General features: G+C 43.0%; 3 protein-coding genes across 8 annotated transcripts in view; 2 read left to right on the top strand and 1 right to left on the bottom strand.

The window, feature by feature from the left end:
- Positions 1 to 2,240, bottom strand: part of LOC139373304 (SH2 domain-containing adapter protein E-like) — a 14,331-nt gene extending 12,091 nt beyond the window's left edge. The window contains exon 1 of one of the 2 annotated variants that reach the window (XM_071113685.1): positions 1,079 to 2,240. In XM_071113685.1, coding sequence (XP_070969786.1) covers positions 1,079 to 1,567 — 489 coding nt within the window. In that variant the 5' untranslated portion in view covers positions 1,568 to 2,240. The remainder of the gene's footprint in view (positions 1 to 1,078) is intronic. The other variant, XM_071113686.1, reaches the window with a different exon arrangement.
- Positions 2,241 to 4,466: 2,226 nt separating this feature from the next.
- LOC139373303 (pygopus homolog 2-like) lies at positions 4,467 to 9,943 on the top strand. Its single transcript, XM_071113684.1, has 4 exons — positions 4,467 to 4,650; positions 5,246 to 5,320; positions 6,212 to 6,261; positions 6,603 to 9,943. The coding sequence occupies exons 2-4, from the start codon at positions 5,263 to 5,265 to the stop codon at positions 8,229 to 8,231; spliced, it is 1,737 nt and encodes a 578-aa protein (XP_070969785.1). The 5' UTR covers positions 4,467 to 4,650; positions 5,246 to 5,262; the 3' UTR covers positions 8,232 to 9,943.
- A 2,981-nt stretch (positions 9,944 to 12,924) lies between these two features.
- On the top strand, positions 12,925 to 71,194 carry LOC139373302 (cingulin b). Of its 5 annotated transcripts, none has more exons than XM_071113681.1 (20): positions 12,925 to 13,106; positions 37,870 to 39,010; positions 39,091 to 39,185; positions 39,736 to 39,805; positions 52,619 to 52,743; positions 53,077 to 53,215; positions 53,550 to 53,762; positions 56,657 to 56,805; positions 58,874 to 58,994; positions 63,237 to 63,449; positions 63,551 to 63,637; positions 63,886 to 64,134; positions 64,292 to 64,462; positions 64,851 to 65,012; positions 65,261 to 65,350; positions 65,465 to 65,548; positions 65,672 to 65,790; positions 65,968 to 66,076; positions 68,746 to 68,906; positions 69,491 to 71,194. In XM_071113681.1, exons 2-20 carry the CDS (start codon positions 37,898 to 37,900, stop codon positions 69,621 to 69,623), a joined length of 3,603 nt encoding a protein of 1,200 aa, XP_070969782.1. In that variant the 5' UTR covers positions 12,925 to 13,106; positions 37,870 to 37,897; the 3' UTR covers positions 69,624 to 71,194. The 5 variants fall into 5 exon arrangements, with proteins under 5 accessions (XP_070969782.1, XP_070969779.1, XP_070969784.1 ...); XM_071113678.1 differs by having other exon boundaries at positions 12,939 to 13,106; positions 53,550 to 53,774; XM_071113683.1 differs by having other exon boundaries at positions 12,939 to 13,106; positions 63,270 to 63,449; positions 69,491 to 71,189.
- The last annotated feature ends 895 nt before the right edge of the window (positions 71,195 to 72,089 follow it).

Below are 72,089 nucleotides of genomic sequence, written 5' to 3'. Positions count from 1 at the left end.
AAGAGGGACTGGTGCACTTCACAAAATAGATGGCATCATGAGGAGGGACATTTATGTGGATATATTGAAGCAACATCTCTAGACATCTGTCAGGAAGTTAAAGTTTGGTCGCAAATGGGTCTTCCAAATGGACAATACTTCCAAAGTTGTGGCAAAATGGCTTAAGGACAACAACCCGGAAGCCAGTCGCACCAATGCGCCGGAGGAAACACCGTGCACCTGGCCACCTTGGCTAGCGTACACTGCGCCCAGCCCGCCACAGGAGTCGCTGGTCGGTAGGACACCCCTACCGACCAAGCCCTCCCTAACCCGGGCGACGCTAGGCCAATTGTGCGTCGCCCCACGGACCTCCCGGTCGCGGCCGGTTATGACAGAGCCTGGGCGCGAACCCAGGACTCTGATGGCACAGCTGGCGCTGCAGTACAGCGCCCTTAACCACTGCGCCACCCGGGAGGCCCCAGTAAATACTTTCTTAAGACTTATTTTTCTTAAACCTGCATTGTTGGTTAAGGGCTAAGGGCTTGTACAGTAAGTAAGCATTTCACTGTAAAGTCTACTACACCTGTTGTATTCAATGCATGTGACAAATAAACTTTGATTTGATTTGATGATTTGACAGACCTTACAGAGTATTGTATGTGTGGAGTACAGAGATGGGGCAGTTATTCAAAAATCATGTTAAGCACATTTTTACTCTTGAACTTAGTTAGGCTTGCCATAACAAAGGGGTTGAATACTTATAGACTCAAGATATTTCAGTTTTTCATTTTGTATTAATTTCTTAAATGTTCTACAAACTAAATTCCACTTCGACACTATGTCGTATTGTGTGTTGCTCAGTGACACAAAAGCTCAATTTAGTCCATTTTCAATTCAGGCTGTAACACAACAAAATGTGGAAAAGGTAAAGGGTGAATACTTTCTGAATGCATTGTACATACCATACGAAACGTAACATATCATACTAAATGTAGGGAGACAGATTTACATTTACAATGTTAGGTCTACCCCCGAGTCCAGCATCACAGTTGAAAATAGAAATAGTCTACAATTTCTAAAGTGCTTCAACATTTCTTACCGTCTCTGTTTTGCACAGTGGCTGTGATTTCTCTGTATCGAGTACCACTGGGCTGCTGTTGAAGTTTGGGCTCTTGTCCTTCTTATCGACTTTAATCAGACGACTGATGTAGGCATTCGCAGATCTGGAACTTTTCAGTGGCTGGTGCTCATCAAACACTGGCGTCTCTGCTTTGGAATTTTTGCGACTTTTACCTATAAGGCTATCCCAAACTTTTCCATCCTTTATCGAACGTGTGCCATTCCTTCCCAGTTCGGCAGAATTTTTTCTATCTCTTCCAGACAGTAGAGCACCAACGCCTCCACCACCAACACTACTATCCGTTCCCGAGTTTTTGCTCGAACTCACTTTGGAGCTGGTTACTTTAGTGCCAATGCCAGCTACCAGTCCAAGTTTACCCCTGGATTGGGAACCTGATTCTGAAGCTGAGCGGATCCTATCAGTACCATTCTTCAAATTGATGGGGAATTCTTTGAACCACTTTGCCATGGTCTCTGTATAAAGCTAATACTTTCTTTGGTCCAACACCTTTATGCGCCATGCACTGTGCCAGCCCCAAAGACGCACCTTTAGAAATCAGAGTAGGCTATTCTGACACAAAAGACTTGCGTTGCTTCAACACAAGGCTGTTTTTTGAGATGTTCTGCATGTAGTCCAAAGTCCTCACTAGCTTATCTTTTACTTTGAGAAAAAAAAAGCGGATATTGTTATAATAGTCAAATTGTCTAATTCTGGGCTATAAGAAATTCCAAATTAAATAGAATATGATTATTTTCATTTGATAATCCGATGAAACATTGATTAGGCTAACTTAATAGGCATGTTAAATTTAGTTTTCTAATAAAGGCCACAAGATTAAACCAAAATTAAATAAATAACAAATAGCCTACATGTGATAGCTTATAACAAAATAAAAACCTGCGGTAGCCTATATTGGAAGATTTCTTCCTACTTTTATCCCATTTGTGATTTTCTTTAAGTCAGGTCGTATCCCTCTTCCATTTAGCTGCATGTAGAGTTATTCCCTTTGGATGAAGAGAAGTCTTTGGAGTGGGAAAACTCGAAAGAATTGAAAGTTTTTCTTGGTTCTTATTAGTGATCCCATTCCCAGAGTGTCAAATCTTGTGGCTGTCTATTCTTACAATGTAGCCCACTGACTGTGGCCAGAAGTTGAGAGGGGTGGGAAAGAGGGGTGGGATAACATAGCAGGAACACAGACTAGCCTACAGTGGGAGGTGATTATTTCTAGAGTGGTCTACTATCCTGGCTGCCTGTGTCATGGATGCAAGATGAGGAAAGTATTTTTATATGTTTTTGTCCATGATGTTAATAGCTTGGACCAAAGGATTGGCTAGACTACTTCATCCTTCCCAACAACCTTGTTTTGCAGTGTTGTCTTCACTAGGGCAACCTGGACTCAGGGGTAGACAAAACATAGTAAATGTAAGTCCAGGACAGTACAAATACATAGTATGGTATGTTTTAATTTGTGGATGTCCATCATCCATTTTGTATGATATATTATGATTTACAATTTGTCTGATATGTTACAAATTGCAATTTGTACAATATGTTACCACCCATCAACCCTAATGTAACCTTCTGACTTATGTAACCATACCAAACATCAAGCACACCAAGACAGTCGTGAAGAGGGCTTGACAAAACCTATTCCCCCTCAGGAGATTTAGCATGGGTCCTCAGATCCTCAAAGGGATCTACAGCTGCACCATCGAGAGCATCCTGATCCTCCAGTACCTCACTGGGGCCAAGCTTCCTGCCATCCAGAACCTCTAACCAGGTGGTGTCAGAGGAAGGCCCTAAAAATTGTCAAAGACTCCAGCCATCCTAGACATAGACTGTTCTCTCTGCAACCGCACGGCAAGCGGTACCGGAGCGTCAAGTCCAAGAGGCTTCTAAACAGCTTCTACACCCAAGCCATAAGACTCCTGAACATCTAATCAAATGGCTACCCAGACTATTTGCATTACCACCACCCCCCCCCCCCCCCCTCCCAGCAGCGTAAAAAAAGGCTACCCAGACCCCCCTTTTACGCTGCTGCAACTCTCTGTTATTATCTATGCATAAGTCACTTTAATAACTCTACCTACATGTACATTATTACCTCAATTACCTCGACTAACCGGTGCCCCCGCACATTGACTCTGTACCAGTTCCCCCTGTATATGGCCTCGCTTTTGTTATTTTACTGCTGCTCTTTAATTATTTGTTACTTTAATTATATGTTATTTTCTTATTTTTTTGTATTTTTCCTAAAACTGCATTGTTGGTTAAGGGCTTGTAAAGTAAGCGTTTCACTGTAAGGTTTCACTGTTGTATTTGGCGCATGTGACAAATAAAATTGTATTTGATTTTGATTTGATTTGATATCATACTCATTTGTGTGTCTCAGATTGACGTTTACTATGTTACATCTAGTCTAAAAAGCTACATAGCAACATTGTATGACATAGGTACCAGGTGGCACAGCTTTTCTGCAAAATTCAAACCCAAATTTGAACCCAAATAGAGTCTCTTTTTTGGGGTTAAAATTGGGTTAAAATTTGGGTTTGAATTTTATCAATCATAGGGCAAGGTATCAAGAGACTCCAGCAACTTATACTTAGTCTACTCTATTGTCCATACATTGAATGACACTTAAAATGGTGTCAACAATATATATATTGTATATATATATTGTATATATATATATATATATATATTGTTGACAGCATTTTAAGTGTTCATAATTATTTATCTGTTTTGATAGATTCTCTTTACTTTCCTTTTTTCATATATATATATATATATATTATACGTTTCATTCAATGTATGGACAATAGAGTAGACTAAGTACAAGTTGCTGGAGCCACTTGATACCTTGCCCTATGATTGATAGCCACCCCCATGGTCCTTGCTATCCGGGACCCTTGGGACGTCCCTGCCCCTTGCTATCCGGGACCCTTGGGACGTCCCTGCCCCATTAAAGTTGAAATGTTAATGGTAAGGTTACAGTAATAGCTACTTTTAAGGTTAGCGTTGGGGTTTAGGTTAGGGACGCCCCAAGGATCCCAGATTGCATTGTAAAACGGAACGCCTATGCGTGTCCATCCCTACCTCAGCGTTGAAAGTGGTCCGTTCTAGACTGCTCCATAACCTGAAATTAAAGGGGTGCTAATTTCAGAAATGAACAAATTAATTATATCATGTGTGCTATTTACTACACAAAATAAATCAGTTAAACTACACTTACAATTATTGATAAGTGTAATTACGTTTATTGTTAATCTAGATGCAGAAATTGACTTGAATTAAGAAAACTCTTTTTTAGGACAACCTTACTTTCCCTCTGAGTTGTAATGTTCCCGGATGCGCGTCTCTCTTGCCTGGCCCTCTTTGTCCGGCGGCGATAGTAGGCCGTGATTAATATGGCAAAATGTGTGTGTTTGTTTCAATTATTATTTTAAGCTGTACCACAAAAGAAAGCATATACAGTGTGAGGACTGGTATATCGGCAATGACACACTGGAGAGGTTCATATTAACGACTACAGAGCAAGCAACGGAGAAAGGGTATAGTTTGCTTCCCAATAATGCTAACAGGCTAGCTAGCTAACGTTAATCAACATTTTATTAACTAGAGACCGGTTATTTTGCGCCGCTGGCTATCATAGAGGCGAAATGTGTAAATTAACCAAATTGAATGTAGGTTATTCATTGTTATAAATCATAATCTACATGTAATCTATTAAAAAAAAACATAGCTAACTAACGACTAATGTTACCCAAATGTGATAGCTAACGTTGCTATACAGCTAGCTAGCTTAATTGCTAACGTTACACATCTGTAAGTGATCATTTTTAGAGGGAGGAGGGGTGGGGGGGGGGGGGGGGGGTGTTAAGCTGGCTGCTGAAAGTAACCCTGGCTAGCCACAGTTTTTGAGCATGTGTGTTGGCCAGCAAACCCCGTGACAGTCAAAGTGTGGGGAACAAGATATCGAGTTGTAAATTGCAAGGGAAGACGCACATTACTTATCTATCTATAGAAACTGTCCTCAAATCCAAAGACTGTTTGACTCCACATGCTAGTATTGCTCGGGTCCAAATTCTCAAGACTATTCGTCATTTTACATTTTTCTTACATGATATGAACGGTGACATTGCACAGCACCAACAGTCATATTAATGGCTGCCGAATCGGGGAGACTCCTGGCGGGACAAGGCCAAGGAAAGCGAGGCAAAGGTAGGATTTTGATAATTTATCCATCCATCTCGTCTGTCTCAGATCAGAACTAACCATTAGTTACCACAGCTGCAAATCCACGTGTCTGCAGTCTGTTGTTCTGTCTCATCGTTTTTGTCCTGCTACTCTCATGTCTTGCATGCTGGTAAATGGCCCGGTATTAACTTAATTTCTACATTTTCATGATGTCCATTATTTTCCTCTCTGTGTCTCATACTTAGCCAAACCTGGCATCTCTCTGCTTGGCTGTTCAACACTGAAATCAAATGAGTGTATTGGTTGCGAGTGATGTGATATACTTCTGTTTCGAGCAATCTATACATATTTACCCAGGATAAATTTACACGAGACACTAAGAAGGGTATGTTCAGCAGTATGAGTTGTTTTTATGTATATCTATATATATATTTTTTTGTGGGTGTGCATCACATGGTGATGCACACCCACAAAAAAATGGCTAGTAGATGGCTAGTAATGGCTGTTCAACAGTCTGATGGCCTGGTAATAGAAGCTGTTTTTATTCCGTCTTTGCTCTGATGCACCTGTCTGAAGGTAGCTGAGTGAACAGTCCGTGGCTTGGGTGACTGTGGTCCTCACCTCCACACACTGTCCTCATGCCAGTCAGTCAGGAATGTTGTCTCTGTCCTCTCCTGGTTCTGGACTTTGATCTTTACATCTGGGTTCTGTGTTACAAATGTAAAGTCTTGCGTTGTATTTATCGCAATGTCAACATGGTTAATCTTCCCACTACTTACTCCAAACCCACCCTCACAAAAAGCATTTCTTAGGGAATGAGGGAAAAATAGACCATGTGTATGTTAATCTGTAAACTGGAAATATACTGCTAGAATGTCCCTCTTATCTCTCCTGTTCTCCTCTTCCCCTCTTTAGGTGGACAAATGAAGAGCCCAGAGAAGAAGAAGAGGAAATCCAATGCTCAGGTAACGACTGCCTTGGCAATTCTGATCTGAAGACATTCTTCCTTAATGTAAACATGTTCGCCGTGTTTGACTGGTGGCCTTGTCTGGGAGAAGGTTTTACTTGTTGTGTTCACTTTTTCTTGTGCTGGTCTTGTGATTTGTTACACATTTAATCATGATCTAAACTCGTCAAGTTAGTTTTTGTGGTAACATAGATGACAACTTGTTACATCGATCAGTGGTTTCACTAGTTTACTATTCAACCATTCTACACTATGTGTAGCTTCTCTGCTCTTACCAAACTGACCTCGTTCAATCTCAATAATCCTTTCTCTCTTGTCTCTACTCATTGTGTGTTTCAGGGGCCTGGTGGCGCGTTCTCCCACCTCTCTGAGTTTGCGCCCCCTCCCACCCCCATGGTGGACCACCTGGTTGCCTCCAACCCTTTTGACGATGACTTTGGCCCCCCGTCACTGCCGTCCCGACCCGGTGGGGCTGGAGGTCCAGGAGGGGGTCCCTTCCTCCCCAGCCCCGGGGCAGGTGGAGGAGGAGGGCCGTATGGGGGTGGAGGCAGGATGGGCCCTGGGGGCATGGGCTTCATGGGGGGCCCCGGAGGACCCGTAGGAGGCCCTGGAGGTCCAGGTCGGAGACCGCCCTTCGGCCCAGGACCACCCAACGCAGGACCGCACCACCAGCTGGGCTTTGGAGGGATGCCTGGCTTCGGGGGTGGGGGTGGTGGGGGAGGTTTCCCGGGGCCTGGGGGTCCGTCGCAATTTAACATGCCCCCCAATTTCAGTCCCCCCATGCACCCTGGACCGGCGTTCAACCCCATGCTGTCCCCTGGTGGTATGGGGGGTCCTGGAGGAGGGGGGCCACCGCACCCTCGGTTTGGGATGCCCCCGCAGCAACAGCACGTACAGGGTGGGCACCCCTTCAACAGCCCCCCTTTAACAGGTGGCGGAGGCCCCAGGGGACCCCCCCATGGCCCCATGAACCCCATGGGGGGCATGCCTGGAGGGATGAACATGATGGGGGCCATGGGAGGTGGCCCAGGAGGAAACATGGGAGGGATGCCAAGTCTACCCCCTCAAGGACAGTTCCCTCCTTCACAAGATGTGCCCTACCCAGGCCCCAGCCCCCCGGGTCCAGGAAATGAGGAGGGGAAGAACTTTGGTGGAGGTGGGCCCCAGTCTGGGCCTCCTCAGCAGCCTAACTTAAACTCCTCTGGTCCCCCAGGTCCCAACAACACTCCCCCCGGGCCTCCCAACTCTGGCCCTCCCCAGCCTGGAGGAGGCTTCCCTGGACACCCTGACCAGCATCCCAACCCCAACACAACCGGTCAGCCCCCCTCAGCACCGCCCCAGCCCAACCCTAACTCCTCCCCCACAGGCCCCCTCAACGGATCCCAGCCTCAGCAGGTGCCGCCAAATCAGCTGCAGGGGCCCAACTCTACCAACACCCCCTCTTCCAATAACCCGCCCCCGCAGCAGTCGACTCTGCCCAATTCTGCCCCTGGCTCCACCCCTTACAACCAGCAGAACAACGCTCCTGGTGGATGCCCCATGCCCAATGCTCCCCCCAACTCTGCCCAGAACAACTTGACCAACAGCGGGGGCAACACCACCCCCAGCAACCCTAACCCCCCTTCCAACTCCACTCCCAACACCCAGTCTCCGCTGCCCCCCGGCCCCGCCAACACTTCCACGGGCCCAGGCGCCGGTCCAGGAAAGCTGGGGGGCCCGGGAATGGTGTTCCCCTGTGGCTTCTGTCTGTCAGAGGTGCACGACGACCAGGATGCCATCTTGTGCGAGGCTTCGTGCCAGCGCTGGTTCCACCGTGACTGCACGGGCCTGACTGAGCCGGCCTACGGGCTGCTGACCCGGGAGAGCTCTGCCGTCTGGGCCTGCGACTTCTGCCTCAAAACCAAGGAGATCCAGGCTGTGTACGTCCGCCAGGGCCTGGGCCAGCTGGTGGCTGCCAATGAAGGCTGAGGAACAGGAGGCGGAGGAGGGGAGACTGGGAGGGCTGCAGGGGAAGAGACAATGACTGCTCTGATCTCTCTCACCCAACCTTATCTGATAAGCTGTTTACAATGCCCAAATCTCTCTTTTACATACCCAAAAACACTTACACCCACTGGACAGTTTATTGGGTACAGCGCCTCTTTCACGAAAACGGATCGCTCCTGTAGACAATGGGTCATGTGGCCGTGGCTTGCTATGTAAAGCAGGCAGACCGGCATCGAGTCATTCAGTTACTGTTCGATTGAATGTTAGAATGGGCAACACAAGTGACCTAAGCAAGTGACTTTGAGCGTAGTATGATTGTCGGTGCCAGGCGCACCGGGTCCAGGATCACAGACTCCCTCCTGGGCTTTTCATGCACAACAGTGTCTAAGGTTTACCAAGAATGATGTGACAAACAAAACATCCAGAATTGTGCAAGCTATCAGGTGGGCCACAAACAAACAAATAACGGTGCAGTACAACAGTGAAGTGCAGAATGGCATCTCGGAACCCACAACTCATCAATCCTTGTCAAGGATGGGCTGTTGCAGCAGATGACCACACCGGGTTCCACTCCTATCAGCTAAAAACAAAAAGAAGTGGCTTCAGTGGGCACGTGATCACCAACATTGGACAATTGAGTGGAAAAACATTGCATGGAACATTCAGGCTGTTCTGGAAGCAAAGCTGTGTCCGACCCGGTACTAGATGTGTGTACCTAATAAACTGGCTAGTGAGTACATGAAGCACTTTTAGTGACTCTTTTGGACTGAACAACTGATTTCCCCGTACATGACAATGCCCTGTCCACATTATCCCCCCCCTCCCCCCCAGACATTTGGCCTGGCGACAAGCAAAGCAAAGCACTGACACCAACACACTACCTCATACTTTGTGACTGACCAACACAGACCCCTCACTGACAGACTGACTGACCCCTGGTGGGAGCGTGGTCATCTTACACACACATACATACATACCTGGTTTTGACCCAGAGCAGATGAATCCAAAGGAGACCCAGGCCACTCCTCAATGTACTTGACTGTCCTCCCACCCACACCTCCAGAGAGAAAAGAATGGCGCCACAGAAAAATTTGTAGATATGCAGCCTGAACGTTTGCCCAAAACACGCCTCTGTCCATCTTGGAATGCAGGAGAATCAACCAATGAACAAAAAAATGTAATTATATAATGTCTTGGTTATGTCAATGGACTTTTTGTTTTTATACATTGAATCAACTGTTTTATATATCCTTCACTGGACACAGAAGTTGTGATATCAGTGCTGTTGGATGGTGTTGGCATAGCTACAAGTAGTGACATCATGGTCATATCCAATGTGTCCATGTCTTTTGGGAATGCATGTGAACAAATGCAGTAACTTTGTCCAATCTGTTTTTTTTGTAATTTGGTCTCTGCTAGAGGCCTCGAAGTAGACCAAATAACAGAGCAAATAATATCAATGTTCATATTATTGTCATGTCAGGTGTTTGTAATTTTCCTTCTTAAAAAAAAAAAAAAAACATTCTGTCCAAGTTGCCTTTTTCTCACCCCATTCATTTTTTTTGTACTGCTATCTGCTGTATAATAATGTGCTCTACTCAGGCGCCCTCTGGTGGGAACCTGAGGCACTGACCAGACCACACAGTGTGGGAAAGATACTGAACTCTGAAGAAGTAAAGAGAATTGTTTTTGTACTCGCCCTTGTCAAATCTTTTTATTTGTGGCTGTTGTTGTATTAAACATGGGGATACACTAAACCTGCTAAAACAGATATGCTGCTACTCTAGTCTAGTTACTTCAAATTGTCTAATGGCAGTAGTACCAGGGTTGAGTCATTTCCCTTTCAAATCAGTCAATTCAGGTAGTAAACTGAAATCTAAATTTTTCTCATTTTTTTTCCCTATACGATCACATCTATCCGTGGGAGTACTTTGGAAAAGATTCCCAAAATTAAAATGTTTTCCTTAGTCTTATGTCCAACAATTGTTTTTAAAGTATGTTTTTTTGCTCAGAGAACTTGTGGGGGCAAATAAAACCACCTGCAGGCCGCCAGTACGGGAACCCAGCCCTAGGCAGATGGGTTGCCTCCCACAATGTTACGACATATAGTGCTGTTGCCCTAGGTCTGGGATTTCTGAGAGTGATTTGAGTGAATATATTGTTTTTTTACCCAAACACTGAACGTTACTGACCAACCCTCGCATGAGCATTGATAACCATTATGCCATTTCCATCCTTCAGTGTCTATCATGGGGATTATATCCATCTAAATGCACTCTTGATGTCTGAGAAAGAGAATTGTGTTCTGCTCTGTGGAAATGTATTGAGTTCATAACTTTCCACTGATGCATAACAATCCAACGGAACTTATTTTTGGTGATAGGCGAGCTATGAAGAAATTTCATCATGTTAAAGAGATTTGTTAATTACCTTGGCATGATGTATGTAGTCTGTCTATGGGCCAGGAGAAACTGCACTCCAACAACTATATTACCAGTCATGATCAAAAACTAAATGAACCCTTAGTTGCATTCACGCAAAAATCACCTCAAATCCATACCTGGTATGGTCACAGGGGAACTGCAACCTTATCAAATCAGATTGTATTTGTCACATGCGCCAAATACAACAGTATATACCTTGCTGACAAGCCCTTAACCAACAATGCTTTGAGAAGGAAAATATAGACAAAGAATATAAATAATAAACAGCAGCAGTAAAATAACAATAGCGCGGCTATATACAGGAGGTACCAGTACAGAGTCAATGTGTGGGGGCACCGGTTAGTCAAGGTAGTTGAGGTAATATGTACACATAGGTAGAGTTAAAGTGACCATGCATAGATAAACAGTAGCAGCAGTGGAAAACGGGGGTCTGGGTAGCCCTTTGATTAGCTGTTCAGGAGTCTTATGGCTTGAGGGTAGAAGCTGTTATGAAGCCATTTGGACCTGGACTTGATGCTCCGGTACTGTTTGCCGTGCGGTAGCAGATAGAACAGTATGATTAGGGTGGCTGGAGTCTTTGACAATTTTTAGGGCCTTCCTCTGACACCGCCTGGTATGGAGGTCCTGGATGGCAGGAAGCTTGGCCCCAGTGAGGTACTGGGCCATACGCACTACCCTCTGTAGTGCCTTGCGGTTGGAGGCCGAGCAGTTGCCAGTTATGCAACCATTCAGGATGCTCTCGATGGTGCAGCTGTAGAACCTTTTGAGGATCTGAGGACCCATGCCAAATCTTTTCAGTCTCCTGAGGGGGAATAGGTTTTGTCGTGCCATCTTCACGACTGTCTTGGTGTGTTTGGACCATGATAGTTTGTTGGTGATGTGGACACCAATGAACTTGAAGCTCTCAACCTGCTCCACTGCAGACCCGTCGATGAGAAAGGTCCTCCTTTTCCTGTAGTTCACAATCATCTCCTTTGTCTTGATCACTTTGAGGGAGAGGTTGTTGTCCTGGCACCACATGGCCAGGTGTCTGACCTCCTCCCCATAGGCTGTCTCATCATTGTTGGTGATCAGTCCTACCACTGTTGTGTCATCGGCAAACTTGACAATGGTGTTGGAAGTCATGCCTGGCCAATCAGTCATGAGTGAATAGGGACAGGGCCCCCGTGTTGAGCATCAGTGTGGCAGATGTGTTACCTACCCTTACCACCTGGGGGCAGCCTTTCAGGAAGTCCAGGATCCAGTAGCAGTGGGAGGTGTTTAGTCCCAGGGTCCTTAGCTTTGTGATGAGCTTTGAGGGCACTATGGTGTTGAACGCTGTGCTGTAGTCAATGAATAGCATTCTCATATAGGTGTTCCTTTTGTCCAGGTGGGAAAGGGCAGTGTTGAGTGCAATAGAGATTGCATCATCTGTGGGGGTGGTATGCAAATTGGAGTGGGTCTAGGGTTTTGAGGATAATGGTGTTGATGTGAGCCTTGACCAGCCTTTCAAAGCACTTCATGGCTACAGGCAGGTTACCTTAGTGTTCTTGGGCACAGGGACGATGGTGGTCTGCTTGAAACATGTTGTTATTACTGACTCAGTCAGGGACAAGTTGAAAATGTTAGTGAAGACACTTTTATGTTTAACTAGGCAAGTCAGTTAAGAACACATTCTTATTTACATTGACGGCCTAGGAACAATGGGTTAACTGCCTTGTTCAGGGGCAGAACAACAGATTTTTACCTTATTAGCTCAATGATTCGATCTAGTAACTTTTCGGTTACTGGCCCAATGCGCTAACCACTAGGCTACATGCCGCCCCAATTTACCAGTTGGTCAGCGCATGCTCGGAGTACAGGACACTTTATATCATTTTGTAGCGTAAACACGCATGTTAAGCTCCTGCCAGATTTCTCCTGTAGCATTCAACTGTGATATTTAATTACAATATGAATTGTGATCAATCAATGGTCATTGGTGATCAATAAATTATCATATATCTCTAGACTATCTGAGAATAGCCCTACAACATTATTTAGTCTAATGCAAATGAACCGCATTAATGTACTCATGTAGCCTATAGCAAATGGTGCCATGGAGCGCAAATAGGCGTGAGATATTCGTAATAGATAGACCCTTGATTGGCAGCACTGTCCAGCCGATATAGAAAAGACCTACATTCAATATGCGCCGCGCCAATCGGCTTGTTTCGAGGGCGGGGTGATGTTATCTGACGTAGCCTACTGGCAAACAGGTTGCTTTAGCGGCTGCGGTAGCAGAAGCCGGAGGAGTTTGTTCATGTCTGCAGTGTATTGTGAAACATATTCAGGGATACAACACGGCAAGTGAGCACACGCATCTCTTGATAATCGAAGGGTACTTTAGACGTCGCTTCTGATATCTCGCCTGGACCTTCCTCCATTCTAGCAGGTAGGCGACAGTAGAGTATAACAACGCGCCTGCATTCAGCGACGCTACTTATTTTCTCCAGTATCTGCGTTAGAGACGTCAACCATAGCCTACTCATCGCCGACATTTATAACGCGCATATACTGGGGTAGCCTACTTATTATTTGCTTGGGTTATTGTCTATTTGTTATTGGCGTCGGTCGGGGCCAGTAAAGGAACGTCAAAGGGAATTGTTGAATCGTTCGTATTAAATAGCCTCTCTCTGCATTTCGCTGATCAGCGTTTTGGAGAGCGAGCGTTCATTTGGAATAAGCACAGAGGGGGACACCTGTGGCTTTGTGGTGCGTTGGCAGCAGTCTTACTTATACTCCGCTTTTCCTGGCCACAACTACAGAGTGGTGATAGAAATCGTATTATCGCGCTGTAATTGTATGCATATTGACACGTAGCCTATAAGCTGCATATCGGGGTCGATAGGCAATAGCAGCCTACCCTGAGAATTTTGTAGATAGAATAGTGAACACATATCTCCGTGTAGGTCGCAAGTGTTACGTGATACAGGCTGATATCTGGTCATATTCGAGTATCTTTCCGCTTCTCTTGTGGTCATCGTGCCACACGCATCCCTAGTTTCGTTCACACAGATACTGGGTGGGTGTGACGCAATTATTTCGATGAGGTCAGGTGACAGTTAGTCTTTAGGCCCTCAATAATGCTTATTATTTGTCATAGGCCTATAATATAAACATCATTTTTATATATATATAAAAGCAACTGTCTGCTAAATAATAAGCTACGTGTTGATGTTCTGAAGAAATTTGAGAAATTATTTCAGTTTTCCTAATTAGCAGAGTTTGCGTGTATTTATTCCTGTCACCTTATAAAGATTTTGAACATAAAAATAATTCAGGTCAAATTGAGTTAGGCCTACTCTGTATGTTAACAATTACTCCTCTGAAGTTTACCTTTTTAATATGGCACCATAGAACAAGGCTGACATTTTACGTATTCCCAACCAATAGTGTTTTTAGTTTGTTTCTTTGCGTTTAACTTTTTTTTTAACTTATTTGATACATAACGTCGCTGCTACCATCTCTTATGACCGAAAATAACTTCAGGGCATCAGAACTGTGATTACTCCCCAGGACTGGCAGAATCCTTATTTTCCTTTATTGAGTCAACAAGCCCGAAGTGAATGATATACTGCTTCCCCGGGAACAGGCCCAGACCAGATCCTGTCATTTGTGTGAAGAGAAAGCGGAGAAAAAGGGGCCAGGGGGCGAGCTGCCTTCTGAGAATTCGTAGGCGATTCCATTCTGCTAGCTAATGTGCAATCTTTGGAAAATAAAATTGATGACCTACGCAGAAAATTAAGCAATGACTGGAACATTCAAAACTGTAATATCTGATGCTTCATGGAGTCGTGGCTGAACAACGAAATTATCAACATGGCTGGCTGGTTATACTCTGTATTGGCAGGACAGAACAGTGGCGTCTGGTAAGATGAGAGGACAGAGCACACCCCCATTCACATCGATGAAGCTGCAGTGGAGCAGAATTGAGAGCTTCAAGTTCCTTGGTGTCCACATCACCAACAAACTATCATGGGCCGAGCACACCAAGACAGTCGTGAAGAGGGCACAAAAAAATCTATTCCCCCTCAGGAGATTGAAAAGATTTGTCACGAGTCCTCAGATCCTCAAAGGGATCTACAGCTGCACCATCGAGAGCATCCTGAATGGTTGCATCACTGCCTGGTATGGCAACTTTTTGGCCTCCGACCGCAAGGCACTACAGAAGGTAGTGCGTACGGCCCAGTACATCACTGGAGCTAAGCTTTCTGCCGTCCAGGACCTCTACACCAGGAGATGTCAGAGGAAGGCCCTAAAAATTGTCAGACTCCAGCCATCCTAGACACAGACTGTTCTCTCTGCTACCCTACGGTGGTACCTGAGCGCCAAGTCTAGGTCCAAGAGGCTTCTAAACAGTTTCTAACCCCAAGCCATAAGACTCCTGAACATCTAATCAAATGGCTACCCAGACTATTTGCATTACCCCCCCCCCCCCCCCCCCCTTTTACATGGCTGCTACTCTGTTATTATCTATGCGTCGTCACTTTAATAACTCTACCTACATGTACATATTACCTCAACTAACCGGTGCCCCCGCACATTGACTCTACCGGTACCCCCCCTGTGTATAGTCTCACTATTGTTATTTTACTGTTGCTCTTTAATTACTGGTTACCTTTTATTTATTATTCTTACTCGTGTGTATATATATTTTTAAACTGCATTGTTGGGTAAGGTTAGGGGTCCCGCTACAACTTCCTGTGAAACTGGAGGGTGCGCAATTCAAACAATAATCATAAATATTATGGATTTTAAACATTTGTCTTATATCGGCTGAAAGCTTAAATTCTCGTTAATCTAACTGCTAAATCCGATTTACAGTAGCTGTGTCCCTCTACCAAAACTTTTATTTCTTATTTGTTTATGAAGTTACAAGCCTGAAACCTTGAACATAGACTGCTGACACCCTGTGGAAGCCATATGAATTGCATCCAGGGAGTGTTATGTGTTATATTCTCCTACATTATTTTAACATTTCTACAAACTTCTTCAAAGTGTTTTCTTTCCAATGGTACCAATTATATGCATATCCGGAGCTACAAGCAGTTTACTTTGGGCACGTCATTCAGGCAGGAAGTGTGACAAAGATTTGATTTGTTGGTGTAGCCTGTATTATAAAATAGTTTCCCTGTAAACATTCACCACAAGACTTCACTATCACCTGGGCATGATGATACCTGTGTCCTCTTCTAATCTTTCTTTCGTATATCTTCCAATCTGATTGAAGAATAGGTGGCTAGGGTGAAGGGTTGCTACCAGTAGGCTACATTTTAACACAAATTCTAAGCAAATTGTGTTAATAGAGCAGAACTTGGCCTAAAACCTGTGCTTAAGGGCTGACATTCATAGCTCAATAGAAAGTGTATGGTTAACAGATATGTAGAGCTACAATGAGAAACTGGTTAAACCGATACGTAGAGCAACAATGTGAAACTTTCACTGCAATGTTGTTTTACGCAACCCAGCCTGCCCATCCCATTTTGTCCAAACTCATTCTCTCCCAGTACTGAAGTAGTGTGAACAGTATTGATTGACAATATGGTTGTCATGGTTGAAGAACACTGCTAGATCAATATGTTCAATTGTGCTAAAGTGGTCCCAGAGTGAAACCAAAAGGCATATTTGGAGGACATCTGAATATAAGTAGTGATGAGATTAGATCATTGCTTCCTGGGTCGAATCTAGATATGTTGTCTTACCTGGTTTCATAGTAACATTTTAATTAATATGATTGATTGTTCCTGGATACAAATGTTTTAAAGAGAGAGAACCACTGGGAGAGGAGGGGGGGTGTTGATGTACATAAAGGACTCCATTAAGTGTGAAGAAGTGAGCTGCCTATGGAATGTCTTGGTGTAAATGTGTTCCTGTCATCACAAATGCATTTTTATATTCTAGTTGTGTATAATCCCCCTGCATGTGATGTACAATATTATGCAAAATTAGAAGAACTACTTAAATATCTTAAATCCAAGTCTGCATGGCTGGTTTTTGGTGACTTCAATATCAACTGGATGGACAACCCTGGCAAAAATAGGCTTAAAGCAGTCATCATGACAACTAGATTCCTGTCAAATGGTTCATGGGCCCACCAGAAATAGCCAGGCAAAGCTCTGATATTCACAAACTGAGGGCATCGAATAACAAACAAATTGGCATATGATCCATAACGTGGCAACTGTGTGCTTTAGGACCATGTGGATGCCTCCGAGCGGTTGGGTAGGCTGTTTGGTGTTTTTATCTGACTGGATTTAGGACCGGGCTGTGTGAAGGCAACTTCTGGAAGGCTGGCTGGACCAGCACGGGAGAGTTGAGCATTGTTCAGTGTGTCTGCGTTGCGCTCTTTCACCAAGTTGTGAACGGATGCAGAACAGAAAATTGCTACTCTTTAGTTGACTGATGTAGCTGGCCATGTAACTGCTGTTTAACTAATAAAAAAAAATCTGTTAACTAGTGTTTATTCGCAGTGCTGACATGTAACGTCAGCTAATGTTTCATCCTTTCTCGACTGAGATGAATGAAATAAGCTGTGCTAGTGAGTAACTACCACAGCCAGGTCAGCACTAGCATCCCTATCTAACAGCAAACATTTCCATACAAACAACTGAACTTTGTTTTGTCCTGTTTCAGAAGTAAATTAACTTGGCAAGTGGGAGAGAGCTGGCAAAAAGTTGGCCTACATTAACTATTTTTTCCTCAATCAAACTAGACCTGAATCAAACGATGAAACCATCGGTATAACGATTGAAGATTGATTTTCTGTTTTCTCAGTGCAATGTGAGTTGTATTAGTCATCATGTCAATGTAACGTTATTGATCTGTCAGTTTCCCTTGCTAATTCCCTACTTTTCACACTGACACAGTAACAAACAGCTCTAAAATTACAGGCGTCACTGTCATGGTGCACACTAGAGGTCTGCGCACCCACACCTGCTGGATTTCTATCCACTACCACCCGCTACCGCAAGAACAGGTTCCAAACCCAACTGCAGTCCTGCAATGTTATTTTATGCATATGACACAGCTCAGAGTCTTATAGGATATACCCTAACTTTTTAGGAGGACGATTGGCAGGCCAAGACAAATAAATGGGTAATAAATCCATACTTATTGAAAAAAAGGCGCAATGCTCGCTCACCATACTAGCCTAACCTATGTGCGCGTTGTGCTGTTTTCAGTGATTAAATGTTTTGATTGCACTTCGACTTACGTTGGTTGAGCACCCTTTTCATTATCAATATTTATTTACAGACACTAGTAAACTACAGGGTAATCATATTGAATTTTTTTTCTTCTCCATATTCACGTTAACTGCAATGTGATTTTGCAGTATATTCAGTGAATGAAACAAAGTTCCATCTTGCATTGATGGGTAGACATTCAGTAGCTACAGGACAGCAGTTTAAGCTTAAAGCTACAGTCTGGGAATAATGGTTATTTCCATTATTGAACCATTGATTCTGTTCTGGGATAATGTATAAATGTACACCAAGGTCATTCTTTGTCATGCCTCATTTTAGGAGGATTAGATGTTGATAGGGGTCTCTGCAGGGTCAGGCAGCCAGGGAAGACCAGTCTGTCCAATGTTTTCTGGATTGTCCAGATCCTATTTTATGGAAGTCTGACAAACCTCAAGTTGATTTCCAAACTTTATGAAGGGTTGATAGAGGCTTTTCCCGATGAAGCAAAACATGTCAAACAAAACTGTGAGAGAGACTTGGGAGACGCTATTGATGATGAATGGGTACATATATGTTAGCATACCCAGACATGTTCATATAATCTCAGCTGTAAATAACTGCAGTTTAAGAACCTCCATAGAACGTACTATATGCCAGTGAAATTGAATATCATGCACTCAGAAATATGATTATTCTCCTGGAGGTGTAAAGCACAAGGGGACATGCAGTTGAAGTCGGAAGTTTACATGCACTTAGGTTGGAGTCATTAAAACTCGTTTTTCAACCACTCCACAAATTTCTTCTTAAACTAGTTTTGGCAAGTCGGTTAGGACATTCTTCCAACAATTGTTGACAGATTATTTTACGTAATTTACTGTATCACAATTCCAGTGGGTCAGAAGTTACATACACTAAGTTGTCTGTGTCTTTTAAACTGCTTGGAAAATGATGTAATAGCTTTAGAAGCTTCTGATATCAGTTGAGTCAATTGGAGAGGTAGCTGTGGATGTATTTCAAGGCCTGCCTTCAAACTCAGTGCCTCTTTGCTTGACATCATGGGAAAATCAAAAGAAATCAGCCAATAACTCAGAAAATAATTGTAGACCTCCACAAGTCTGGTTCATCCTTGGGAGCAATTTCCACACGCCTGAAGGTATCATGTTCATCTGTACAAACAATAGTACGCAAGTATAAACACCATGGGACCACGCAGCCGTCATACCGCTCAGGAAGGAGACACGTTCTGTCTCCTAGAGTACTTTGGTGCGAAAAGTGCAACTCAATCCCAGAACAACAGCAAAGGACCTTGTGAAGATACTGGAAGAAAAAACATGTACAAAAGTATCTATATCCACAGTAAAACGAGTCCTATATCGACATAACCTGAAAGGCCGCTCAGCAAGGAAGAAGCCACTGCTCCAAAACCACAGTTTAAAAAAAAAAAAAGCTACTGTTTGCAGCTGCTCATGGGGACAAAGATGGTACTTTTGGAGAAATGTCCTCTGGTTTAATGAAACAAAAATAGAACTGTTTGGCTGTAATGACCATTATGTTTGGAGGAGAAAGGGGGAGGCTTGCAAGCTGAAGAACACCATCCCAACCGTGAAGCATGGGGGTGGCAGCATCATGTTGTGGGGGTGCTTTGCTGCAGACTGGTGCACTTTACAAAATAGATGGCTTCATGAGGAAGGAAAATTATGTGGCGATATTGATGCAACATCTCAAGACATCAGTCAGGAAGTTAAAGCTTGGTTGCAAATGGGTCCTCCAAATGGACAATAACCCCAAGCATACTTCCAAAGTTGTGGCAAAATGGCTTAAGGACAACAAAGTCAAGGTATTGGAGTGGCCATCACAAAGCCCTGACCTCAATCCAATAGAAGATCTGTGGGCAGAACAGGAAAAAGCTTGTGCGAGCAAGAAGGCCTACAAACTTGACTCGGTTACACCAGCTCTGTCATGAGGAATGGCCCCAAATTCACCCAACTTATTGTGGGAAGCTTGTGGAAGGCTACCCAAAACGTTTGACCCAAGTTAAACAATTTATAGGCAATGCTGCCAAACACTCAATTAGTATATGTAAACTTCTGACCCACTGGGAATGTGATGAAAGAAATAAAAGCTGAAATAAATCATTCTCTCTACTATTATTCTGACATTTCACATTCTTAAATAAAGTGGTGATCCTAACTGACCTAAGACATGGAATTTTTACTAGGATTAAATGTAAGGAATTGTGAAACTGAGTTTAAATGTATTTGGCTAAGGTGTATGTAAACTTCTGACTTCAACTGTATGTTGTGGTCTTGTGAAGGCTGGCTGAATTCTGGCAAAGAGTATGTTCTTTGCTCAGCATGTCTACCGGTTCTCCCTTCTCCCTGTTTTTGTTTGCTGGGAAATGTTGATACTGGAGAACATAACTGTCTTAGGTCAGTTAGGATCACTACTTTATTTTAAGAATGTGAAATGTCAGAATAATAGTGGATAATTATTTATTTACGCAATTATCAGAATAAACTGTACAACCTAGCATTTATGTTGGCTATTAAATGAATTGCCATTGATTGGAAGGTTGGTTATCCTCCCACAATGCATGGAAGAAATAGAAAGTTATGTACAATATCACTAGATTTGTTTTTAAGATTAAGGGTATACTGTGCAACTTTCATAAGGTCTGGCTGGATGCCTTATATGGAATACTGTGCAACAAAAGGAGTCTGCATTGAAGACATGACAGACATGGGAGTCTGCTGTACTGTTTTCACTCTCTGGCCTTGGCCTAACACACCTGAAACCAATGAATGTTTCACTAAGATCCTAAAGCTGATTGAGGTGTGTTGGGTTGGGGCAGGACGGGGTGACCCAGCTATAGTGTGTGCAAGTAAAAAGAACTATACAGTACTGTTAGGCCTATGTTATGAATTATATGGAGGATGTACTGTTAATGGGGATGTGTTTTTTCATTCATCAGACTACAATGTCTTCAATTAAAATGTTTTGACTTAAATCAGGGATTGTGCAAATCGTCCTCCAGAAGTTAGTCAATCAATCACATCCTTTTCCCACTGAGCTTTGTCGATTAGCGCCTGATAAATTCAGGGCAGCAATGTTATTGAGAGCAGTAGCAACATATTTGCAGTTCTCCATGGCTAATGTTATATTTTTCGAAAAACTGCAGTAGAAAGGATTATATATGCATAACGAACAGCTCATTTTATAGACCCGACGGACGCTACACTGCAGGCCAATCTGAAACTCCAGCCCACTCATGATCTCAGCCAATCATGGCTGGAAGGTCCCTTTTTTCTTTGGCTAAACCAACTAGGCTCTGAATTCTTTATTTTTTTTTTCACCCCTTTTTTTCTCTCCCCAATTTCGTGGTATCCAATTGGTAGTAGTTACAGTCTTGTACAGATGGCATAAAATGTATTTTGATAACTATTATTTTACGTTCAAATGGCTCCTGTGAATTTGTGACTTGAGACATATGCCTAGTTTCCTGAAACAGGTCACATATCAATTCATGTTGTAATGAAATGATTACCTCCTATAGGACAAATTGTCAATAAGTATCAAGAAGGTGGAAAGGTACTCATGGGAAAGCACAACTGCCCTGGGCCCGGTTTCCCAAATGCATCTTAAAGCTAATTTCATTGTTAGAACCATAGGATCCTTAAATTGCTTCACTCCGAGATCAGTGTAGGTAGTGTAGAAAATGATGCTTCAAGATTAGAAGTAGGTCCTGCAGAGTTCTTGAAAAATTAAATTAGGCACAGGATTTTTAAAGTAATTTTTGTGACATTGGCCTCTCACCCACCTGATAAATCTGTCAATAAGAACTACAGTTTCCAGAGGGGTGGAAAAGGGCGCTCTGACGGCCATGGAATTTTGGCCTGCCAAATGACCATGGTCACCGTAATAACCGCTTTGAATAGCAAAAAGGCACACACTTTATCCTCTCCTCTGCTCCTGACTGCATATGCTGCCATATGACTAGAACGGGTGTCCCCATTCAGGCCGATGGCTTAATGGGTGGACTGGCGGCCATTGTGAGTGTACCCATTGGAGCAAAGAAGGAAGTAAAATATGTGCTGTGATTCAGAGCTACCAACTCTCACACATTGGCTATGAGACACGCATTTGACTCTTCATGCTCCCACTCCACACCTCTTCTATCTCACGCATTGAAAGTACTGCTTTGAGTTGTCTAATTAGTCCATTGTCAATGCGTACATTTTTCAACTGTGCTCCAAATCGTTTTGAAATCTGAGCGCCTGCAAGTGTAATCATATTTGAAATCTGATTTGCATACTTTGAAAATTAATTGCGGCTGTATTTTTCCAGCCATTCATCATGGACAGTTAAATAAGTCGTACAAAAAATAATTGGATATTAAATGCTCCAGGCCTCCAATATAATTTGACAATTTATTATTGTGCACAACTCAAACGCATATTTTGTTTATGTAGAGTAAGAAAATGGCAATGATTTTCAACTAGTAGGAATATTGAAATTCATTTGATTTTTCTTGAAGGTTGGGAGATGTATTGTTTTTTGTTGGGAGAAATTGTGATAACAAGAGTGCTTTCAAACACCCAGCACTTGGGAAACGTAGATCAGCCGTCCCAAAATGTTTGGACAAGACGAATGCAATCTGTGATTTGGTTACCCACTGCCATCAACCATTTAATATTATAATTTCCTGTGCAGAGCCTTGGTGTAGTGCTAACAATCTCCGGCACATGTCACATACAACTTTCCACCTGAGAACAGGGAACAATCCCTACTTCCAACCACTGTTTCTCCCATTTGCCTGTCTCCCCATCTCATGTGAACGACCATCTCAATCTAGTCTTAAATTTTAAGTTGTCTTTTTTACGTTGGATTAAAGTAGAAACTTGTGTGTCGGTTCATCTAGATAGCTATAATGAACCGGCATAATCCCAACTCGTACTACTACCAATGCAAACATTGTCATAGCTGTTGTATGCATGTGCAGGTAGCTAAAAGGGCTAACCAACTAGGTTCAACGTTAGCCAGCTAACATTAGGCTATAACTAGCAATGCAAATGGTTTCTGATTTGAATAATATTACTACACAGATCATACAAGTAGCTAGTCAGCAAGCTAACTTTCGCTAGCTAACAGTCATTTTCATTGCAAGTTCAAGTGCACTATCTGACAAAATTAGAAATGTAATCTGACAATGTAGATAGCCAGACTGGAACCATTTTGTTGTAGCCAGTGATGTCCAGTCACTCCGGTTGTATTTAAAATGGATCCCCGTTAGCTGCTACCAAGACGGTACAGAAAAATGAAGGCAGTTATACAATTTAAAAAAACATTACATTCATAACATTTCACAGCACACTGTGTTCCCTCAGGCCCTACTCCACTACCACATATCTACAACACAAAATTCATGTGGACATCTGTATAGTTTGTATGTTATTGTGTGTGCATGTGTTTTGTGTTGCTTCACAGTCCCCGCTGTTCCATAAGGTGTGTATTTATGTTTTTTTTTGTGTCTGTTTTCTACTGCTTGCATCTGTTACCTGATGTGGAATAGAGTTCCATGTAGTCATGGCTCTATGTAGAGCTGTGTGCTAGTTGTTTAAACAGACAGCTCCAGTGCTTTCATGTCAATACCTCTCACAAATACAATTAGTGATGAAGTCAATCTCTCCTCCACTTTGAGATTGACATGCATATTATTATTTGCGCTGTGTGTACATCCAAGGGCCGGCTGTGCTGCCCTGTTCTGAGCCAATAGCAATTTTACTAAGTCCCTTTTTGTGGCACCTGACCACACGACTGAACAGCAGTCCAGGTGCGACAAAAGCCTGGTGGAACTGCCTCGTTTATAGTGCTGTTAAGAAGACAGAGTAGCGCTTTATGGACAGACTTCTCCCCATTTTAGCTACTGTTGTATCAATGTTTTGACCATGATCGTTTACAAATCCAGGGTTACTCCAAGCAGTTTAGTTACCTCAACTTGCTCAATTTCCACATTTAGATTTAGTTGAGGTTTAGGGTTTAGTGAATGATTTGTCCAAAATACAGTGCTTTGAGTTTTGAAATATTTAAGAATAAATTATTCCTTGCCACTCATTCTGAAGCTAACTACAGCTCTTTGTTAACCGTTGCAGTCATTTCACGCACTGTAGTAGCTGACATGTATAGTGTTGAGTCAGCCGCATACATACACACTGGCTTTACTCAAAGGCAGTGGCATGTCGTTAGTAAAAAGTAAGGGGCCTAAACTGCTGCCCTGGGGAATTCCTGATTCTACCTGGATTATGTTGGCGATGCTTCCATTAAAGAACACTGTGTTCTGTTAGATGGGTAACTCTTTATCCACAATATAGCAGGGGATGTAAAGCCATAATACATACAGTTGAAGGTGGAATTTAGCCAAATGCATTTAAACTCAGTTTTTCACAATGCCTGTCATTTAATCCTACTAAAAATTCCCTGTCTTAGGATCACCACTTTTATTTTAAGAATGTGAAATGTCAGAATAATAGTAGTGATTTATTTAGGCTTTTATTTCTTTCATCACATTCCCAGTGGGTCAGGAGTTTACATACACTCGATTAGTATTTGGTAGCATTGCCTATAAATTGTTTAACTTGGGTCAAATGTTTTGGGTAGCCTTCCACAAGCTTCCCACAATAAGGTGGTTGAATTTTGGCCCAATCCTCCTGACAGAGCTGGTGTAACTGAAATAGGTTTGTAGGCCTCCTTGCTCGCACACGCTTTTTCTGTTCTGCCCACAAATTTTAGACAGGATTGAGGTCAGGGCTTTGTGATGGCCCACACCTTGACTTTGTTGTCCTTAAGCCATTTTGCCACAACTTTGGATGTATGCCTGGTGTCATTGTTCATTTGGAAGACCCACTTGCGACCAAGCTTTAACTTCCCGACTGATGTCTTGAGATGCTGCTTCAATATATCCACATACTTCACTTTGTGAAGTGCACCAGTCCGTCCTGCAGCAAAGCACCTTCACAACATGATGCTGCCACCCCTGTGCTTCACGGTTGGGATGGTGTTCTTTGGCTTGCAAGCCTCACCCTTTTTCCTCCAAACATAATGATGGTCATTACAGCCAAACAGTTCTATTTTTGTTTCATCATACCAGAGCACCGAAAAGTACAATCTTTGTCCCCATGTGCAGTTGCAAACCGTAGTCTGGCTTTTTTATGGCGGTTTTGGAGCAGTGGCTTCTTCCTTTCATTTTTCCTTTTACTGTGGATATAGACACTTTTGTAACGGTTTCCTCCAGCATCTTCACAAGGTCCTTTGCTGCTGTTCTGGGATTGATTTGCACTTTTCGCACCAAAATGCGTTAATCTATAGGAGACAGAACGCGTCTCCTTCCTGAGTGGTATAATGGCTGCGTGGTCCCATGGTGTTTATACTTACGTACTATTGTTTGTACAGATGAACATGGTACCTTCAGGTGTTTGGAAATTCCTCCCAAGGATGAGCCAGACTTGTGGAGGTCTACAATTATTTTCTGAGTTATTGGCTGATTTCTTTTGATTTTCCCATGATGTCAAGCAAAGAGGCACTGAGTTTGAAGGCAGGCCTTGAAATACATCTACAGGTACCTCCAATAGGCTAAATGACATAATTTGAGTCAATCAGAAGCTTCTAAAGCCATGACCTCATTTGTTGGAATATTCCAAGCTGTTTAAAGGCACAGTCAATTTAGTGTATGTAAACTTCTGACCCACTGGAATTGTGATACGGTGAATTATAAGTGAAATAATCTGTCAACAATTGTTGGAAAAATTACTTGTCATGCACAAAGTAGATGTCCAAACTGACTTGCCAAAACTACAGTTTGTTAATTTAAGAAGAAATTTGTGTAGTGGTTGAAAAACGAGTTTTAATGGCTCCAACCTAAGTGTATGTTGACTTCAACTGTACATTTTTCCAGCAGCAGACTGATCAATATTGTCAAAAGCCGCACTGAAGTTTAACAAAACAGCCCCCGCAATCTTTGTATCATTAATTTCTCTCAGGCAAACATCAGTTATTTGTGTGCTGTGCTTGTTGAATGTCCTTCACCTATAAGCATGCTGAACGTTTGTCAATTTTTCTTTGCTGTAAAATAGCATTGCATCTGGTCAAACACCATTTTTTCCAAAAGTTTGCGAAGGGTTGGTAACAGGCTGATTGGTCGGCTATTTGAGCCAGTAAAGGGGGCTTTACTATTCTTGGATAATTGAATTACTTTTGCTTTTCTCCAGGCTTGAGAGGAGGCTTAAATTGTAGATATGGCAAATAAGACTGGCAATATCGTCTGCTATTATCCTCAGCCATTTTCCATCCAAGTTGTCAGTCCCCGGTGCCTTGTCATTGTTGATACACAATAGTTTCACCTCTTCCACACTCACTTTACGGAATTCAAAATTCCGTCAGATATACTTGGATGTGTGGTGTCAGCATTTGTTGCTGGCATGTCATGCTTCATTATGCTGATCTTGCCAATGAAAATGTAATTAAAGTAGCAATATCAGTCGGTTTTGTGACGAATGAGCCTTCTGATTCAATGAATGATGGACCGGAGTCTGCCTTTTTCCCCAAAATTATATTGAAGGTGCTCCAACACTTTTTAATATCGTTCTAGATGTCATTTATCTTTGTTTCATAGTGTAGTTACTTTTTTAATTCAGTTTAGTCAATTGATTTCTCAATTTGCAGTATGTTTGCCAATTGATTGTTTTGCCATTCCTTTTGCCAAATCCCTTTCAACCATAGTTTTTCAATTCCTCATCAATCCACTGAGATTCAAGTTTAGTCATTTTCTTAATGTGTGTGTGCTTATTAGTAACTGGGGAAAGTAATTTCATGTCAACTGCGTCTGTTTGCTCTTGATTACACACCACGGACCAACAACTATTCTTTACATCAACAACATAGGAATCACTACAAAACGTCTTGTATGACCTGTTATACACTATTAGGCCCAGCCTTTGGGACTTTGGTTTTCCTAGATATAGTGGCCATACGGTGCATTAAAAAAAATATTCAGACCCCTTGACTTTTTCCTCATTTTGTTACATTACAGCCTTATTCTAAAATGGATTAGTCCAAGCTTCTTCCATTTATGAATGATCGAGGCCACTGTGTTCTTGGACCAATGCTGCAGACATTTTTGGTACCCTTCCCCAGATCTGTGCCTCGATACAATCCTGTATGGACAATTGGACAAGCTCTATGGACAATTCCTTCGACCTCATTGCATGTTTTTTGCTCTGACGTGCACTGTCAACTGTGGGACCTTATATAGACGGGTGTGTGCCTTTCCAAATCATGTCCAATCATGATCAACCGCAGACCACGTACGTGTATGGCGTCGTGTGGGCGAGCAGTTTGTTCACAAAGTTGACATCAGCAGTGCCCCATGGTGGGGTTATGGTATGGACAGACATAAGCTACAGACAACAAACACAATTGCATTTTATCGATGGCAATTTGAATGCACAGAGATACCGTGATGAGATCCTGAGGCCCATTGTCGTGCCATTCGTCTGCCGCTGTCACCTCATGTTTCAGCACGATAATGCACAAACCAATGTCGCAAAGATCTGTACACAATTCCTGGAAACTGAAAATGTCCCAGTTCTTCCATGGCCTGTATACTCACCAGACATGTCACCCGTTGAGCCTGTTTGGGATGCTCTGGATCAAGGTGTACAACGGCATGTTCCAGTTTCCGCCAATATCCAGCAACTTCACACAGCCATTGAAAAGGAGTGGGACATCTCTCCCACAGGCCACAATCAACAGCTTGATCATATCAATGCCAAGGAGATGTGTCATGCTGCATGAGGCAAATGGTGGTCACACCAGGTATTGACTTTATAAAATAAATAAAAATTATGGTATCTTTGACCAAATGATGCATGTCTGTATTCCCAGTCATGTGAAATCCATAGATTACTGCCACATGCATTTATTAAATTTGACTGATTTCCTTACAGTTCATAACTCAGTAAAATATTTGAAATTGTTCCGCGTTGCATTTATATATTTTTGTTCAGTATAGTTATAAATCAAATAACATTTTATTGGTCACATACACGTGTTTAGCATATGTTATTGCGGGTGTAGTAAAACGCTTGTGTTTCTAGCTCCAACAGTGCAGTAATATCTAACAATACACACAAACCTAAGTAAAATAATGGAATTAAAGAATATATAAATATTAGGATTAGCAATGTCAGTAGCATAGACTAAAGTACAGTAGAATAGAATAGTGTGTGTGTATATATACATATGAGTAAAGCAAAAATATGTCAGCATCATTAAAGTGACTTGTGTTCCTTTATTAAAGTGGCCATTGATTTCAAGTCTATGTACAGTGCCTTGCGAAAGTATTCTGCCCCCTTGAACTTTGCGACCTTTTGCCACATTTCAGGCTTCAAACATAAAGATATAAAACTGTATTTTTTTTGTGAAGAATCAACAACAAGTGGGGTGGGACACAATCATGAAGTGGAATGACATTTATTGGATATTTAACTTTTTTAACAAACCAAAAACTGAAAAATTGGGCGTGGAAAATTATTCAGCCCCCTTAAGTTAATACTTTGTAGCGCCACCTTTTGCTGCGATTACAGCTGTAAGTCGCTTGGGGTATGTCTCTATCAGTTTTGCACATCGAGAGACTGAAATTTTTTCCCATTCCTCCTTGCAAAACAGCTCGAGCTCAGTGAGGTTGGATGGAGAGCATTTGTGAACAGCAGTTTTCAGTTCTTTCCACAGATTCTCGATTGGATTCAGGTCTGGACTTTGACTTGGCCATTCTAACACCTGGATATGTTTATTTTTGAACCATTCCATTGTAGATTTTGCTTTATGTTTTGGATCATTGTCTTGTTGGAAGACAAATCTCCGTCCCAGTCTCAGGTCTTTTGCAGACTCCATCAGGTTTTCTTCCAGAATGGTCCTGTATTTGGCTCCATCCATCTTCCCATCAATTTTAGCCATCTTCCCTGTCCCTGCTGAAGAAAAGCAGGCCCAAACCATGATGCTGCCACCACCATGTTTGACAGTGGGGATGGTGTGTTCAGCTGTGTTGCTTTTATGCCAAACATAATGTTTTGCATTGTTGCCAAAAAGTTACATTTTGGTTTCATCTGACCAGAGCACCTTCTTCCACATGTTTGGTGTGTCTCCCAGGTGGCTTGTGGCAAACTTTAAACGACACTTTTTATGGATATCTTTAAGAAATGGCTTTCTTCTTGCCACTCTTCCATAAAGGCCAGATTTGTGCAATATACGACTGATTGCTGTCCTATGGACAGAGTCTCCCACCTCAGCTGTAGATCTCTGCAGTTCATCCAGAGTGATCATGGTCCTCTTGGCTGCATCTCTGATCAGTCTTCTCCTTGTATGAGTTGAAAGTTTAGAGGGACGGCCAGGTCTTGGTAGATTTGCAGTGGTCTGATACTCCTTCCATTTCAATATTATCGCTTGCACAGTGCTCATTGGGATGTTTAAAGCTTGGGAAATCTTTTTGTATCCAAATCCGGCTTTAAACTTCTTCACAACAGTATCTCGGACCTGCCTGGTGTGTTCCTTGTTCTTCATGATGCTCTCTGCGCTTTTAACGGACCTCTGAGACTATCACAGTGCAGGTGCTATTATACGGAGACTTGATTACACACAGGTGGATTGTATTTATCATCATTAGTCATTTAGGTCAACATTGGATCATTCAGAGATCCTCACTGAACTTCTGGAGAGAGTTTGCTGCACTGAAAGTAAAGGGGCTGAATAATTTTGCACGGCCAATTTTTCCGTTTTTGATTTGTTAAATTTTTTTGAAATATCCAATAAATGTCGTTCCACTTCAAGATTGTGTCCCACTTGTTGTTGATTCTTCACAAAAAAATACAGTTTTATATCTTTATGTTTGAAGCCTGAAATGTGGCAAAAGGTCGCAAAATTCAAAGGGGCCGAATACTTTCGCAAGGCACTGTATGTAGTGCAGCAGCCTCTAAGCTGCAGGGTTACATAACCGGGTGGAAGCTGCCTAGTAATGGCTGTTTAACGTTCTATTGGCCTTGAGATAGAAGCTGTTTTTCAGTCTCTCGGTCCCAGCTTTGATGCACCTGTACTGACCTAGTATTCTGAATAATAGCGGGGTGAAGAGGCAGTGGCTCAGGTGGTTGTTGTCCTTGATGATCTTTTTGGCCTTCCTGTGACATCGGATGGTGTAGGTGTCCTGGAGGGCAGGTAGTTTGTCCCCGTTGGGCAGACCGCACCACCCTCTGGGAGAGCCCTGCGGTTGGTGCAGTTGCCGTACCAGGCGGTGATACAGCCCAACAGGAAGCTATATATCTTCAGCCTCCTGAGGTTGAAGAGGCGCTGTTGTACTGGGGGGAAAAAAGGGTTGGCTATAGACTAATTTTATTTTTATTCATGTCAGCTTGAGGATGTGAGAACACTGAGATACAGGGAGAGACAAAATGCTGATCCTGAGAGGAGAAAGGAAGTCATTATGCAAATCTAAATTGTTGTCCTAATTGAATATTAGGCTTACTTTTGAGATTGTAATAAAAACATTTTTGAGGGGGTTATCCAGAGCAGAAATCGAGTTGAAAAATGTAAAGGGAAGCTTCGGGAGAAATGGAGAAACTCAAAGAAGAGGTGTAGTGAAAAGAACCTTCATGAACTAATTAATCTAAGAGCAGGAAATCCAGGGAGACCCAGCCCTTGTACAATTCAGCACACCAGAGCATTCACCTATCCTACCAAGGAACAGACAAAGATCAACACTAGGCCCTGGCAGAGCGAGTGAAACTCAAAGGGGAGATGGAAAAACCTTAGAGCAAAAATAAGATGCTGATGAGATGAAAGGCTCAAGTACAGAAAAGTTCTGTTTTTGTTCTGTAGTCCTAACGTCACCGGTCAGTGAGGAATACCATTGCCCATCATGCAACAGAAAAATAAATCTACCAGTGAAAAGCAAAAAAACATTCTGCTCCCAGGGAAGAGACACTGTTGAAAGGAAAGAAGAAAGATAGGAGAATACTGCACAAGTACTTCACTCAAAAGTGTAAGAGGCAGCACCGCTTGTCCTACAGACAGTTCAGAAGATACAGGACATTCTATGTTCGAGACTAAGCATAGTGACCGCAATACATGTGCATGCCATCCACATAAGTACCAGAATCTTCTCATTGACAGTTTGGCAAACGGAGACATGGTTCCTACTAAAAGTCTGTCCCCACTCCTGTCAAGTATAACATGTAGTAAAGAGGACAAAAGATGCATGCGCCGTGAATGCACTGAATGTTGCTTCGATGAAGTACAGTTTGCTGATCACAACCCTAATGGAAAGGCCACATGGGAGCACTGGCAGAGAGAATGTCGCAGTTGGTGATAACTATAAAAACTGTGTAAAGAACCAAAATAGGAATCATATGGGAGTTGATTTAAAGAGTTCAACAGAGAGCTGGAGGAGAATGGCAGTCAACACAACAAATGGATTCACCAGGTCAGTTCAGATAAATCAAAGAGAATATTAAGCACAATTAGATGGTCGTCCACATTAACTTCTCAGATAATTATGTGTGCAAGTTGAGCAATGAGATTCAGGCTTTCCACTTAGGTGGAAACGGGCAACAAGCGACAATCCCATACAGGAGTGACACATTCAAGTAATGACTCCCATTATGCCATAATTTCGTATTTATTGTGAAATGATGAACGGGCAGTGTGGGTGCACATCAAGCTGCAAGGTCCCTCTGAAATACACTGTTCGAGTAACACAGAATCAACCACAAAACCAGGGAGGTTTTCCAATGTCTCGCAAAGAAGGGCACCTATCGGTAGATGTCCCTACAAATATACAGGGGTCCTTCCTAACTGTTGCCAGAGAGGAAAGAAAGTGCTCAAGAATTTCACCATGAGGCTAATGCTGACTTTTAAACAGTTTATCTTATTATAGCAATTAAACTGAGGATTGATCAACATTGTAGTTCACAATAGAGTGAAAATAAGGAGGCCTCTACAGAATGTTTTATTCCAAAACATGCGTCCTGTTGCACTAAAGTAAAACTGCAAGAAATGTGGCAAAGAAATGAACGTTATGTTCTGAATACAAAGTGTTATGTTTGAGGCAAATCTAACACATTACTGAGTACCGCTTTCATATTTTCAAGCATGGTGGTGACTGCATCATGGGTATGCTTGTCATCGGCAAGGACTCCGGGAGTTAAAAAATTAAATAATAATAATGATGATAAAAAGTAACAATACAGCTAAACACAGGCAAAATCTTAAAGAAAAGCCTGGTTCTGTTTTTCAATAGATACTGGGTAACAAATTCACCTTTTCAGCAGGACGATGACCTAAAACACAAGGCCAAATATACTCGAGTCGCTTACCAAGATGACATTGAATGTTCCTGAGTGGCCTAGTTACAGTTTGGACTTAAATCGGCTTGAAAATCTGTCAACACTTGAAAATGGCTGTCTAGTAATGAATAACAACGAACTTGAGAGCTTGTGCAGATATTGTACAATCCAGGTGTTCTTTGAATAAAAAAAAAACGATTTGTCACCTTTTTTAGGCTTTAGGGTTGTGTAGATTTGTTTAGTTTTACAGTACTCCCTCGTGTTGCAAGGGTGGCATTAGTTGTGATATAAAAAAAATGTAATTTAGTCATTCAAACCTCCATACTTAAAAAAAAATCCATTCATACTGTATTTTGACTCCAGTGGTGGTGCTTTCTCACCCTTGTGTGTGTGTGTCACATATAGGGCAAACGGCATGGGTGAGAAAGTGGGGCAGAGAGGGCGAGTGGGAGGGGCGAGTGGGAGAGGGAAGGACGATGGCTGGCTGGCAAATAGTCCTGTTCGGTGACATTCCGCTCTCTGTTGACATTAGTAATGCATTGTGACGTGGCCTTGTCTGAGAGTGTGGGATAGAGTGAGACCAATGGCGCAAAACCCTGACCTGCTACTGGGTTGTAACGGCGTAGCCTCCCAATACGTTCACCAAACATTGCCATCCGGGCTTATGTCTCCCATTTGAAAATCCTGTAGTTTCTCTAATGGCAAAGTACCACAACACAGTTGATTCATCCATGTTTTGACAAGGAGTCTCCCTTGTAATAATATTTGCCAGTTAACTTAATATAGATATGTTTACTTTCTGTCCTATTGTACACTATATGTACAAAAGTATGTGGACACCCCTTCAAATTAGTGGATTTGGCTATTGCACCCACACCTGTTGCTGACAGGTGTATAAAATCGAGCACAAAGCCATGCAATCTCCATAGATTAACATTGTCAGTAAAATAGCCTTACTGAAGAGATCCGTAACTTTCAACATGGCACTGTCATAGAATGCCACCTTTCCAACAAGTCAGTTCATCAAATTTCTGCCCTGCAAGAGCTACCCCAGTCAACTGTAAGTACTGTTGTTGTTAAGCGGAAACGTCTAGGAGCAACAACGACTCAGCCGCAAAGTGGTAGGCCACACAAGCTCACAGAATGGGAGTGCTGAAGCGCTTAGCGTGCAAACGAGGACAGATGATTTTTGCAACACTCACTACTGAGGCTGTTTATAGAAGCAAAGGGGGACCAACTCCATATTGCTACTCATGATTTTGGAATGAGATGGCAGTTAGCCTTACTAACCCCTTCGATCAACTCTGTTTAAACCCTCAAACTAAAACCTCCCTACTCATACATTAGATGCCCCAATTCTCCAATTGTACAACTTCCTCATAATCCGCTTCTTAAACCAATGGAAACTCACGCAGAACATTTTAGTATAGAGAGAATGTCTGGAATCCTGAGAATTTTTTGAAAAAGGCTGACTTTGACTTGTTAATCTCACCTAATGCCTAATGGTCAAGGCATGGGCTGTTACCGTGTAAACCAATAGCTAATTACCTCTGGTTATTGATTCATTACCCTCCGGTTACCAATTAATCGTCCCTCACTCAACTGCTGTGGGATAAACTCGAGCAGTTTGGCAGCATCTGTAACCCGAAACTAGCAAGAAAATTTAAGGAAAGAGGAGTGAGGCAGCTTCTGTGAGACCGATGGGTGGGGGGTGTGCACACTGCAGGTGTGCCCATTGCAAACACACTCTGACTGATGGGTCTATGAAGTCTGTGGGAGATGGCTCTGTGGTAGCTGAGAGGAGAAAGGCCCATTCCTAGCATAGCCACTGGTGGATCATGCTCCAAGGAGTTGGGACAATAGGAGTATCCTGTCCACCCCCCGCTCCCAGTGTTTTTGGGGGAGAGGTTTGACATTTAACCCCTGTATTGGTAGGTTATACTGAAGGCTACATGGTTGATGGGCCACATGTAACTGAAACTGTGTCATAAAGCTTGTACAACGGCAATTTAACCATAGCATGATACCTGTCGTAGGCAATAAGCATTCACAACAGTTTTATAACAGCCAATGCATACTCCAGTCCAATGTGCTATCTGAAACGATCTACTGCTGATCCAAATCATTACATGATTGATACATTGACATCAATTAATTGTCATTAGGGGTTATTGTAAGTGTGCATTGTGTATGTATTATATACACTGAACAAAAATATAAAAGCAACAATTTCTATGATTTTTACTGAGAGTTCATATAAGAAAATCAATTTACATAAATTCATTAGGCCCAAATCTATGGATTTCACATGACTGGGAATACAGATGGCTTTAAAAAAAGTTAGGGGCATGGATCAGAAAAAACAGTCTGTATCTCGCATAGAGTTGATCAAGCTGTTGATTGTGGCCTGTGGAATGTTGTCTCACTCCTATTCATTGGCTATGCGAAGTTGCTGGATATTTGAGAGATTGGCTTTTTGTGGATATGGAACATTTCTGGGATCTTTTATTTCAGCTCATAAAACATGGGATTAACACTACATGTTGTGTTTTTATATTTTTGTTCAGAATAAGGTCATGTTCATGTTGAGTACTACTGATTTATAAATCAAAGCACTTTCCAGGTGAGGCGGAACAATGGTATGTTTACCCATTTTTTGTGGGGGGGGGGGGGGGGGTATTTTATTAGGCTCCCCATTAGCTGTAGCAAAAGCAGCAGCTACTCTTCCTGGGGTCCACACAACTTGAAACATTACATAATACAGAACATTAATAGACGAGAACAGCTCAAGGCACATGTAGCCTATATATCTATACCAATACAAACACACAAACTATCAAGGTCAAATAGGGGAGAGGCGTTGTGCCGTGAGGTACAGCCTGGAATCAAACCAGGGCCTGTAGTGACGCCTCTAGCACTGAGATGCAGTGCCTGAGACCACTGTGCCACTCGGCAGGTTATGGTCAATAATATCAAGATGGTGTATAGATACTGAGAAGGAACAATGTAGCTGTGTTCGAATAGTAATACTAACTGTACTATTTGTGATGTAAATTGAGTATGTAGTATGCTTTTAGTTAGTAGATGTCGACCGATTTAATCGGAATGGCCGATTTTAATTAGGGCCGATTTCAAGTTTTCATAACAATCGGTAATCTGCATTTTTGGACACCGATTATGGCCGATGACATTGCACTCCACGAGGAGACTGCGTGGCAGGCTGACTACACATCGACAACAGCCACCCTCGAAGCATCGTTACCCATCGCACCACAAAAGCCGCGGCCCTTGCAGAGCAAGGGGAACAACTACTTAAAGGTCTCAGCGAGTAACGTCGACGATTAAAACGCTAATAGCGCGCACCACCGCTAACTAGCTAGCCATTTCACATCGGTTACACCAGCAGCTCTTCACTGTGCGTCAAACATTGCGCTGTTTATGACTTCAAGCCTATCAACTCCCGAGATTAGGCTGGAAATACTATAGTGCCTATAAGAACATCCAATAGTCAAAGGTATATGAAATACAAATGGTATAGAGAGAGAGAGAGAGAGTCCTATAATAACTACATCCTAAAACTTCTTAACTGGGAATATTGAAGACTCATGTTAAAAGGAACCACCAGCTTTCATATGTTCTGAACAAGGAACTTAAATGTTAGCTTTTTTACATGGTACTTTTACTTTCTTCTCTAACACTTTGTTTTTGCATTATTTAAACCAAATTGAACATATTGAACATATTCATTTTATTTGAGACTAAATTGATTTTTATTTATGTATTATATTAAGTTAAAATAAAAGTTCATTCAGTATTGTTGTAATTGTCATTATTACAAATATATAAAAATCGACATCAGACTTTTTTGGTCCTCCAGTAATCAGTATCGGTGTTGAAAAATCATAATCGGTCGACCTCTAATAGTTAGTATGCCAAAGGTTCCCAGATGTCGTACTAAATTAGCCAAAATATGAAGTATTCAAGTAGTGAACACTATTTCCGTTCTTTTAAGGCCCATAATGCAATTCTTCAGAAAATGGGCATGGCTTCACAACATTTTCAGATTTTAAGTAAATGGCAGAAAATATGCAGCCGAAGTCCGATGAGCGTGGATGAAAATGTTTTGCTCAACATTTGTCATAATTAATTAAAGCAATGTGATGACTTTTCAAATAGGTTACGTTTCACGTTATGTTGGCTGACAATTTGTTAGATATCTTACAAAACGCATAGCATGTCATTACGGCAGTATGTACCGGTATGTTAGCTAGCTACCTAACGTAATGTTAGTTGGCTACTAATACATCGGATTTGCCAGTATATTAACACACCTGAAGTCGTATAACAGTGACTGCCATAGACTCAAATAAGAAAAGTTAACATTTGCTGTTAAATTAGGTTGTTTTTTTCACATTGTTGTGAAATTTCAGATATCAAAATGGGATCGTGGACATAAAACAAAGTTGGAGAGAAAGCGGACACTTTCTCTTGAACTACGTTTTTCATATAGCCTACCTTTTTTAGGAGAAGTATTTTCAGATGGAGACATATGGGTGATCAACATTTATTTCTAGGCAATGTAGTTAAACTATTTAGAAAGATAACTGTGTGCTTCTCCGCCAATGCATAGGCTATAGCCTATTATTCTATTTAATGGAGACCACATGCACACCTGATCTCGGACGCAGAGGTAGGCTATGGCTATTGAACTTGAATCACCAAGAATGATGAGCGTGGACACTTGCACATTCTCTTGAGCTACGTTTTGCATATAGGATATAGCTTATCTTTTTATGAGCGGGCAGCATGAAAAATTCTGACCACGTCACAATGATCGCTATCAGACCCGCAGGCCCTCAAAACCCACTCTCTTCAGTCATTCTCTTTCTCCTACTCTCACGCATTACACCCACGCAGAAAGGACTACACCAGCACAAAGAAATGCTCAGTGGCATAATTGTCTCAATGAATACTTTACATCCTGTGAGAAAAGTTATTGTAAAGAATAGGGTATCATGAAGATATGCCATATCTCATACTATAGCAGTTGCATCATACTTTTTGTCCTTATGCAACAGTGGGTCATACACTATGCAAGTATAAAGTAAGGTCTGGGAATTGAAGTAGGAGAAATATGAAGAAGATCCAAGCGGATGTCAATCCGTATAATGGAGGTCATATGCAAACCCCATCAATGGCCGTACTGTGGTGGCAGGCAGCAGTGACTAAGAGGAAACTAAACAGCCCCAGGCAAATTCTAGGCTAGTAGAGAAACAGTGAGACACCAGACTGAGATGTGTATTTCTTGTGGACAGTATGTCTTTGTGAGAATGAAAGCGGTGCACTAAGTGGATGATTAACTGTGTGATGCGAGTCAGTTTCAGTGAATGCATTGTGCCAGTAACCTGCTCATTGTCAGGTGTAGAACCTGAAACACAATAGCTTTGATAGAAATGGAGAGACTTGTTAGGATGAAGAGAACAAATATTATTTTGACTTCTGTACAACTGTTCTTTACTTTACTTGTGAAGCTGGCTGTCAACTGCAATGTGTGTGGACTGATTTAGAATTTCACCCTCTGCCCAAGTATCCTCTAGCCCAACCAGGAAGTCAAAATGGCCCTCTCCACAGACAGGAAGCCTCCACTTGACTACGGTGTCCAGATCCGCTTCATCAAGGACCTCCATGACACTGGCGGGGGCTACCCCGAAAAGACCAGAGGGGGCAGCGGCGCCATGCCCCCCTCCAACAAGTACGGGGTGGCCGTCCGGGTACAGGGCATCTCCGGCCAGCCCTACGTGGTGCTGAAGGATGGGGAGAAGGGAGACTCGTATGGGGTGCAGCTGAAGACCCAGCAGGTCCAGTCACAGAACCCCAACTCAGGCCTCTCCTCGCCCTACAACAGTCTGCCCCAGAGAAAGGAAGGGGGGGAGATCCAGAACCCTTACGCCCCTACTGGACAAACACTCAGCTTTCCGGTCTCTCCAAAGTCCACACCAGAGGGCGAGGGCAGGGAGGACTTTGGGAGTCCTTTCAAGAGACCTCCTGGGGATGGCCAGGCTGGGAGCCAGAGAGAGGGTGAGGGTGGGCCCCGGAGGGAAGGACAGATGAAGGTAAAGGTCAAGGAAGAACCCAGTCCCACAGCAGCAGAACCCTACAGAGTGGATATGAAGGAGAGAGGTTGGGTCAATGGGGAGGAATTTAATGAGGCAGGGCTCAAACCGGTTAGTCCCAGAGGGGCCAGACAGAATGGGGTGGGGCTCGGTGGTTTGCTGGGCAGAAATGGACTTGATTCGTCCATCCCAGAACCCCTTCCTCCAGCGTCATTCAATGAGGCGATTGTTCCTGCCATCGACAAGACCTCCCTGGCGCCTATCAACAAGCTGATCAGCAAGTTCAACATTGGCACTCCTACTGGACAGAGTAGGGGGCGCTCCGGAACAAGGCTGCGGCTCAAGTTCGATGAACGCAGACGCTCCAGAAGTCTGGATGCTTGCAAAGACGTTCATCATCAGGTCTCCCCTCCTTCGCCAACTCCCAACACTACCTCCTTGCGCTTTTCCTCCACCTCCTCATCCACGTCATCCACACCTCCGTACAGTAGCCTAGGAATGAGCCCTGTCTCAGTTGCCAAGGTGACAGCCCTCCCTGGCCCCAAGCTGAGCTTTATAAAGTCACCTGGGAAGTTAGTCAAGGATACCCCTCCTGCCATCCCACCAAAGAAGACAGTAAGTAACAAGTTTAGTTTTTTTGTGTTTGAGCAGTATAATGTATTTGTTCTGACCCTCAATATCTTTTACCATTGAAGGGTATGCCGGCCCCTCTGAGGAATCAGAGTGTAGAGGTCATCAGTGGAGAGGAACCACAAACCAAACAAGCTGTCTACACCATCCTGAAAGAGGGGTAAAGAAATTTACAAACATGTGACCTGGAACACTGTTGCTTCCGAGTCTCTGCTGTTACATTGTGATAGACGTTATCGTGGTGGTGGTAAAAACCAAGAGATCCTACACAAGCTTGAATTGGGCAATGTTTCACTGTAAATTATAATTTATTTTGTTACTCCTGTACCAAAAATGTCCTGTACTCTCAGACAACAATTGCTCATATGAGTAATGTATAATATGTATGTATGTGTGTGTGTGTGTGTGTGTGTGAATGCTGATTGGCTGACAGCCGTGGTATATCAGACCGTATACCACGGTATGACAAAACCATTTGTTTTTCCTGCTCTAATTATGTTGGTAAACAGTTTATAGTAGCAATAAGGCACCTCTGGGGTTTGTGATATATGGCTAATATACCTTTGCGTCGTGCCTAAGAACAGCCCTTAGCATGTTGGCCATACCCCCTCGGGCCTTATTGCTTAATTATAATGTTTACCACTTGCATTCATAGGTATCCTTATCTTACTAAAGCTCAACTTCATGTAATTTTCTGCCCTCTGCATTAGGACCAGTGAGAGTGATTTATCCATCAAACGTAAAGGCAACCTAGTCTACGAGACGACCAGTGGTGCTAAGGTAAGAATGAAAGTGTTGTTTTTTTTAAGGAAATTATGGCCTCCCGAGTTGTGCAACAGTCTAAGGCATTGAGGCGTCACTACAGACCGGTTCGATCCCAGGGTGTGTCACAGCTGGCTGCGACTGGGAGACCATAAGGCGCTTCACAATTGGGCCCAACGTCATGAGGGTTTGGCTGGCCGGGGATTTCCTTGTCCCATTACGCTCTAGCGACTCCTTGTGGCGGGCTTGGCGCCTTACAAGCTGACTCCGGTCGCCAGTTGGCCGTTTTTTCCTCCGACACATTGGTACAGTTGGCTTCCGGGTTAAGCGAGCAGTGTGTCAAGAAGCAGTGCAGCTTGGCAGGGTCGTGTTTCGGGGAACGCATTGGCTCTCGACCTTCGCCTCTCCCAAGTCCATAAGGGAGTTGCAGCGATGGGACTTTACCTACCAATTAGATAATCACGAAAAAGGGGGGAAAGTGTTTGTACTGCTGTGTGCTTATTCAGCCGAGATTGACCCATTTTAGTGTGCTCATATCAAAGAAAAAGTGTTTTTTTATATAAATGTGTGTGCTTGAGCTTTGTATGTAAGAGTAACAGCTTGAGGATGTGTGTGTTCTCTGTACATATAAGAGGGAGTTTGTATAACCTTTATAGTAATATTCTGTGTCTCCAAGAGCTCCGTTTTGACACCCCAAAAATGTGGAGATTAGATCAAGCGGCTCGCAGGGTATTTAAAATGATACGGTCAGTTTTGGCAACAGTCAGCATTTTTGCACTGTCAAAATTGTATTCTCCTCTGTACAGTTTGTTCCTGCTGTCAGTAGCCTATATTTGTGTACAGCAGTCTTATTTTCTTTATGCATATGATATTTACAGGGTGGCTGAGGATCCAAGTTTTTCTGAACCCCTCTTCCTGACAGCTAAAAGTCTATTTTCTACTTCATGCACAGTTTCTGTTCTACTCGTAGAGAACAGGCTAGTCTGGCAAATGGTGCTCGTTTTAATAATGTTAGATCAAAGCTGAATCAATGTCTGCAAGATCACAAAGCTGGTATTCTACATAACTGAATATAATAGTATAACGTTACTATAAGACAGAACATCACTTCATTTGTGATGAGATTTTAGGATGATTGTGCAAATGGTAAAATTTCTCACATGTTGCCAAAACTTTGCAGCGCGCACCACTAGAAAAAAAGATACTGAAAAGAAAGCAACAATTTCAACAATTTTACTGAGTTATGGTTCAGATAAGGAAATCAGTGAATTGAAATAAATGCATTAGGCCCTAATTTTCGGGGAACAATTAAGTAGCTTACTGTGATTGTTTTCAATTAAAACCATTTTTTTTATATATATAAATGGCTTCTTAGTGAAGAGTTAGAATTGTGGAAGTGGTCCGAGTGGGGAGGGGAAAACTGAAAAATAGCTGTTATTGGCAGAGGTTTGGAACTCTCTTATTGGTTTATTAGCAAATGTACCTTCTAGTGATGTCACCAGGCAGGCCAAACTCCATCCCACAGGCTGAAATTTCAGGTGTTTTTTTCCCCAACAGCTCTCACATGAAAATAATATTACCATACTTTTCACAATTTTATAGTATTATTCCAACCTCGTAGGGTGGAAATGTATATAAAACACAGACAAATCACGTTTTTTGCTGCACTGGGCCTTTAACACCATCTGCTCTAAACTTTGCACACTGTACATAATTCAAAACAACACTACTTTGAAACAACACTGTATAACTCAAGGTCTAAAATCATATCCCCATGAAACTGATTGAGATTAAGTGGTTTGTATGCAGATGCTGCATGGATATTTCACCTGTAAAACTTATCGTTCATGATTGACAGTGAGAAATCTGAAGGGAGGGTTGTGACGGCCCTGAATTATTTTGAGCCGTCTCAGTGCTTCTCCTTCCAATAGGGTGCTTTCCCTTTAATTCCCAATTAAATAGCCAGCATCAGCTGCGCAAAAGTGGCGTTTGTGATGGAGACGTGACTGAGGATGTGTTCCCGAAGCTTCTCTATTCCGGTTGTTTTGTTGCTGTTAAACGTGTGTTTTGTAGCCTGAGAGTTTACCCAGGATCGGATCCACTCTTTGCGTCCGTGGACTACTCCTCTCTATTCTTCGTGGCCTTTCTCCGCTGGAGATCTGTTGGCGGATTGGATTGTCTGACTGACCGACTGACTACCACCTTTTTGGTATACGGTATTTCATTTGTTTTGATATGATGTATACGGTGATGATTTATGTAGTTAGATGTAGTTGAGGAATTAGTAAGAGCAGATACGCTTTAAAGTTCTGTGGTAAAATTGTTATATTGATTGTATGATTTAATACTGGGTTTACGCTACACGGAATGAACGGACAAACATTGCGTGACAAAAGTCACTTGAGTTCACTGAACTCCTTTACCGGGCTGGACTCTTTTTAGGCCCGAGGTACAGGACATTTCTGGAGGAACCAGAACTCATTGTGTTATATTATTATGTGTGTGTAATCCATTGATGTTGCTAATACAACCCACGCAAAAGAATAGTTGTTTTTGAAGTTCTTTCAATGTTTTAAGGGTTTATGAAAAGTTGATTTCCCTTCTGACGTTTACATAAGTCCTTTGTAATGGTGTAGACTTGACGGACCAGATGGGACTCATTCCCTCCCAACCTAAAAGGAGAAACCAATGTTTTCTCTGGTAGGCACAACCTACCTGGCACCCCTATAAAAAAAATAACCTCAAGTCAAAACCGTTACATAAAAAATGGCACCCCAGATGGGACAGCTCAACATTGAGAACTAACCAAAGCAAATATTTTGTGTGGAATTAAAACAATGGATTCACCCCAAGATAATGTGCTCATCCATTTCATACCTGTCAATGGGAATACACAGGGCCATTCTGACCATCAAGCTGACAACACAAATCATAATGGGAATGGAGATAATGGAGTTGATTTGGGCCAGAGCCCTGGGAATCTGAATGCTCGGTCTGGACCACAGGCCACAGGAGGTCTAACCAGTTACTCACTTATTGACATGGATCTGTGTGAAAGTACTGAGCCAGCCCTCTATCTGACACCCAACCTTCCTCCATTGTCTGGTTTATCTCCAGAGGTTGTAGTTTTACAACTTCAAGGTGACATCCTTGATATTCGTCGGACTCAACAACATCTCCAAACTCTTATCCACGATAAATTCAAATGTCTGAGGGAAGAGCAACAACAGAGTGCCATGGAATTCAGAAACTCACTGAGCACTCTAACCCACACGCTGAAAGAGCTCAGTGAGAGTGGAAGACGGGAAATTACTGGTGCCATGGACAGGCAGTTTGACTACCAACGAAACCAACTCACTGCCACTCTCCAATGGCGCCTGCAACATCATCACACTGAGGTCCTCAAGGACGTTAATTCTGTTTTTTCTCCCATGGTTAACACTGTAGACCACTTGCAAACAGAGCTCTCTAATTGTGTTAAAATGTTGGATGACGTGTCTGTGGACATGGCCTCCATTAAACACAACTCCTTACACAGAGTTTCTCTAGTGTCCACTTCTGTTCAGACCACTGAGGGCCAAGCTGGCACCTCTGAAGAGCCAAGACAAGGCCATGCTACAGCCACCCCTTGCAGGATGCAATCCACCATGCATCCTGGTGTTCATTTTCATTGTCCGATAACTCCCTTCCCCTCTACTTCCTCAATCCCTCCTAGCTCGTTTGTTCATGGTGATTTGAGTAGACGTCATGTGGGGGCGATGCCCATTAAATTGCAATTTCCCACCTTTGGGAAAAAAGATGACAGTCCTGATCCGCTAATGTACCTAGAAAGATGTCGTGACTTTCTTGCCCTCAATCCCCTGGCTGACGAAGAACTCCTTGCCACATTGAGGAATGTGTTGCATGGGACAGCTCGAGACTGGTGGGATGTGGCACGTCTCACCACTACCTCCTGGGCTGACTTTGAGGCCAAGTTTTCCTCTGCATTTCTGTCTGAGGACTACACAGATGAGTTGGCAGACAGAGTCAGGAATCGAGTACAAAGAGAGAAAGAGAGTATCCGTGACTTTGCATACGGTTACCACTCCCTGTGCAGAAGGTGGAAACCTGGCATTGAGGAGGAAGAGGTCATTAAATTGATTTTGAAGAACATCAACCCACTACTAGCCAGTCAACTCCGAGAACGAGTCACCACTGTCGATGGACTGGTTCGCTTGGGACAGCAGTTTGAGAGGGACAGAGAATGCCAACAGCAATATGACCAAAGAAAGAAACAGACACCCAAACAGTTACCCAAGACAGACCATCAACAACAGCCAGAGTCTCAAGCCATGACCCCTCTCATGTTCTGTTGGAGATGTAGCCAAAAGGGACATTCTTCAGCTACATGTCCAAGACCGTATCAAGAAAACCCTTCCAGAAACCACAAATCACAACAGGCCAACACACCTAACTCTCTTCGCAGGAATGACCATCCTTCTCTGGGTGCTTTAACCAGAGCTGAAATCCCAAGAGTCACTGCCTACGCCCCCCCATCGACATCCCCTTCCTTTCAGTTCATACCGCACCAACTGGTGTTACCCCTGTCCATAGGCCCATGGACAGGAAGAGCCATCCTGGACACCGGGTCATCCTACACACTGCTCAATGAGAAACTGTGGAAGGAGGTTAAAGGTCCGCAATACAACTTGAAGCCGTGGACAGAAGGTCCACTCTATCTGGCGGATGGTGAGGCTAAACGACCCCTTGGATGGAGTGAGGTAGAGTTCCGCCTGTGTAACCGCTCCTATATGATTCCTTCGGTGATCCTACAAACCAAGAACCTTGCTTTTCCTGTCGTGTTGGGAATTGATTTCATGTACTTCAGTGGTGTCCAGATTGATATCGCACACAATTGCTACTGGTTTCCATACAATCCGAGCAAGAAGCATTTCTTCCAATCAGAAGCTACGAAGTTACATGATTGGGGTTCAAATGTGGCAGTCTTCTCTGCCGTTGCTCCGTTACCACTAACCCTTGATAATCCTTCTGACGATCTCCTTTTACAGGCTGTAAGAAGAGCTCAGCTGGAACATCCAGAGGAGTTAAGGCTGTTGGAACAGCTGCAGAATAATGCTGATGTATGTACTTCAAGGCTAGGACGCACCGGGCTCCTGAAGCACAAAATATTCCTTACACAGGAAATGCCGATCAAGCAAAAGCCATATCGTTTGTCCCCAGCGAAGCTAATCATCCAAAAGGGACTCATTAATGATATGTTAACACAAGATATAATAGAACGTTCCTCCTCTCCTTGGGCTGCTCCTGTTGTCCTCATCCCAAAAAAGACTGGTGGTCTTAGATTTTGTGTGGACTATAGGAAGACCAACAATGTTTCCCAGACTGATGCCTATCCTTTTCCTACCATCCACGAGATCCTGGAGTCATTGTCTGGCGCTGTTGTGTTCACTACCCTTGACCTCAATAGTGGTTATTGGCAAGTTGAGATGGACCAGGAAAGCAAGGACAAGACTGCTTTTGTCTGTGCTGAGGGCTTGTTTTCCTTTAAGGTGATGCCTTTTGGATTAAAGAATGCACCTGCCACTTTCCAAAGACTGATGGAGATTGCGTTAGGTGAGCTCAAAGGGAAGATCTGTTTCGTCTACCTGGACGATATAATTATCTACTCCCAGAACAGAGAACAACACTTTCAAGATCTTCAAGCAGTGTTGGACAAGCTAAGAGAAGCTGGTCTGACCGTGAATATGAAGAAGAGCAACTTCTGCCAAACTTCCCTGAAGTTCCTTGGCCATATTGTGTCTTTCGACGGCATTCATGTGGATCCTGAAAAGACCAAGGCGGTACAAGATTTTCCTGTGCCAACCACACTCAAGGCCCTTCAACGGTTCCTTGGGATGGCTGGATGGTACCATCGGTTTGTGTCGAACTTCTCCCAGGTGGCAGAACCCCTCAACGCGTTGAAGCGAAAAGGAGTGAAATTCCTATGGACGGCAGAGTGCCAGACATCCTTTGAAACCCTGAAACGACACCTCGTCACACCTCCCATTTTAGGTCATCCCAACTTTGATTCCCCTTTTGTTGTTTACACTGATGCAAGTGATGTTGGACTTGGTGCTGTCCTAGTCCAACAGACTGGACTTGGCACTGAAGAAGTGTTAGCGTTCGCCAGTCGGACATTGAATGGAGCAGAACGGAACTACTCCACAACCGAGCAAGAGTGCCTTGCAGTTGTCTGGGCTTTGGAAAAGTGGAGGTACTACCTGGAGGGAAGACACTTCACTGTGGTCACTGACCATTCCTCCCTTGTGTGGGTGTTCAAGACCAACAAACCAAGCACCAGACTCATAAGATGGGCTCTACGGTTGCAAGAGTTCACCTTTGCAGTAGAATACAGGAAAGGAAAATACAACACTGTTCCAGATGCCTTATCCAGAGCTCCTGCTTGTGGCAACGGTGGCCCGCATCTTACATGTGCTACTGTCCTGTCAAGCAGTCGAGACTCGCCCAAAGCAGACTTTCCCATCTCTGATGAGACCATATGGAAAGCCCAACAGGATGATCCAGAAGTACAGGCTTTGTACCAGACTATCCTGGAAGATGGAGAAAAGATGGTCAATCCTACCACAAAGCTGACCATCCTGGAAGACAAAGTCTACCGTGTTGTACAACTACCACACAGAACCCTCTACCAATTGTACATACCTGAAACTCTACGCCTACAACTGCTTCAACATTTCCATGAAGACCCATTAGCTGGTCATTTGGGCAGGTTCAAAACCTACAAGCGGTTGCAAGCGTTACTGTACTGGCCACATCTGAGCATGGATGTGAAGTCACACATCCGAAACTGTCAGGTTTGTCAAATGTACAAACCAGAAGGTAGAAAGCCTGCTGGCAAGTTGCAGCAAACGGTGGTTACCCGACCTTGGGAAATGCTAGGAGTGGATTTGATGGGTCCATTTCCTAGAAGCTCCAATCAGAATGTGTACATGCTTGTGTTTGTTGATTATTATTCAAAGTGGGTGGAACTCTTTTCCCTGCGTCAGGCCACAGCAAGGACCGTCTCTAACATCCTTACGAAAGAGATCCTGACTCGCTGGGGAGTGCCTGATTACATCCTGTCTGATCGAGGTTCCCAATTTGTCTCTGATCTCTTTGAGGAGACCTGCCAAAGATGGAACCTGAGACAGAAGTTGACCACGGCCTATCACCCACAGACCAATCTCACTGAGAGAGTAAATCGAACCTTGAAGACAATGATTGCTTCCTATGTAGGGATCCAGCACAAACACTGGGACAAGCACCTTCACGAGTTTCGATTTGCCCTGAATTCTGCTGTGCAAGAGTCCACTGGAGTCACACCTGCAGAGCTGAACCTAAGTCGTCCCCTCCGAGGACCCTTGGATATGGTGCTACAGCCCCAGCAGATTACTCCAGACGCTGCTTGCTATGACCAGGTAGTCCATCTCCATGACTTGAGAGCTCTTGTCTCAAAGAACATGACCCAGGCTCGACTCAAGCAGAAGAGAAATTATGATAAGAACAGACGAGACATGCAGTTTCAGCTTCGTGATCGGGTGTGGCTTCGCTCTCATCCTTACTCGAAAGCTGAACAATTCTTCTCTGCCAAGCTCGCTCCTAAATGGCAAGGACCATATAGGATTGTGGAGCAGATGGGCCCTTTGAACTACCGAGTGGTGAAAGAGATGTGCCTTCCAGGGCAATGGTCGGCTTTTTCCAGGGGAGGGGGTGTGTGACGGCCCTGAATTATTTTGAGCCGTCTCAGTGCTTCTCCTTCCAATAGGGTGCTTTCCCTTTAATTCCCAATTAAATAGCCAGCATCAGCTGCGCAAAAGTGGCGTTTGTGATGGAGACGTGACTGAGGATGTGTTCCCGAAGCTTCTCTATTCCGGTTGTTTTGTTGCTGTTAAACGTGTGTTTTGTAGCCTGAGAGTTTACCCAGGATCGGATCCACTCTTTGCGTCCGTGGACTACTCCTCTCTATTCTTCGTGGCCTTTCTCCGCTGGAGATCTGTTGGCGGATTGGATTGTCTGACTGACCGACTGACTACCACCTTTTTGGTATACGGTATTTCATTTGTTTTGATATGATGTATACGGTGATGATTTATGTAGTTAGATGTAGTTGAGGAATTAGTAAGAGCAGATACGCTTTAAAGTTCTGTGGTAAAATTGTTATATTGATTGTATGATTTAATACTGGGTTTACGCTACACGGAATGAACGGACAAACATTGCGTGACAAAAGTCACTTGAGTTCACTGAACTCCTTTACCGGGCTGGACTCTTTTTAGGCCCGAGGTACAGGACATTTCTGGAGGAACCAGAACTCATTGTGTTATATTATTATGTGTGTGTAATCCATTGATGTTGCTAATACAACCCACGCAAAAGAATAGTTGTTTTTGAAGTTCTTTCAATGTTTTAAGGGTTTATGAAAAGTTGATTTCCCTTCTGACGTTTACATAAGTCCTTTGTAATGGTGTAGACTTGACGGACCAGATGGGACTCATTCCCTCCCAACCTAAAAGGAGAAACCAATGTTTTCTCTGGTAGGCACAACCTACCTGGCACCCCTATAAAAAAAATAACCTCAAGTCAAAACCGTTACAGGGTGACCAACATGTTTTGTGTTAAATTAGAGGTAAAGAAACATGCACAGAACTTGATTTGGACTTTAGCTGTAGGGGAAAGGGATACAGGCGTGCGCGGGACAGGACGGTTACCTACAGATCCACAGCCTTGGCCTAGTATTAATTCTATGCAGACATTCATTTTATGTGTGCACATGGCAACCTCCAGGTATGACCACTTGTGTATGTATATGAGCTGTCATTTATATCTCATTACATAGCCTTTTGTGTGACTGTAGCTACTAACCATGTAAATCATCTGTGGGGTATCTTGACAACAGAGCATCTGAAGAGAAAAGCTGATTAGGATGGGCCCAGTCAGTGTTTTTAAGAGCTCTGTCATTGGGATCTATCAATAATTGTGTGGGGCCCAGTGTTATGGTGGTATCCATGGTGATGCTGTGAAGGGTGGCCGTCTTAACTCATCACCACAAGTGGTGGCTCTTGAGACATTTTGGCCTGAGGGGGGTGGTAAAATGGACTGGCACCGTTATAGGACTGCTCTAATAATGAGATGCCATTTTCAAACACCATTGTTCCCCAAGGCTAGTTCTGGTTCAAGACTTGCGCTTTGTTTGAATACCCATACTAACATACGGTATAACACTTAATATATATACCATTAGTTCATTTTAGTATACTGTAAACGAACGGTATCCTTTCAGTTGAGTGTACTAGCGCTTCGCCTGTCTACCGGAAGTTGATGCTGTTGCTATGCAACTTCTTCCAAGCTTGTTACCATAACAAATACTAGCTAGACATCTTACGACTTCATTAACAATGTCCATTGAGAAAGCACAACTATACCACTTAGCTAAGCTAAGAATGACATGAATAATCAAGTTAATAAACGTTTGGTAGTTAGCATATCGTTAATATACTGGCAATTTTCATGTCTTAGTAGCCAACTAACGTTAGGTAGCTCACTAACATTACAGTAGTTGCTTGTATGTACTGTTATGATATGCGGTTCGTAAGGCTAGCTTAGCCTACAAATTGTCAGCCAACATAACTTATTGAAAAGTCATTACTTTATTACATAGCTTAACATTTGTCATAATTAGTTAAAGTAAGAATTTGTAGCCGCTCTTGTCGGATTTAGGCGGCATATTTTCCAAAATGTTCTTCAAATCTGAAAATCTAATGAAGCCTGCCCATTTTCTGAAGAATTTCATCATGGGCCCTAAAAGCATGGAAATACTGTCTACTGCTTGTATACTTTGTATTTTGGTGAATGTAGTACGACATCCGTGAACCTTTGGCATACTAACTATATTGGGGTGGCAGGTAGCCTGGTAGGAGTGTTGGGCAAGTAACCGAAAGGTCGCTGGATCGAATCCCCGGACTGACAAGGTAAAAATATATTCTGCCCCTAAGCAAGGCAGTTAACCCACTGTTACCCAGATGCCGAGGATGTGGATTTAGATTTAAGGCAGCCTCCTGCACCTCTCTGATTCAGAGGGGTTGGGTTAAATGCGGAAGACGCACAACAATGCATTCAACTGAGTGTAACTGACTAGGTATCCCCCTTTCCCTTTTATATCCATACTATGACCAATAAGCATACTACATACACAATTTGTCTTAAATAATGCGGTTAGTATGAGTTTTCGAACACCGTTTAGGTCTAAATACTACACCTATACACTTTATATACAAAGTATATGGACACCACTTCAAATTAGTGGATTTTGCTATTTAAGCTATACCCCTTGTTGACAGGTGTATAAAATCGAGTACACCGTCACGCAATCTCCTTTGACAAACATTGTCAGTAGAATGGCCTTACTGAAGAGCTCAGTGGCTTTCAACTTGGTACCTTCATACATAGGATGCCACCTTTCCAACAAGTCAGTTTGTCAAATTTCTGCCCTGTTAGAGCTGCCCCGGTCAACTGCAAATGCTGTTATTGTGAAGGGGAAATGTCTCGGAGCAACACTTCGCGGCTCAGCCAAGCTCACAGAGCGGGACCGCAGGGTGCTGAAGCGCGTAAAAATCGTCTGTCCTCAGTTGCAACACTCACTATCGAGTTCCAAACTGCCTCCGGAAGCAACGTCAGCAGAAGGACTGTTCGTCGGGAGCCTCGTTAAATAGGTATCCCTGGCCGAGCAGCCGCACGCAAGTCTAAGATCAACATCTGAATGCCAAGTGTCGGCTGGAGTGGTGTAAAGCTTGCTGGCATTGGACTCTGGAGCAGTGGAAACGCATTCTGTGGAGTGGTGAATCAAGTTTCACCATCTGGCAGTCCGACGAACTAACCTGGGTTTGGCGGATGACAGGAGAACGCTACCTGCCCCACTGCAAAGTTTGGAGGATGAATAATAGTCTGGGGTTGTTTCTTCATGGTTTGGGCTAGGCCCCTAAATTCCAGTGAGGGGAAATCTTAATCCTACAGCATACAATCACATTCTAGACGATTCTGTGCTTCCAACCTTGGCAATAGTTTGTGGAAGGCCCTTTCCTGTTTCAGCATGACAATGCCCCGTGCACAAAGCAAGGTCCATACAAAAATGGCTTGTTGAGATCGGTGTAGAAGAACTTGACTGGCCTGCACAGATTCCTGACCTCAACCCCATTGAACACCTTTGGGATGATTTGGAACGCCGACTGCGAGCCAGGGCTAATTGCCCAACATTGGTGCACAACCTCACTAAAGCTCTTGTGGCTGAATGGAAACAAGTCCCACCCCCCCACCCCCACAGGATTGTTCCAACAACTAGTGGAAGTCTTCCCAGAAGAGTGGAGGCTTTTTCTAGCAGCAAAGGGGGGACCAACTCCAAAGTAATGCCCATGATTTTGGAATGAGATGTTCGATGGAGCAGGTCTCCACATACTTTTGATCAAGTAGTGTATCAACATTTCTTAATAGCTTGGATACCATTAGTAATAGTTTAATTCTGCTTAAGCGTACAGTATAGGCAGCCAGAGATTTGACAATCCTAGTACAAATATAGTATAACGTGTTCTCTTCACTCTACTAGATATGATTGTTGGTTCAACTCCGTGTTTAAGTGCTCTCTGAACATCAGTAGATTGTTTTGGCTGGCTCTAGGGCAGTGTTAAATGGTATACTGGTATCAGTGAAATAGCAGACATATAGAGTTTCTCTGCTACCTGTGTGGTGGAACACAAGCTGGTGTGTTGGGTTACTTGAAGCAGGTGGTGTGCGTGCGTGCCTCCTACGGCCAGAAGGAACACCTGTTATCTAATTTGTATGATATTCAGTATTGAATGTACTATTCATTTATAGATTTCCCTCAAAGATATAGCTAGCAGCTAACTGGCCTGTCCATTGGCTAAATTATATTATTTCTACTGTCCAGTTCATAGTCAATTCAACTCTACATTACATTACCCCTCTTTACAAACAGATAAAACCAAAACAAAGTGATTTGCCAGTTTCCTTGAGGAGAGCAGAATCTCTGCAGCACAGACCATAATCTATCACTGATAATATGTGAGAGGAATGTTAGTTCCGCAGGGCAAAACTTTACCCTCATCCGTATTGTCACTGAGCAACACTGAGCAACATCCAGTCTGTGTTCCAAATGCCAACCTATTCCCTACATGGTACCCTACTGTGGGCCCTGGTCAAGAGTAGTGCTATTTGGGACGCAGAGCCATTATACAGTTTCACGTGACTATGCCATGCATGAAACGCATAGAAACCATGTTTGATACCATTCCACTTATTCCGCTCCATCCATTACAAGCACGGGCTCACCAATTAAGGTGCCACCAACCTGTGAATGACACCCCCTAGCACTATTTGATGGTGTATATTGTAGATACTGCGCTTTGGTGATAACATTGATGCCAATCTGTATCAATTTATTTGTTGCCAACAATGTAGTGTTGAATGCAGGTTTCTAGGCATTTCTGATGGGGTAGTGAATTGTAGATTGAAAGGGGGATACCTAGTCAGTCTCTGAATCAGAGGTACAGAGGGCTGCCTTAATCGACATCCACGTCTTCGGCGCCCGGGGAACAGTGGGTTAACTGCCTTGCTCAGAGACAGAACGACAGATTTTTACCTTGTCAGCTCAGGGGATTCGATCCAACAACCTTTCGGTTACTGGCCTAATGCGCTAACCACTAGGCTACCTGAGTACACCGCTGAATGCCGTACAATATATAGTAGGTACAGTTGTATGTACATTGACTTGTCTCCTCTCAGGTTCCTCCTAAACAAGGGTCTCATGAGAATCTGAAGAAGGAGTTGGAGCAGCGTCTGAATGAGAACCACCAGCTTCAGGAACAACTGGACCGCAACAAAACCGAACTACAGATGGCCCAAGAAGAGTAAGCTAGGCTTCACACACCTATGGCCGGGTTTGTTTGTCACAGATTAGGCCTAGCCCTGGACTAAAATGCACTTTTTAAATAGACTAGGTTTAATCTGTGTCTGGAATCTGTGTGCATTTGCAGTGCACGTGTGTTAAGACCCCCAAAAGTCACCGTATGTATTTATTCTACATTTTGTTGTCAGAATATAGACAACCTATGGATTGCACCTTTAAGCAGCCCATTCATCTCCTGCTGCTTTAATTGTTCGATTGATGGATTGATTGTCTAATTGACTGACACGTTAATGGGTATATTGATTGGGGTATCGATTTCTGTCTTCCCTATCAGGTTGACCCAGCTGCGGATGGCCAGAGAGGGGGCAGAGTCTCGGGTGCGTCAACAGGAAGACCAGCTGGCTGAGCTTCAGGAGGAGCTGAGGGGAATGCCAGAGAACACACCACAAACCGACTCCATGTCACTGCAGACGGTACGGCAAGAATGATTTTAAAAATATATATATATATATATATTTAACTAGCCAGTTAACAACATTCTTATTTACAATGATGGCCTAGGAACAGTGGGTTTAACTGCCTTGTTCAGGGGCAGAACGACAGATTTGTACCTTGTCAGCTCGGGGATTCGATCTAGCAACCTTTCGGTTACTAACCATTAGGGTACCTGCCGCCCCAATGATGATGTCTTGCATTTATGTTGCACTCTTCAAACTGCTTTACATTGTTTGGGGGCATTTTATGAACTCCCAGGTGATGAACGGCAGCCATTCAGTGCTATTTACACACACTCTCTCTCCCTTGCAGGATGTGATGTCGTTGCAGGCGGACCTGGCGGAGGCGGCAATGTTGCGCCAGCGTCAGGAGGAGGTACTGCGTCAGAGGGAGAGAGCGCTGACTGCCCTGAAGGGGGCGCTGAAGGAAGAGGTGGGGAGCCACGACCAGGAGATGGAGGCCCTCAGGGAGCAATACAGCCAGGACATGGAAACCCTGAGAAGCACCATGGAACAGGTGTCACAGGTGGATACGTTGGTTTGTGTTTGTGTGGAAGTTTCATTCCAAAATGCTATATATCCATTTTCAGAAATCTTGGTAAATTAGCTTTTATTGTTTTTAAAGCTGTTGAGAGATAGTGAGTGAAAACTATCTAAGCATGGCATAGGGTTGTTCAATGACAGACATGTATTTGTTTCAAATCTATCACTTGACATATCCGCCTCGCTCTCAGAGAAATAAGTAGTACGCTAGTTTTTACACGGTCAAATATAACATTACGAAATGAATGAACTGTACAAAGTATACATTTGTGACATCACTATTAAAAAAAAAAATCAAAAAAATATTCAACACAGTAATATGAGATCTGTATGTAAAACATTTACATTTGAAATGTTAGTCATTAGCAGATGTTCTTATCCAGAGCAATAAACATGAAGTGCATTCATCTTAAGATGGCTAGGTGAGGCAACCACATATCACTGTGAATATACAGGATACAAACATTACATTCCAGCTAAACAACGGATATATAACGTTTTGCCCCAAAAAATCTATGGATAAAAAAAAACTGAACAGTAATAATTTACACACACATGAAGGTACCCATAAGAAATCATTTCTGATGAAATAACACATGCGAAATTGGTGGATATAGCGTTTTGGAAATTAACCCTTCATATGTCAAATGTTCAGTGTTTCGCCATCCAATCCCAATTTACCCCTTCATTAGTTAAATCCGGTATGGTAGTGCTGAAATGGAACAACACAGTATATGCATTGGTTGGAGGTCCCTGAGAAACGGGGACTGGTTTATTTATGTCCGTCTGTATGTATCAGGGGATGAAGGCTCATAATAATTGCTGGGACGGCGCAAATGGAATGGCATCAAACACATGAAACCATGTTTGACGTATTTTATACTATTCCACTGGCTGCTCCAGACATTCCCACGAAAAACAGAAACCTTACTTGCATAAGTATTCAGACCTTTTGCTATGAAACTTAAATTGAGCTCAGGCGCATCCTGTTTCCATTGATAATCCTTGAGGTGTTTATTCAACTTGGAGTTCACCTGTGGTTAATTCAATTGCTTGGACATGATTTCTAAAGAGACTCTGTCAGAGCAAAAACCAAGCCATGAGGTTGAAGAAATTGTTCGTAGAGCTCCGAGAGAGTATTTAAAACAGTTTAATCAATTTTAGGCTGTAACGTAAAAACATGTGGAAAAGGTCAAGGGGTCTGAATACTTTCCGAATGCACTGTATGTACATTGGAAGTCAGAAGTGTACATACACTTAGGTTGGAGTCATTAAAACTTGTTTTTCAACCACTCCACAAATTTCTTGTTAACAAGCTATGGTTTTGGCAAGTCGGTTAGGACGTCTACTTTGTGCATGACACAAGTCATTCTTCCAAAAATTGTTTACAGATGATTATTGTTTACAGATTATTTCACTTATTTACTGTATCACAATTCCAGTGGGTCAGAAGTTTACATACACGAAGTTGACTGTGCCTTTAAACAGCTTGGAAAATTCCAGAAAATGATGTCATGGCTTTAGAAGCTTCTGATAGGCTAATTGACATAATTTGAGTCAATTGGAGGTGTACCTGTGGATGTATTTCAAGGCCTACCTTCAAACTCAGTGCCTCTTTGCTTGACATCGTGAGAAAATCAAGACATCAGAAAATAAATTGTAGACCTCCACAAGTTTGGTTCATCCTTGGGAGCAATTTCCAAACACCTGAAGGTACCACGTTCATCTGTACAAACAATAGAATGAAAGTATAAACACCATGGGACCACACAGCCATCATACCACTCACAAAGGAGATGTGTTCTGTCTCCTAGAGATTTAGGTGCGAAAAGTGAAAATCAATTCCAGAACAACAGCAAAGGACCTTGTAAAAATACTGGAGGAAACAACAGGAACAAAAGTATCTATCCACAGTAAAACGAGTCCTATAATTGACATAACCTGAAATGCCGCTCAGCAAAGAAGAAGCCACTGATCCAAAACCTCAATTAAAAAGCAAAACTACGGGTTGTAACTGCACACGGGGACAAAGATTGTATTTTTTGGAGAAATGTCCTCTGGTCTGATAAAACAAAAATAGGACTGTTTGGCCATAATGACCATTGTTATGTTTGGAGGGAAAAGGGTGATGCTTGCAAGCCGAAGAACACCATCCCAACCGTGAAGCACGGGGGTGGCAGCATCATGTTGTGGAGTTGCTTTGCTGCAGGAGGGACTGGTGCACTTCACAAAATAGATAGCATCTTGAGGGAGGAAAATTGTGGATATATTGATGCAACATCTCAAGACATCAAATGGGTCTTTCCAAATGTACAATGACCCCAAGCATGCTTCCAAAGTTGTGGCAAAATGGCTTAAAGACAACAAATTAAAGGTATTGGAGTGGCCATCACAAAGCCCTGACTTCAATCCAATAGAAAATATGTGGGCAGAACTGAAAGTGTGTGCGAGCAAGGAGGCCTACAAACCTAATTCAGTTACACCAGCTCTGTCAGGAGGAATGGGCCAAAATTCATCCAATTTATTGTTGGAAGCTTGTGGAAGTCTATCCAAAACATTTGACCCAAGTTAAACCATTTTAAGACATTGCTACCAAACACTCAATTAGTATATGTAAAATTCTGACCCACTGGGAATGTGATGAAAGAAATAAAAACTGAAATTAATCATTCTCTCTACTATCATTCTCTCTACTATGACATTTCACTTTCTTAAAATAAAGTGGTGATCGTAACTGACCAAAGACAGGGAATTTTGACTAGGATTAAATGTCAGAGATTGTGGGAAACTGAGTTTTTAAATGTATTTGGATAAGGTGTATGTAAACTTCTGACAGTATGTGTACCATATGTCTGATCTCTTCCTGCTATGTGTTAGTCCCAGCAGCAGATTGAGGAGGAGAGGCAGAGGGTGAATGATGCCATGCTCTGCCTGGAGGAGGAGCTAGAGAGCTGCAGGGACCAGGGAGGCCAGTGGAGGAAGCAGCTGGAAACCACCACAGAGGAGCTTCACAGCACCAAGCAGGAGTGAGTGCCTCAATATAATTATTTCATTGGCTGTAGTATATCAATGGTGCGTCATACACGTCTCTACACCTATGAAGTCGTCTTCATATTAGCTTTAAACTAGTAGTCTTTGTCAGGTCAGTTTTCTATTGTCTTGACCTATGATCCAAAATACCAGATTGTGGCACCTTATCAGTGGCAGCCCCTTACCTGGTATTCTAAGGCAGTGTTTAGCAATGCTGGTCCTCAAATACCCCCAACATTACATAGTTTTGTTGTAGCCCTTGACAAACACACCTCATTGAACTCATTGAGAACTTCATGATTAGTTGAGAAGTTGAATCACGTGTGCTTGTCCAGAGTTACAATACAAATGTGTAATGTTGGGGGTACTTGAGGACCAGGGTTGGGAAACACTGTTCTAAGGCAAACTTACACATATGATTGCTAAAGAGTACTGATTTTGGTGGTCCCTGCCCTCCCTAAATGACTACTGACCCGTAGCACTCATGTCTGTAGCCATGAAGTGCTTAGAAAGGCTGGTCATGGCTCACATCAATACCATTATCCCAGAAACCCTAGACCCGCTCCAATTTGCATACCGTCCCAACAGAGCCACAGGTCATACAATCTCTATTGCACTGCACTTTCACACCTGGACAAAAGGAACACCTATGTGAGAATGCAATTCATTGACTACAGCTCAGCGGTCAACACAATTGTGCCCTCAAAGCTCATCACTAAGCTAAGGACCAAACACCTGCTACTGGATCCTGGACTTCCTGACAGGCTGCACACACAGATCCTTATCACGGGGGCTCCTCGGGTGCGTGCTCAGCCCCCTCCTGTACTCCCTATTCACTCATGACTGCACGGCCAGGCACGACTCTAACACCATCATTTGCCGATGACACAATAGTGGTAGGTTTGATCACTTACAACGATAAGACAGCATATAAGGAGAAGGTCAGAGACCTTGTATTCGGTGCATGTGTCAAATAAAATTTGATTTTCAGCTAGCGCTAGTCTGCTGTACCTGCTCCAAAACACCTGTAATTTTCATCCTATAGCTTGTTCTCCATCTTTTAAGTAGTGAGCACACATGTTTTCAGCACTTTTGTTTCCAGGACTGATCAAAACAAATTTCTTCATGCTCGCTCTCTCTGCAGCAGACATAGTAAGCACTATGTTTGTAACAAAACATTGCAACAAAATCAGAGTATTGAATTGTAGTACATATAGAATCATGAGTCATGCGAATCTCAATACATATCGTATCGGCACCTAAGCATTGTGATAATATTGTATGGTCCCTGGAAATTCCCAGCCCTGCTAAAGGGAGACCGTTTGCTCCCGAGTATTTTAATTAATAGGAGTCTGTTTCGGAACACCTGAGTTAGCAATGTCATACTTTCCTAAGATGTTTGCCGATGGTAACACCTTTATTTTTTTTATTTTTTGGGGGATTGCATTTGAATACTTACATTTTTTGTTGAAACTGTAATGTGTCCAGTGGCTTGGGTTCTGACCTGAAATGTTAAATGTTATTATATTCCCTCCCTTTAATACATGTGCCTTAGCAGGAACGGGGAGCAGAGCAACACACCAACATGAGCAAGAAACTCACTGACTGTTTGGTTTGAGTAGAATAGTTTAGTCTCATGGGGCCAAATCTTTAACTTGAGTTCTGTTCCTCAAATAACATGCTCGTATCAAGTTTTGATGCTGCCCAAAGTGACTTTTGATCTGATCATTAGAAGAATAAATACTAACTACAATCTACTGAGCAAATATCAATCAAGATTTATTTACCAATTTCTATAACTTCTCAAATGAATTTCAAGCTATTTTTATTAATCAAGCCATCTTGACAAATTATTCATCTAAGTAATCATATCAACTATAAACAGACATATGATCTAAACTATTGAAGTGAACGATGATACAGTTTTCAATGTATTGAGATTTGTTCAGATTCCTAGAAGGCAACAGGTTTGTGACGGTGTGAAGATTCAAAAAGTGTTCATTGTTTGGTGTGCATTAGCTGTTGTGTTCACATGGTTATTGTACATGCTCTGTGTTTGTGTAGGCTCATGAGAGCACGTTTGGAGAAGGAAGAGTTTGAGGGGGAGCTGAAGGAGCTTCAGGATTCACTGATGTCAATGAAGAAGCAGATGCCTGGCTTTGACGAGGCAGACTCTTATGCAGAGGTAAGCTTCTACATGGTCACAATACACACATTCTTACACACAGTGCCTTCCGAAAGTATTCACACGGCTTTACTTTTTCCACATTTTGTTGTGTTGCCACTGGAATTTAAAATGGATTCAGTTTAGATTTTTTTTGTCATTGGCCTACACACCATACCCCATAATGTCAAAGTAGAATGCTTTTTATAGCAAGCCTAAATAAGTTCAGGAGTAAAAAATGGCTTAAGGCACATAATGACTTGCATGCAATCTGTGTGCAATAATAGTATTTAACATGATTTTTGAATGACTACCTCATCTCTGTACCCAACACATGCAATTATCTGTAAGGTCCCTCAGTTGAACAGTTAATTTTAAACACAGATTCAACCACAAAGACGGGAGGTTTTCCAATGCCTCACAAAGAAGGGCACCTATTGGTAGATGAGTAAAACTAAAAACAGCAGACATTGAATACAACTTTGACTATGGGGAAGTTATTAATTCAAATCAAATCAAATCAAATTTTATTTGTCACATACACATGGTTAGCAGATGTTAATGCGAGTGTAGCGAAATGCTTGTGCTTCTAGTTCCGACAATGCAGTAATAACCAACAAGTAATCTAACTAACAATTCCAAAACTACTGTCTTGTACACAGTGTGAGGGGATAAAGAATATGTACATAAGGATATATGAATGAGCGATGGTACAGAGCAGCATAGGCAGATACAGTAGATGGTATCGAGTACAGTATATACATATGAGATGAGTATGTAAACAAAGTGGCATAGTTAAAGTGGCTAGTGATACATGTATTACATAAGGATACAGTCGATGATATAGAGTACAGTATATACGTATGCATATGAGATTAATAATGTAGGGTAAGTAACATTATATAAGGTAGCATTGTTTAAAGTGGCTAGTGATATATTTACATCATTTCCCATCAATTCCCATTATTAAAGTGGCTGGAGTTGAGTCAGTGTCAGTGTGTTGGCAGCAGCCACTCAATGTTAGTGGTGGCTGTTTAACAGTCTGATAGCCTTGAGATAGAAGCTGTTTTTCAGTCTCTCGGTCCCAGCTTTGATGCACCTGTACTGACCTCGCCTTCTGGATGATAGCGGGGTGAACAGGCAGTGGCTCGGGTGGTTGATGTCCTTGATGATCTTTATGGCCTTCCTGTGACATCGGGTGGTGTAGGTGTCCTGGAGGGCAGGTAGTTTGCCCCCGGTGATGCGTTGTGCAGACCTCACTACCCTCTGGAGAGCCTTACGGTTGAGGGCGGAGCAGTTGCCGTACCAGGCGGTGATACAGCCCGCCAGGATGCTCTCGATTGTGCATCTGTAGAAGTTTGTGAGTGCTTTTGGTGACAAGCCGAATTTCTTCAGCCTCCTGAGGTTGAAGAGGCGCTGCTGCGCCTTCTTCACAATGCTGTCTGTGTGAGTGGACCAATTCAGTTTGTCTGTGATGTGTATGCCGAGGAACTTAAAACTTGCTACCCTCTCCACTACTGTTCCATCGATGTGGATAGGGGGGTGTTCCCTCTGCTGTTTCCTGAAGTCCACAATCATCTCCTTAGTTTTGTTGACGTTGAGTGTGAGGTTATTTTCCTGACACCACACTCCGAGGGCCCTCACCTCCTCCCTGTAGGCCGTCTCGTCGTTGTTGGTAATCAAGCCTACCACTGTTGTGTCGTCCGCAAACTTGATGATTGAGTTGGAGGCGTGCGTGGCCACGCAGTCGTGGGTGAACAGGGAGTACAGGAGAGGGCTCAGAACGCACCCTTGTGGGGCCCCAGTGTTGAGGATCAGCGGGGAGGAGATGTTGTTGCCTACCCTCACCACCTGGGGGCGGCCCGTCAGGAAGTCCAGTACCCAGTTGCACAGGGCGGGGTCGAGACCCAGGGTCTCGAGCTTGATGACGAGCTTGGAGGGTACTATGGTGTTGAATGCCGAGCTGTAGTCAATGAACAGCATTCTCACATAGGTATTCCTCTTGTCCAGATGGGTTAGGGCAGTGTGCAGTGTGGTTGAGATTGCATCGTCTGTGGACCTATTTGGGCGGTAAGCAAATTGGAGTGGGTCTAGGGTGTCAGGTAGGGTGGAGGTGATATGGTCCTTGACTAGTCTCTCAAAGCACTTCATGATGACGGAAGTGAGTGCTACGGGGCGGTAGTCGTTTAGCTCAGTTACCTTAGCTTTCTTGGGAACAGGAACAATGGTGGCCCTCTTGAAGCATGTGGGAACAGCAGACTGGTATAGGGATTGATTGAATATGTCCGTAAACACACCGGCCAGCTGGTCTGCGCATGCTCTGAGGGCGCGGCTGGGGATGCCGTCTGGGCCTGCAGCCTTGCGAGGGTTAACACGTTTAAATGTCTTACTCACCTCGGCTGCAGTGAAGGAGAGACCGCAAGTTTTCGTTGCAGGCCGTGTCAGTGGCACTGTATTGTCCTCAAAGCGGGCAAAAAAGTTATTTAGTCTGCCTGGGAGCAGGACATCCTGGTCCGTGACTGGGCTGGATTTCTTCCTGTAGTCCGTGATTGACTGTAGACCCTGCCACATGCCTCTTGTGTCTGAGCCGTTGAATTGAGATTCTACTTTGTCTCTGTATTGACGCTTAGCTTGTTTGATAGCCTTGCGGAGGGAATAGCTGCACTGTTTGTATTCGGTCATGTTACCAGACACCTTGCCCTGATTAAAAGCAGTGGTTCGCGCTTTCAGTTTCACACGAATGCTGCCATCAATCCACGGTTTCTGGTTAGGGAATGTTTTAATCGTTGCTATGGGAACGACATCTTCAACGCACGTTCTAATGAACTCGCACACCGAATCAGCGTATTCGTCAATGTTGTTGTCTGACGCAATACGGAACATGTCCCAGTCCACGTGATGGAAGCAGTCTTGGAGTGTGGAGTCAGCTTGGTCGGACCAGCGTTGGACAGACCTCAGCGTGGGAGCCTCTTGTTTTAGTTTCTGTCTGTAGGCAGGGATCAACAGAATGGAGTCGTGGTCAGCTTTTCCGAAAGGGGGGCGGGGCAGGGCCTTATATGCGTCGCGGAAGTTAGAGTAACAATGATCCAAGGTCTTACACTTTGAATGGTGTATGAATACACCCAGGCACTACAAAGATACAGGTGTCCTTCCTAACTCCGTTGCCGTAGAGGAAGGAAACCACTCAGGGATTTCACCATGAGGCCAACGGTGACTTTAAAAGTTACGCAGTTTAATGGCTGTGATAGGAGGAAATTTGAGGATGGATCAAGAACATTGTAGTTACTCCACTATACTAACCTAATTGACAGAGTGAAAATATCTGTATTTTTATTTTTTTAAATTACAAAACATGCATCCTGTTTGCACAAAGCACTACAGTTGCAAAGCAATTACATTTTTGTCCTAAATACAAAGTGTTATGTTTGGTGCAAATACAACACATTACTGAGTACCACTCTCCATATTTTCAAGCATAGTGGTGGCTGTATTATGTTATGGATATGCTTGTAATCGTTATGGACTGGAGTTTCAGGAATAAACATTTACTGAATGGAGCTAAGCACAGGCAAAATCCTAGAGGAAAACCTGGTTCAGTCTGCTTCCCATAAGACATTGGGAGATTCATTCACCTTTCAGCAGGACAATAACCTGAAATACAAGGACAAATCTACACTGGAGTTGCTTACCAAAAACACAGTGAATGTTCCTGAGTGGGAAAGTTAAAACATTTGACTTAATGGTTGTCTAGCAATGATCAACATCAAATTTGACAGCGCTTGAAGATTTTTGAAAGGAATAATAGGCAAATGTTGCACAATCCAGGTGTGTAAGCTCTTCGAGACTTACCCAGAAATTGAAACTGAAATTTTTAACATGTTTTAATTTTGTCATTATGTGGTATTGTGTGTAGATGGGTGAGAAACATGGATTAAATGGATATATATATATATATATATATATATATATATATATATATATATATATATATATATATATATATATATATATATATATATATATATATATATATATATATATATATATATATATATATATTTAATCCATTTTGAATTCAGGCTGTAACACAACAAAATGTGGATTAGGTCAAGGGGTATGAATACTTTCTGAAGGCACTTTACACAATTAATACACCCACATTCTAACTCATTCTCTCCCACACACTCACACACAAAAGGCAGTTTCACACATCCTGTTCCTCATCCTCTTTATTCATCTTGGTCACAATTTGTTTTTTCCAAGGATCTTCAGCGTTGTAATGATGATATTAAGCAGGCTCGCACGGAGGTCGACAGACAAAAGGTTGAGCTGAATGAGAAGGAGGCGGAGCTTCAAGCCTTGAGGAGGGCTAGCCAAGTAAGGGAGTCTGAATTGAGGTCAGAGAATGACCGACTGAAGGACCAATCACGGCAGGGGAAAGATGAGCTCGAGATGGCACTTGAGAAGGCAAAGCAGGTGAGGTGACATCAACTTGCAACAACTAAACTTTGACTGAGTGTGGGATGGATCATGGATGTGAGGTTGAACTCTTTTTACCCCTCTCTCGCGGTCTCTAGTCATCAGGTGGGTCCTCACCATTGGATCAGGGGAGTCTGGAGCTTCAGGAAGCCAACACAAGGCTGAGAGAGAGACTGACTCTCATGGTAAAATACACTTACCAAAACCGCAGCATGCGTATATAGCTATGGAAAAACACACAGGAGTAACACTTGGCAAACATAAGCTACACCTCTAGGCACAAATGCAAGTGTGAGACTTTTATATCTTAGAAAAGGACACATAATTACTACACAGTAATGCATGGATTCATAAACTCTCTGATCTGTTATTACGTTAAGGTATACCTAAATACACACACCCATTTATTTAGGAGTATTTTTCTGTTCCACAGACGAGGCTTCACTCCAGCGTGCCCCAGACCTCGGAGGCTGAGCAGGCACTGGAAGACGAGAACCGCTCCCTGAGGTCCCAACTGGAGGAAGCCAGGCGAGGAGCCTCCCGTCTGGGCAAGGACAGGGATGAGCTGGGCCAACGGCTGGAGGAGAGAGATCTGGAGAGAGATGCGCTGCGCAAGGGCAAGAGTGACCTGGAGGAGCAGAAGAGACTGTTAGACCGGGCCCTGGAGAAGATTAGCAAGGAGGTGCGGCATTGTGTGTGCGCTCATCTGCTTTTTTATGCATTTATTTTCTGTTGCCCTGGTATGGATTTTGGGTTGCTTTAAAACTGAATTGACAAAGATCACCCTATCCTTCTTTCCCATCCATGCCCTTTCCACCCACCCTTTCTCTACCCGTCAGATGGAGGTGGTGCTCGGGGACTCCCGTCAGTCGGTGCAGGCCCTGCAGAGCCAGATGGATGAATACAGGGAGCGCTCCAGGAGAGACCTACAGGATGCCCAGCGGCAGGGCAAAGACAGACTGGCTGAACTGCAGAGGGCCCAGGCCAACTTGAAGACACTGCAGGAAGAGGTGAGGGAGAGAGCAGGGGGGAGGAGGAGAGTAGGGAGCGAGAAAGGACAGACTGGCTGAGCAACAGAGGCCCCAGGCCAACCTAAAGACACTTCAGGATGAGGGAGAGCAGAGCAAAGGAAAGGACAGGAAGATGGTGTTCAGGTACAGAGAAAGGAGTAAACGGTGGAGAGAGAGAGTTTGCAGGTATATTTTAGAGAGAAAGCAGAAAGGAGAATAAAAGGATTTGAGGGAAGAGAAGAAAGAAAATATAAAGATACGGTATGAAGGGAGTTAGTTGATGAGACAAACCTGAGGTGATTCTTACGTGGCTTATCAATATATTGGGAATATTATGTCCCCTTTCCAAATGTTGAACCACTGACTCCATCCCCATTCCGTGGTCCAGGTTTCTCGTTTGAAGAAAGAGCTGCTGGTGTGTGGGGAGGAGAGGGACAGCGCCCAGCTGGAGAGAGACCTGCTCAGCAGCCGCCTCAAACATCTGGAAAGCGAACTGGACTCTGAGAGGAGCTCTCAGACGGACCGCAACAGGGAACTCAGAGGCCTGGAGGTGAGGGGTCAAAGGTCATTACCTTTAAATGTCAAAGATTTTGGGGTGAATTATAGGTGTGGAAATACTGTATGTCTGAGAAATGGAGGTTAGAGGTCAAGGGTTCTTCTGAGAGCTTTGGGAATTGTATGTGAAAGACTTCTAGCCTTGGACTATCAGCATGGAGTATATGATGTTGGGAAGGAGAGGAGAGCTTGAAAAGACATGGTCAAACTAATTTGTTTACAACTTGGATGGATGTGTGTCAGGACAAAGTGAAGACGATGGAAATTGAATTGGATGAGGAGAAGAGCAGCGCGGAGCTTCTCAATGATCGTGTTGCACGCAGTCGAGAACAGGTACTGTACTTCAATACACACACATACTTGAATACACACAAGCAGGTACTGATTTCCATACAGACTAAGTCACTCAGAATGTTTGCTTATTCTCTTTCTTCCATTCTCTCTCAGATTGACCAGCTGCGTGGAGACCTGATGAAGGAGCGCTCAACCGTACACGACCTGGAGATGGACAAGAGTGTCCTAGAGAGACAGGTATAGATTTCACTTTTCATATCCAACATTTTATGTAACAGAAAATGCCTAATTCTAAGTTTCATCACCCTCAAAAACATTTTTGCTCAAACACATCTTGATATGCCAACGCGCTCTCCTCAGGTGAAGGAGTTGAGGTCCCGTGTGGCAGACATGGAGACACAGTCCCGTCCCTCCACTGGAATGACTTTGTTAGAGGGTAAAGTGCAGGAGCTGGAGGAGAGGCTACACAGTGAAGAGAGGTGTGTACATGCTATACTTAGCCATGATGTGTAACTGCTCAAGTACTATGGATACTACATGAAGAACTAACATGACACCCACCATCATTTTAACTAGCAGTAGTCCTGGCTTTGTGGATACTATAGTTGATCTGAATAGAATGAATATTGTGTGTAATGATATGTTTCCGTGTTCAGAGAGAAGCTGAGTATCCAGGCCTCCCAGAGGAGAGTAGAGAGAAAGCTTAAGGAAATAATCGTCACTCTGGACCAGGAGAGGAACCAGCACGCTGAGCAACGAGACCAGGTACATGTTAATGGATACTGGTGGTCCTCTGTAGCTCAGTTGGTAGAGCATGGCACTTGCAACGCCAGAATTGTGGGTTCAATTCCCGGGACCACCAATATGTGAAGTGTTTACACGCATCACTGTAAGTTGCTTTGGAGAAAATAGTCTGAAAAATGGCATATTATTTTATACCATGGCATTGTTGAATACTTGTTTCTGATTGGCTTGAAGGGCATTCAAGTGTGCATTATTTCCCTATAACACACAGTAAAATTCAATGGCTATAATTTTTACATGTTCTGTGTTTGAGCTGCCTTTGAAAGCAAAAGTCGAATTGAAAACATTGTTGAATTCGATTTTCAGCACCTTTACACTGATGACAATTTTGGTGTGATAGTAACACAGCAGGAATAGTGTTTTCAATGCAGTACATAGTTTGAAATCTTGGCAAGCTTCTTCAAAATGCACATACAGTACCACTCAAAAGTTTGGACACACCTACTCATTCAAGAGTTTCTTAATTTTTACATTGTAGAATAATAGTGTTAAGACATCAACTATGAAATAACATATATGGAATCATGTAGTAAGCAAAAAAGTGTTAAACAAATCAAAATATATGTTATATTGTTCAAATTAGCCACTATGTGCCTTGACCAGCTTCACCTGGAATGCTTTTCCAACAGTCTTGAAAGAGTTCCCCCATATGCTAAGCACTTGTTGGCTGCTTTAGCAACTCATCCCAAACCATCTCAAATGGGTTGAAGTCGGGTGATTGTGGAGGCTAGGCCTAATGATGCAGCGCTCATCACTCCTTGGTCAAATAGCCCCAACACAGCCTGGAGGTGTGTTGGGTCATTGTCCTGTTGAAAAACAAATGATAGTCCCACTAAGCACAAACCAGATAGGATGGTGTATCGCTGCAGAATGCTGTGTTAGCCATGCTGGTTAAGCGTGCTTTGAATTCTAACTCATCAGACCAAAGGACAGATTTCCACCGGTCTAATGTCCATTGCTCGTGTTTCTTGGCCCTAGCAAGTGTCTTCTTGTTATTGGTGTCCTTTAAAGTAGTTTCTTTGCAGTAATTCGACCATGACAGTCCTCACGAGAGCCAGTTTCATCATAGCGCTTGATGGTTTTTGCAACTGCACTTGAAGAAACTTTTAACGTTTTCTTAGAAATGTTCCGTATTGATTGACCTTCATGTCTTTAAAGTAATGATGGACTGTTTCTCTTTAGTTATTTGAGCTGTTCTTGGTATTTTATCAAATAGGGATATCTTCTGTATACCACCCCTACCTTGCCTTCCACAAATGAACTTTTAACAAGGCACACCTGTTAATTTAAATGCATTCCAGGAGACTACCTCATGAAGCTGGTTGAGAGAATGCCAAGAATGTGTAAAGCTGTCATCAAGGCAAAGGGTGGCTACTTTGAAGAATCTCAAATATAAAATATATTCTGATTTACGTTTTGTTTTTTTGGTCACTACATGATTCCATATGTTATTTCATAGTTTTTATGTCTTCATTATTATTCTACAATGTAGAAAATAGTCAAAATAAAAACTCTGGACACACCTACACATTCAAAACTTTTGACTGGTACTGTATGTGTTCACACACATGCACTCTTCCTTCTGATACATGCTACTCTCAAACCAAAAAAAAAGTGACAAACGTATTGGTCACTTATGTTTAACGGTTTAGTAATTTTCTGTACAATGTTGTTGTATCTACTTGGGCATGTTAAGCTGTACTTTATCATACAGTGGCTTCAGGTGGTAGATGCAGGTGCTCACATTCACCTTCCTTTGGTTTTGGTATTCTTTGTGGTTATTTTTACTTTTAACTAAACTGTAACAAAGGGTTATATACTTTTCTGGGGCTTACACTTTCCTACTCTTCCTGCTGTATACATGAGATATTTGTGACAATCCGCTTCATGCACAACGGTTTGAGAGGAACCAGCATGCTGAGCAACTAGAACAGGTACATGTTAATGGATACGGTTGGTCCTCTGTAGCTCAGTTGGCAGAGTATGGCGGTTGCAACGCCGGGATAGTGGGTTTGATTCCCGGGACCACCATTATGTAACATGTATACACCCATGACTAAGTCGCTTTGGATAAAAGTGTCTGCTAAATGGCATTTATTTTTATTATTATTTCATACATTGTTGAATACTAGTTTTTGCTTGGCTTGAAGGGCATTCTTGAATGTTCATTATTTCCCTATAACACATGGTAGAATTCAATGGCTATAGTTCTTACATGTTCTACTGTATGTTTGAGTTGCTTTTGAAAGCTAGCGCGTCATGGAGCACACCTTCCATGTTCATTAATTTCCAGGGAACGCATAGCCCCTCATTGATTATCACTTAGTACATTCACGTCTATGTACATACAGTATGTATACTATAACATGAAAATTAATGTAATGACAGAGAACTAGATGGTTTTTGGTGGAGATTCCTATTGTCTCCTCACTCTACAACTACATACGATAAATACTTCAAGTCAAGCAAGCACACATTTTCTTCAGGACGTTGTCTTTTCTATGCATTTAATAGCGGACTTGCTGTGTCCTGCTGACCGTGGACCTTTCCTTGGTCCCTTGTGCTGTGTGACCGTATCCTAAACTCTAGGTGCTACAGTATCCTAACCACCTGTCCACCTCTGTCCCCAGCTGTCCCTGCGTGTGAAGGCCCTGAAGCGTCAGCTGGACGAGAGCGAAGGCGAGGTGGAACGACTAGAGGGGGTCCGCAGGAAGGCTCTTAGGGACCTGGAGGAGCAGCAGGAGCTGCAGGAAGCACTGCAGGCCAAAGTCACATCACTGGAGTCTGAGAAGTGAGTTCCCTGATAAATAAATATATATATACATATATATACATACATACATACATACATACATACACACATACATACACACATACACACACACAAATTCCTTAGTATCTGCAGGCAAAAGCCACAGCACTGGAGAGTGAGCTAAAGTGAGTTCCCTCTCTGACACATCTATCTACAGTACATACTAGCAGTATACACCAAATGTATTCTCTAGTATCCCATACCCTCTATATGACTGTTCTGTACAGCGTTGCATCTTGTCATACCAGTTATTATACCAGTTATGCCAGATATGATTATGTATTATAATCCACACTCCTGTACAGACACCTTCACCAGTGTTGTCAAACCCCTCGGGGGCCAGCAGGTGGTGCTTCAATGTCACTCAGCCCGCTGCTCAAACCTGCTCAAATTGAGAAATAACTATTTCTTGTTTTAGTCCTCTTTTGAAATGCATTAGCAGACATTGGAATGGTTCAGGGAACAACAAAAAATACTCAGTTCCTACTGAATATACTGGAATTTGTGTCCCTTTTTAGTAACAACTACAGTCAATGACAACCGTGTCTTGTTCACTTGTTCAGGCGGAAGGTGTATCAGACGCGTCGACCTGTCCTGGGAGCCTCCAACCTCAGTTCTGAGGACGAGGACGGTTTTTACGACAACAGCATCGCCTCCATCCTCACTGAGGGACAATTACATACCACCAACTGCTAGGGAGAGATTTTTTCATATATTAAATTAATAGATTGAAATATAGCTGGTTAGAGGGAGGTACTCAGGACTCTACATGAAGTAGCTAACATGCCAAGCACTACGAAATTGACTTGCAGTTATTTTTCTGGTTTTATGAGAACTAGATTGCTGTGTCAGAGGTTGGTTGCCAGTACAATCAACTGTCATCCTGGCACCATAATTTCCTTATTTTCTTTTGTCAGTTAAAATATGAGATATTTTGTAGATTGACTAAGCCAAGGGCCCAAATAACTCAAAAGTAGTGCACTGTATAGGGAATAGGGTGCCATTTGGGGCACACACATGAACTTGGAATCACAGGGTTTTGCTGTGCCTCAACTTGACTTTGATGTTTTATAAGAATACTTGCTTGAATGTTTTACAGCACCTTTACACTGACTTGTGGTGGGATATTAACACAGCAGAAAAAGTTTCAATGCAGTACGTAGTTTAAATTCTTGGCAAGCCTTTTCACATGCACATGCGTGTTCACACGCAATCTCTCTTCTGATACTTTTTAAAATTGTATTTAACTAGGAAAGTCTTAAGAACAAAGTCTTATTTACAATGACGGCCTACCAAATGGCAAAAGGCCTCCTGCGGAGTCGGGGGCTGGGATTAAAAATAAAATAAAAAATCTAGGACAAAACACGCATGAATAGAGAGACAACACAGAGCGACCAAAGATACATGCTACTCTCAAACCAAAAGGTGGCAAACATATTGGTCACTTATGACAGTTGAGTTATTTTCGGTACAATGTTGTTGTATTTACATGGGCATGTTAAGCTGTACTTTATTGTACAGTGGCTTCAAGTGGTCGATGCAGGTGCTCACATTCACCTTCCTTTGGTTTTGGTATTCTTTGTGGTTATTTTGACTTTTGACTGTACTGTGAGGGCTGTGTACTTTTCTGGGGCTTACACTTTCCTACTCTTCCTGCTGTATACATCAGATATTTATGACAATCCGCTACATGCACAATGGTTTGAATCGTGGGTGAATCCCACTCCATCTCTATTCTTTCCATTACCTCTCACCCTTCTTAATAGCCTTTCTCTATCCTGTTCCTTATTTTATGTTTCAAGTATTTATCTCGCTGGTCTGTGCAAATGTTTTCACTCGAATGCCTTAAAATTATTTCTGTAATTGTAGTGGTTATTTATTAATACTGATGCTGTAGTTGCTACTATTGTCGTGTGTACCGTTTGTATGTTTCCTTCAGATGCAGCTACAAGTTATTTCAAGAGTAACTTGTGCTTGAATCTGCTTTCCTACCAACAGAGTAATCATATGATTGGAAGTGCAATAGTACATTTCTTCTCATTATGCCTGCCTTTTTAGTGAATGTACAATGAACTTTTCTCCCTTAAGTACATTTGCTGAGATTTTTACTTTGAATGTGGTAGTTTTCAGATGTCTTTCTGGGGCAACTTTGCCCAGGTTATGAAGTTTTTACTGTTTATTGTAACATTTGATGTGGTAGAAATCTGCTTGAGTTTTACCAGTATTTTGACACTTTGGTATTTCAAATAAATGTTGGACTTTGTGTGGATGTGACCATAAGTTATTTGTCCATAAAGTGTAATTAATTTAATAGAGATGGCTGCACTACTACACCAAGATAGCCGCGAGCCAGGCACATCTCCCGGCTAGCAAACGAAAATTACTACAACCGCAATACCTCTTTCGCCAACTGGCCTGGACCCTTTTGTCAACACGAGGCTCCGCTGTTCCACCATGACTGGTCTGCAGACATAACGACATCCGCTGTGACTCCAACCGGTCATTGCCGGACATCGGAGCAGGCGCTTCTACTAGCCCCAGCCTGCTAACTTTAAACGCTGCGTCTCCCGCTTGCTAAGTAGTAACGAATACCCAGCGGCTTCCCTGTTTCATCTATTGCTGTTCACTGGACCCTATGATCACTTTGCTACATAGCCGATGCCTGCTGGACTGTTCATTGATCACAGTACTCTATTTAGTTTATTCTTTGTTTATCTGTTGGTCCCAGCCTCGAACTCGGTCCCTGTGTGTAGTTAACTGACCCTCTCTGCCCATTCATCGTAATTTTACCTGTTGTCTTAGCTGATTAGCTGTTGTTGTCTTAGCTAGCTCTCCCAATCAACACCTGTGATTGCTTTATGCCTCGCTTTAAGTCTCTCAAATGTCAATATGTCTTGTATGTTCTCGTTTAGGATAGTTATCATTGTTTTAGTTTACTGCGGAGCCCCTAGTCCCACTCAACATGCCTCAGATACCTCCTTTGTCCCACCTCCTACACATGCAGGGATCTCACCCAGCATAACTAGTTCATCCAGAGATGCAACCCCTCTTATTGTCACAAAATGCCTGGGTTTACCTCCACTGTACCTGCACCCCTCCATACCCCAGTCTGTACATTATGCCCTGAATCTATTCTACCACGCCCGGAAACCTGCTCCTTTT

The sequence above is a fragment of the Oncorhynchus clarkii genome, chromosome 18 (assembly GCF_045791955.1).
Source record: "Oncorhynchus clarkii lewisi isolate Uvic-CL-2024 chromosome 18, UVic_Ocla_1.0, whole genome shotgun sequence".
Taxonomy (NCBI): domain Eukaryota; kingdom Metazoa; phylum Chordata; class Actinopteri; order Salmoniformes; family Salmonidae; genus Oncorhynchus; species Oncorhynchus clarkii.
The sequence above is the reverse complement of the archived record's forward strand: the minus strand, read 5'-3'. Positions and strand labels throughout refer to the sequence as shown.

Coding starts and splice junctions, on each gene's coding strand:
- LOC139373303 (XM_071113684.1), top strand. CDS start 5,263: ATGGCTGCCGAATCGGGGAGACTCCTGGCGGGACAAGGCCAAGGAAAG. Junction 5,321..6,211: donor CCAAGGAAAGCGAGGCAAAG/GTAGGATTTTGA, acceptor TCCCCTCTTTAG/GTGGACAAATGAAGAGCCCA. Junction 6,262..6,602: donor AGAGGAAATCCAATGCTCAG/GTAACGACTGCC, acceptor TGTGTGTTTCAG/GGGCCTGGTGGCGCGTTCTC.
- LOC139373302 (XM_071113678.1), top strand. CDS start 37,898: ATGGCCCTCTCCACAGACAGGAAGCCTCCACTTGACTACGGTGTCCAG. Junction 53,775..56,656: donor TGTCACAGGTGGATACGTTG/GTTTGTGTTTGT, acceptor GCTATGTGTTAG/TCCCAGCAGCAGATTGAGGA. Junction 65,351..65,464: donor TTGCACGCAGTCGAGAACAG/GTACTGTACTTC, acceptor ATTCTCTCTCAG/ATTGACCAGCTGCGTGGAGA.